This window comes from Narcine bancroftii, chromosome 5 (genome assembly GCF_036971445.1).
Source record: "Narcine bancroftii isolate sNarBan1 chromosome 5, sNarBan1.hap1, whole genome shotgun sequence".
NCBI lineage: Eukaryota > Metazoa > Chordata > Chondrichthyes > Torpediniformes > Narcinidae > Narcine > Narcine bancroftii.
Window position 1 is genome coordinate 36,020,810 of NC_091473.1, and position 72,089 is coordinate 36,092,898.

At 40.3% G+C, this 72,089-nt stretch overlaps 1 long non-coding RNA gene across 1 annotated transcript; it reads right to left on the reverse strand.

The window, feature by feature from the left end:
- Nucleotides 1-44,646: 44,646 nt before the first annotated feature.
- LOC138763264 (uncharacterized) lies at nucleotides 44,647-58,189 on the reverse strand. Its single transcript, XR_011357459.1, has 3 exons — nucleotides 58,124-58,189; nucleotides 51,485-51,577; nucleotides 44,647-44,761 (listed from the first exon to the last, which is right to left on the reverse strand). It is a non-coding gene; the product is annotated as an uncharacterized lncRNA (long non-coding RNA).
- Nucleotides 58,190-72,089: the final 13,900 nt, after the last annotated feature.

The window sequence follows — 72,089 nt, forward strand, 5'->3', positions numbered from 1 at the left end:
GCTTTAAAAAAAAGCAGAAGAGCGGTAATGCAATGAACCATTATCTGTAAATCACACCGTGTAACTAACAAGTAAACCTGTTTCTGAGATTTCCTTGACTTTAATGCGAAAGGACGTGAAAATAGATGGAGCTTGGTTCATCTGATCTCCTAAATTTTCCAAATAATATCTTTGCTTTACCAGGGTATTTAACACAGTTTTGAAATGCAAGAGTTGCATCTTACAATTTGTACAATAATATATGTAAAATTGTGAGATATTTCTATCACTAAAGCACTTTAATTTTTTTTACCCAGAGAATGGAAATCTGAAATTTTATTGGCATGGCTCTTAATGTCACACACCCTGAGAGGTATAATAATGATGATTTATAAGGTCATGTTTCTAAACACTACAATACTTTCCAAAATGCCAACATTGCATCAGGCTTGTACCTTTCCTGTCAGACAGGCACTTTCCTCTCTCAATTTTGCCTGGAAGCAGTTATTGTAATTCATACTGTAAAATGAACTAATAATGTATATGAAATATGCTGAGAGATGACGGCAGATATGACTGCAGAATATATTACATTTTTAGCCTAGTTGACATGCATCAAAGTTACATGATAAAGGGTATTTTAAAATACCCACAAGATATTTTAAGGTTGGCGATGAGATGGGAAAACATTTTAACAACAATTTTTGTCCAAGAATTTTCTTATTGAATTCCCTTCAAGATTTGTGTGATCCAAATCCAAATATATATTAATGATTGTTTCCATACTTGACAATTATTCATGATTGTACTGTTATAAGAACAGGGACCAATAATTACAGATTTTATAAATTGAGCACATTTCAATCACTTGCCCCTAAAACAACCAACTAAATGTTTCAACCCCAAGATACCTATTTCACAATATTGATTTTTATTAATGTTTTCGTTGTTGGTTTGTTGGTAAATGTGTTACAACATCATAATTAACCTGTTGTGGCAGTGAGAGCAGTAGAAGAAACACAGCCACCACGTTGAGGGTCGTTAACGACTGTTTTTATTCAAATTCAGCGCTCCTCTTTAAGGGCAGCATGAACTCATTCACCTGGTACATTGTGACATCATAATCGCCCCCCCCCCCCCCCAGAACCAGCTATGCGTCCTGTCGCTTTGCCAGCCGGCCCCGGCGCTTGGGCGCAGCCGCCTGCACCGGCTGTGATAAGTCCAGATGGGTCACCTTCAGGCAGTCCATCGTAAAATGTTCCTCTCTCCCCCCAACATCCAGGGTGAAGGTTCCGCCGGACCGGTGCAAGACTTTGTATGGCCCATCATACGGTCACTGTAGCGATGCACCTTGTGGTCAGCTCCGCACGAAAATGAACTGGGCTGAGTCGAGCTCTTTGGGGAGATGAAACGGCCAGGTGCCGTGGCATGCCAGGGGTGGGGGAGCTAGGAAGGCCAGTCACCTGTCTAGGTCTGCCAGAAGGTTTTTTCCGGTGGCCATGATGTCAGGGTCTGGGCCAAAAAACTCACCCGGCAGGGAAAGCGGTGCACCATAGACCATCTCCGCTGCTGTAGCCTGCAAGTCCTCCTTGGGTGCCGTCCTAATCCCGAGGAGGACCCATGGTAATTTGTCCACCCAGTTTGGTCCGGAGAGCCTGGCCATCAGCGGTGCCTTCAGATGCCTGTGGAACCTCTCCACCAACCCGTTGGATTGCGGGTGGTATGGTGTAGTGTGGTGGAGTTTGACCCCCAGGAGCTTCACCATCTGAGTCCACAGGGCAGACGTGAGCTGCACCCCCCTGTTGCTAATGATGTGCGCCAGGACTCCGAAACGGGCGATCCATTGGCTGACCAGAGTCCTGGCACACATCTCCATGGAGGCCTCCTTGTGGCCCGATCCACCACCGTGAGGAGGTAATGAGCCTCCTTGGACACCGGCAGGGGCATGACAACATCAACGTGGATGTGTTGGAATCTGCGAACTGCCGGGTCGAAGTTCTGGATGGGGTCTCGTGTGTGTCACTGGTCCTCAGAGGTCTGGCACCCAGTACATTTCATGGCCGGTTCCGCCACCTCCTTCTTCAGCCCGTGCCATACAAACTTCTCCACAACCATCCGCATGGTTGTCTTTACTGCTGGGTGAGCGAGGTCGTGAATCAGACTGAAGACCTTCGCCCTCCAGTGCAGCGGGACCACCGGGCGCAGCGTGCCTGTTGAGACGTCGCAGAAAAATGTGTCCAGGCTGCTGGGCACCCGGATATCCTTGAGTTTGAGGCCCGAGATGGCAGTCCGCAAGGCCTACATCTCCATATCGTTCCTCTGTGCCTGAGCCAGTTGCTCGTAATCCAGGCCAGGCGCGAGAGTGTTGATGGCTGGATGGGAGAGCACATCCGCCACCACATTGTCCTTGCCGGCCCTGTGTCGGATGTCAGTCGTGAACTCAGACACTTACGAGAGGTGGCGCTGCTGTCTGGTGGATCACGGATCCTTGGCCATCACCAGTGCCTGAGTGAGGGGCTTATGATCTGTGAAGGCTGTGAACGACCGGCCCTCAAGGAAGTAATGGAAATGGGGGATGGCCAAATACAGCATCAGGAGCTCCCATTCGAAAGTGCTGTATTTGAGCTCCAGTGGGCGCATCTGCTTGTTGAAAAAGGCCAGCGGGCACCATTGTCCATCGAGCCAGTGTTCCAGAACCCCCCTTCCCCCCACTGCCGTAGGTGAGGCGTCCATGGAGAGTGTCGTGTGCACCTCCAGCCATGGGTGCAGCATGGCGCTGTCTGGAGCCTCTTTTGTCGTGACGAAAGACCTGTCCACCTCCCCTGACCACAATAAAGTCTTTTCTTTGGTGGTGAACAATGGGCGCATGGTGCGTGCGGCTCCACAGATGAAACGATGGTAAAAGTTCACCATCTCTGCAAACTCTTGGAGGCCTTTCAGGGTGGAGTGTTTGGGGAATCGTTGAACAGCCGCTACCTTCTCCGGCACCGGCGTGGTCCCAGCTGCCAAAATGGTGTGCCCCAGGATCTGGAGGGACTCATTGCCGAACTGGCATTTAGCCGTATTAACCATGAGGCTGAAGTCCGTCAGCAAAGAGTATGCGGAGGTGGGCTTTGTGTTCGTCGCGGTTGTGACTGGCAATGAGAATATCGTCACAAAGTCCCGGTCTTTTCCAACCGTGTCCATGAGGCGCTGGAACGTTTGGACCATGTTCTTTAGACAGAAGGGCATATGCAGGAACTCGAAGAGGCCAAAAGGGGTGATAATGGCCATCTTACCCACGTCGTCTGGATGCACCGAGATCCGATGGTATCCCCGTATGAGGTCCATTTTGGAGAAGACCCATGTGCCATGGAGATTGGAGAGAAGTCCTGTATGTGGGGCACCAGGTACCTGTCAACCGATGGTACTCCCCGCATGGTCTCCAGCCCCCAGAAGATTTCAGGACCATATAGAGTGGCGATGCCCAGGTGCTGTCCGAGCACCTGATGATTCCCAGTTCCTGGAGCCTGGAGAATTCCTCCTTTGCCTGTGCTGGAGCTTCTCGGGCGGCAGCTGTATGGATCTACCGTACGGCAGGGGCCCTGTGTGCCGATGTGATGGAAGACCCCATGCTGGGGCAGGGCGGCATTGAACCGTGGCTCTAAGATGGCAGGGAATACATGGAGGATCTCACTGAACTCATCCCTGGTGGCGGCTATGGTAGCGATTTTGGGCCTGTGGGCTTCTGCTGTGTCCAGTCGGGTGGAGTGGAATGTTCGGGTGTTGACCAGCCTTTTGCCCTTCATGTCAACCAGTAGGCCATGAGATCTGAGGAAGCCCCTAACAGCTCAGTGCCCACGGAGGCTAGGACAAACCTCCAGTGGAACTTCTCCTTCCCCAATCTGGATCTGTGCCCTGCGGGTGCCATAGATCCTGATGGTGGAGCCGTTGGCCATTCGCAGGGTTTGAGATCAGGTGTGAGTCTCTAATGATGTGGGGGGAAGGATGCTGAGCTCAGCCCGTGTCCTCCAGGAATCGTGGCTAGTGGATCTGTCCGTCACATGAAGGAGGCTGTTTGTGTGGCCAGCTGTTGCAGCCATCAATGGCGGCTGGGCTGGTCATTTCCCTGAAACCCACAGAGTTGGCGGTAGAAACACCAGATAAACTGGCCCTCTTCTGGCTTGGTCTTGGGAGTGGCTTGTAGTCGGCTGGCTCCTGGCTGTGCCATCTGGTTGAGAGCTCCCTCGTTCTCCCTCTTTGTGCACCAGAGGGCATCCACATGGGCTGCTGCTCTCTTTTCTCGGGTTCGAGAAGTCTTCATCTATGAGGAGCAGCTGGATGTCCTCCGGCATCTGTTCCAGGAATATCTTGTGGAAGAGAAAACAAGGCTTGTGGTCTTCCGCCAGGGCCAACATTTCATCCATCAGTGCCGACGGACTACAGTCCCCAAGCCCATCTAGGTGAAGGAGCCTGGAAGCCCTTTGCTGGAGAGTTAGCCCGAATGTTCCAAGCAGCAGGTCTTTGAGGGTGGCGTACTTGCCCATAGCCGGGGGATGGTGGATGATGTCATCCACCCTCACTGCCATATCTTGGTCCAGAGCGCTCATGACCTGATAAAACATCGTGGCATCTGAGGAGATGTTGCAGAGTTGAAATTGTGCTTCCGCCTGCCCGAACCACGTTCTTGGTCGGTGGGTCCAAAAGGGGGAAAGCTTGAATCTATGGTGTTTTGAGTCCAGAAAAATGTCTGGGCTCATCGGGGTCACCACTGTGGCAGTGTGAGCAGTGGAAGAAACACAGCCACCATGTTGAGGGTCGTTAACGACTGTTTTTATTCAAATTCAGCGCTCCCCTTTTAAGGCAGCATGAGCTCAGTCACCTGGTGCATTGTGACATCATATTCGCTTCCCAGGGTTCGCTCTGGAAAGCATGCTGGAATCAGAGAGAAACCTCTGACGACGCCATTTCCCCATGGCTGCCCTGCCACGTGGCGATACATTTGGGGCCGATTCACCATGAGGATGTGCATCACCACAATGTATGCAAATAAAATGTTTGACTCCTTTTTTGTGTAACATTGAAAAGGGGTCTGTGATCTAAACTGCAGATAGCAATGTTGAGTAATTTATAAGGTATAAAAATGAAATTCGGGATTGGTTTGTGACAGAATATAGATATGTTTTTGGAAGATAAATTGGGGCAGGCTTTGTTAGTATAGGTCACATACAAACACTTTAAAACAGATCTTATTTGAAATACTGGAGCTCTGATAATGCTAGACATGTCAGGGCCTCTGAACCTTTGAAAAAGCTTTGGAGAGTGCCCAAGAGACTTCACTAATGGATTCTTGTTTACAAAAAGGCAACAGATGAAAGAGCTTATTGGTGCCAAAGACAGTCTGCAGTGGAACTTACTGTTCTAAGAGGGTCATGTAGTTTTGCAAACAGAGAGAGTAAAATAGGTGTTTCTGTCTGTGAGAGAGAGAGAGAGGAAGAGAGAGAGAGAGAGAGAGAGAGAGAGAGAAAGAGAGATCATTTCTACAGTGTTACAGTCAGCAACAGTAGCTGGACTGGAACAGGACAAGCTGGCAACCTTGTGGAAAACCCCATTTGGAAGAAGGGTTGTGAATTCTTAGTTCAGCCTGGTCAAAGCCCTTGTGGTTCATGCAAGAGGAGAGGACTGGCTGTCTAATGTTTCACTTGGAATAAGAGAAGCAAGAAGGAACTCTGTGGTGACCTGAAAGAAAGAGGTTACCTTCTGGAGAACCCTAAGGGGCACGTTTCTTCGGCAAGACACAGAAGTTGCAGATGAAAGTAAGTGTACAACAAATCTCTCTCTGAAAACCGACAAGAACCTTCCTGAGCAGTAACCATTTACCTTCCAAGCACCAAAGCCTGGTGAACTTTATAAATGTTAAATTCTGTGCACAGTGTAAGAATTGCCTGGAACCAGTGAACTTGGAGGAATGAGAAGTGGGATGGGACTGTGAATCAAAGAACTTTTCTGAACTTACACACACATTACATACACATGCGCTTAGAATTAGAAGGGGATTGTTAGATTAGTTAAGTCAAGAGTGATAAGTTAAAGTGTGATTCTTTTTTCATGTTGAAAGATAATTAAAAGCAACTTTGGTTTAAGTAACCATTTGTCTTGGTGAATATCTATTGGTGCAGGGTTTTGGGGTCATCTGGGCTCGTAACAGGTTGTTCAATGGAAATTCTGAAGTGACAAAGTGCAATACTTTGATAAACTGAAAGAAGCTTTTCTCACTGGAGAGATTTTCATATCAAAATCTTAACTATGTTCACATTTAAAAAATGATCACTTCACAAGATCACAAGATATCAAGGTGCTGCAGTAGGTCCATTGGTCCATTGAGTCTGCTCTGCCATTCTAATCACGAGCTGATCCAACCTCCCACTCAGCCCCTCTCCCTGGTTTTTCCCCCGTAACCTTTGATGCCCTATCTAATCAAATACCTGTCAATTTAAGTACACCCAACAACCTTGCTTCCACAAAAGCCTGTGCCAACAAGTTTCACAGACTCATGATCCTCTGACAAAAGAATTTTTTCTGCATCTGTTTTAAATTGACACCCTTTTATTCTGAAGTTGTGCCCTCTTATCTTTGATTCCCCTACCATGGGAGACATTCTTGTCACTTTGACTCTGTATAGGCCTTTCAGCATTCAAAATGCCTCCATGTACTCCAATGACTATAGTCCAAGAGCCGACAAATGTTTCTCATATGGTAACCCTTTCAATCCAGGTATCATTCCAGCAAATCTTCTCTGAACCCTCTCCAATGCCAACACGTCTTTTCTCAAATAAGATGACCAAAACTGTACATAGTACTCCATTCGAGGTCTCACCAATGCCTTATGGTGTCTTGACATTACATCCCTGCTCTTATATTCTATTTCTCCAGGATGAAGTGCATTTGCCTTCTTCACCACTGACTCAATGCCTGTACATTGTGTTATAAATATAAATGTTTGAGGACTGATTGACTGTGCTAAAGACTTAAAGCCCTTGGTCAACTGGAAAGGTTATTACTCCTGCAGCAGGTGTGTGACCAGTACCATTATATCCTTGTGGTTATCACTATGCATTCTGAGCCAGTCAGCTATACTTGGCATATTTTACCAAATGTCCCTGATGACTGGAGTGCACTATCAAATTCTGAAGTTCCAGTTCAAAGTGGAAAGTTCAAATTTATTGTCAGAGTACATACATGACATCACATACAACCCTGAGATTCTGTTTTCCAGCGGGCCAGGCAGAATTTCTACTTATCGGTTACTGTAGACTGTACTCAAGAAGAAAAAAATTTAAGCAAAGAAAGAAATGTTAACAAACTGTGCAATACAGAAAAATAAATAATCAGTAATAAATAATGTGCAAAGTAAGAGCCCTTAAATGAATCTCTGATTGAGTCTGTTGTTTAGGACTCCAATGGTGGAGGAGTACCAACCATTCCTGAACCTGGTAGACTGAGTCTTCTGGCACTTATACTTCCTTCCTCATAGCAACACTGAGAACAATGCATATCCTGGGTGACGTGGGCCCTTGATGATCACTACTGCTCTCCAACAGCAGCGTTCTATACAGATTTTCTCAATGGTGGGGAGAGTTTTGCCTGTGATGTGCTGGGCTTCCATTACCTTCTGCTCAGAAGATTTTGTTCCTCCTATACCAGTCTGTGATGCAGCTGGTCAGCACACTTTCCACTAAATATCTGTAGAAGTTTGGCAAGGTTTCCGAAGGGTGTGGTGCATCGAGCGTTATATACATATGTTTGTGCATTTGTCAGAGATTGGCTTTGCTGGTGTTTTACATCCAACTACATGCCAAGTCTCCTCAGAATCCATAGAAAGTAGAGACATCAGTGTGCCTTCTTCACAGTTGCCTTGATCTACTGGCTCCAGGAAAGATCTTCGGAAATATGGACTCTGAGGAACAAGAAGGTTCTGACCCTCTCCATCTCCACCCCATCAATGCAGACAGGTGCACAGTCCTTTGGTCTCCCATTCCTAAAATCAACAAAAAGCTCCCTGGTCTTGATGACATCGAGAACAAGGCTAGTGGGTATTTTGGCTTATTGGAGAGGGAGGTTGGAGATGAAATGTTGAGGTGGCAGACATCCTGCATCATTGTAAGAAAGAATCTACTCCCCGTGCTTCAAACCCCTGAAGCTAAAAAGAGTTAAACTACTTGCCACTTACACAAAAATATTTTGAGTGTTTAATCAGTTTTACTAATAATGGCTTCAGGTTAACTGGATTCTTTCTATCATGAATTATAATGTTATTAATATAATTTGTAAAACCTGGTGTATTTTCACTCAGAAGTTTAATATTTTAAAGTTTTATGACCTTATTATAAACCCTCACCTAATTTCAAATTAGATCCATGAAATTCCAAGGTTCTTGGAGACTTAGTAGTGAATGTAGAATGTCTTTGCTTCTCAATAAAATTGTACCATGCTACCTAAGCATTAATATATAGACAATAATGAAAGTAAAACTAAATGTAAAAGGATCAAGATACTGTTAACATTAATGTCGTTGTTAGTAATGCAGATTGTAACTTTTTACAAATAGGGTAATGTTATTATTTTGCTTTTTATAAATCTGGATCAGTGCTCTCTTGTTATTGGCAAGGATAAAAAGATAAAGTACAGTATGTGCAAAATTAAAGCAGAAAGCCCTGAGTATCCACTCAGCTGAAAATTTGAAAGAGAAAGATGAGGGTTCTTCATGTATACCTGAAGATAGCACATTTACTCTAATTTGCATTTCAGCAATTGTTTGATGAACCGCTCCCTCTTCCCAGCAAACTATATTCCTCATGATGATGTCCCCTGATATAAATTTTCATTGTGTGGCTCAAAACAATAGATGCTGAACTTGTGGACACTCAAAATCCTGATTGCAATCTATGTCTTGATCCTTGACTTTCTGCCACACCCGTCCTCAAATTATGACACGTATATAGTCCCTGATTACTTCTCACTTGCGCTGCAGGGAAAGATAATTACAGGCCTCTTGTCTGACACATGTACGACAGAAAAAGCAATGAGAAGTGACTTTTGTGAGTAATGGAAGTGCCATTCTGGTCCACGTTATGTGATAGATTTGTCTGGAGAGGATGGTACATCAGCTTTATGCATCAGGGCACCAAACTGTTCTTCACATTTGTCCACACAAGTAAATCCTTGCCGGTCATTAACCATTTCTGGGCTATTATTCAAGTTTTCAAGATTCTATGTTTTATTTTGTTGATGGAGTAAAGTGTATTTATAATTTTGCTTTAAAGTTCACAGAAAATCAAAATATTATGCACATCAGTATTGTTTAACATACTTCTTTTGGAGGTGAACACTTCTATCTTAGAAATGCTGCTTTTCTGTTTTCCAATAGTTGTGCTTTTATAATTTGAACCACCTCCACTACCCTCAGGTACAGGGTATTTACAGATTCACTACCCTCTGAAAGAAGATATGTCCACGCACATCAGCATTAAATGACATGCCCCTTATTTTGTAACTATGTCCCCTACTTGTGGCTCTTTCACCAGTGAAAACTTCTGAACATCTAACCTGTCAAGCTCTCTGAGGATCTTACACTCTTCATGCTTCACATTTCCAAAGAATACATCTCCAAGGAGTGCAGAGCATCTCATTCCACTTGTCTGCTCCTCCATAAAACACCACGGCCTCATATGATATGCAACCTATGAATCTAATTTTAGAAGTCAACACAGAAAAAAAAGAACTGCAGTGGCATCAAGTCATCTTCAAGCCAAAGGAACTGGCTAGGAACTAAATGGAAGGACTGATAATAGGGTTGAAGAAGGATAGATAAGCAGAAATAAGGGCTCCTTCAGCACAATGGTAAGACGGTTGTGAATGACTGTCAAAGAAAACTTGTGAAAGAGTTTTGGCGATCTTTCAAGGATAATGTTATGGAGTTATAGAGTCTTTCTGCACAAGCAGGCCCACCTGCCCAGCTTGTAATGCCAAGCAATATACCCTCCTGCTTTCGTCCCATTTGCCTCTTGACAAAATTTACCATGCACACATCTATGCTGGCTCACTTTAATTTTCCTCTGGCCATCCCTGCTGTTCTGGACTGGAGCTGGAGATTTATCCTCCTTGGTATGATTGTGATAGTATGGGATCCTATCACCTCTGTATATATTTGTATATAGTGCTAATGATTGGCTGAGAGCCGTAGCCACACCTACTGGCCAGGTCATAAAGTGCTGCACCTAACCTAATCAGTCTGGACTGGTCAACCTCAATGTACCACGCTCCAGTCTTTTGGTAATAAAAGCCTTAGTTTGAGTCTACAAGTCTTTGAGTCATTCGGCGCGCTACAATTATCTAAGACAGCCAACACCTCTTCACTACTGATGCAGACATTATTTTCTTTCTCTTTTATTTTTATTCCTTTTATCATAGTTTCCTTCCTTATCAACTCTGCTAGTGGTTCAATAACCAAAGTGAACAGTAAATGGGATAATGGGCATCCCTGTCTTGTGGACCTGCTTAATTTAAAGTGATCTGATACATATCCATTTATTACTACCTTTGCTAGCAGTCCATTATATGATGCACTAATCGAGTTAATAAATTTTTCCAGTAGTTTAAATTTCTGTAACACTTTAAACAAATAGTTCCACTCTACCCTGTCGAAGGCTTTCTCTACATCTAATGTAATAGCTACTGTTGGTGTTTTATTTATTTATGCTACATGAATTAAATTAATACGTTTGCAAACATTATCAGCTGCCCGTCTTTTTTTAACAAATCCAGTTTGGTCATGCCTTACTAGTTTTGGTACACAGTCATTCAGTGTGTTTGCTAAGACACACAACGAGAGAAAAAATATTAGAGCGGGCAAAGGATAAAGTAAAAGAAAAAAAACAACCACTGGAATATAAAGGACAAAAAATATTTTTCTATCCAGACATCAGCTTCAAGCTCTTAAAGAAACAAAAAGAATTTAACTTGATAAAGCAGTCATTATTGGAAGAAAGGCTATAATTTTAATCTATGACATCCAACAGTATTAAAAGTATTCATTCCAGGGGAAAGAAATAGACTGTTCTCAGACCCAAAAGATGCCCAACACTTTGCAGAACAATTGCCGAACAGTCAATGAAACGAGAAGTTTTAAAAAAGACTATCAAAACAATGAATAGAAATAAATTGTAAAAATAATAATGTAAATATAAAGTGTAAGTTTGAAAAAGATAAGGAGGAAAAAAAGTTAAGAAAAAGGCTTTGTTGATGTATATGTTGATGATGATCATTTGTGGATGTTATTGATATAACTCATAGTGCAAGAAATAAAAAAATTATAAAAAAACTACTGATGCAGACATGATCTAGACTACCTTTAGTTAAGTTCCTCCCTTCCTGTTTATCCTGCTCCAAAGTAAAGATATTCTCAAAAATATTCCCCATATCTAGTTCTACACATAGAAACAAATCCTGCTGTGTTCCTGCAATTCTTAAATTCCTCAAGGGATTCCAACTAACCTGTCTACCTGTGTCTCCTTTTTCTTTCTAATCTGCCTCTATATCTTGTTAACCATGGCTAATTTACCTTTTCTTTCCTGCCCTTTACCCTACTAGAAGCATATTCATCATGGACCTTGTTTATCACACTCTTAATCGCCTTTCGTTTGCCAGTCGTGCTCTTACTCTCTAAGATTTGCGCCCAGTCAACTATGGCAAACTCTATTCTAATCATGTCAAAATTAGCCTTGCCCTAATTTAGAATTCTAACTTGAAGACCAGTCTTAACCCTTCAATTAACTATTTTAAAGCTAATAGAATTGTGGTCACTATTGACAAATTGTTCCCCTGCTAGTACCTCAGTTACCTGATCAACTTCCTTCCTTGTTTGAGGTCCAATGTTCTCCCTTCCTTGGTTTGCGGGTCCACAAATTACTAGTCACCTAGTACTAAATAGAAATTGGAATATAAAGTCAGAAGATGTCAAGTTAAACAAAATTGCTGGAGAAATTCATCAAGTCATGGAGCGTTCTTTATGTAGCAAAGATAAAGATACATAACTAATGTTTCTGGCCTGAGCCCTTCCTCAAGGTATGAGCTAAATGCAGATAGGTGCCTGAATAAATGGCAGGGTGAAGACAGGGCCAGAGGCAAGAGGTCATAGGTACATAGGGATGGGAGGGCATAGGAGAAAATAAAAGTGATGGGGAGGGGGTAGCTCCCTCTATGGAGATGTAACTTGGAGATGTTTTTTTTATCATTATCAATGTTAATATTCAGGAAAATTGTCCTCTAATTACATTAGAAAGTGAAATTTCATTCAGGATCACAATATGAAGTATTTAAATGCATTACCTTGAAAGTGACCATCATTGAAATACATTTTATTTTTCAACAGTTAAATAAAACTGGAAGTTTTTAATCTCCATATCTACACATTATTAAGATGAATACTGACAAAATGAAGTCACAAAAATGTAAATTTGAAAAAGATTCTTGGTTTTATTAACAACTATTTATGAAATTCTAAGAATAGATATACTCTCACTGGAGGTGTTGGAAAAACTTATTACCTTTACAAGGTGATAATTACAAGGAGACATGCTTTATTCTGCATATCAATAATTACCAGAGGAAAGCAAGCCTAAAAACTATCATCCACAGAACATGTTTCTAATTAATTTGTTATAATGTCTAATATGTTGTGACATTTCTGGTGCACTCTCATTGTTCTCAATCATAACAAACCATATTGATCCTGAGTGTAGAACATGACATGTAGATGACATAGATTAATAGTGTATTTGTATTTATATATTTGAAATTTAAACTATCAAATGCTGAAATAAATAGTTTTGCTTTAAACTTCAACAAAATATTTAATGTCCATAAATAGTTCATTAGTTTGGCACAATAATTGTGATTTGCGTAGGAATAAAATATCATTGGGAACATATCTATTTGGCAATAAAAGAGCAATCAGCCACATAATAGATTAAAAGACAGGGAGGTTGAAATGTGAACAGCAGTTAGAAAACTCCCTGCACAGCACAAGATAACATGAATGAATTTTTTTGAAACAGGGTGACTGAAATTAAAGGGTGCTGTCCCAGGAGAGTCGGAAGTGGAGACACAGCATCGCTCCGCAGTGTCCTACTGCCTGATTGTGATACCAACAGCTCCATACAGTCTTTAAATACCTGTTAGAGGAGCCAGTGGTGCTTTTTTTTTTAATATCCTGCATCCATGGAGGTTTGTGCCCAATATGGTTGCACCTGTGTTGGGCAGCAGACCAAGAGGGGTTCCAGACTCCAAGGGAGCATAGGGCCATTGAAACTTAGGAACACCCTCCCCTTCCCAATGAGAAGGAGAAGCCTGAGAGATGATCCTTAAGGAAGGTGACCACCGCAGTGGAGCAGCAAGTGGCTCAGCAGCTGAAGGGCACATATAGTGGGCTGTTGATGACGTACAATCGAAGGATTTGCACCAAGCTCCGGGCTGCTGGAGACTTGCTCATGGGTGCTGAGGGAAAGAAAGGTTCTTGTAGGGCCTCGGATGCTGAAAGCCTGATTGTTTTGGAGATTTGGATCTGGAGATCAGCTTCCCAATGGATTGAACATGAGTCTGTGAGGTTCCAGATGCCGTGAGTGTGCTGGAGGTGAATCCACGGGCTCTCAGTGCTTTGAGGGGACTCTCTTTTGCTTCTCTTTCCCTTATTTTGAGGGCATTGGGGAATATTAATGGCGACTCTTTGTTTGTCTTTAAAGCAGGCAAAAGTTGATGTACAATAAAAACCCGTTATCCAAAATGAAAGCAAGGGCAAAAAAAGAAGAAAATAAACAAACTAACAAACAAATAAATAGATAGATAATTAAATAAATAAATTGATTTTAAAACATTTTTAAAAATTCAAAATTGTAAAGATAAATGTTCTCTGAAGTAACACATAAATCTTTGGTGAACATTGGAGCAAATATTCAGTCAACTGAGAGCTTCAGTCATGCGTAGCTCATGGTAGCTGTTTGATTAAAGTTGTGTTTGAATAAAACGGTGTCGCCCGGGATGAAGAGCTGGTTCATGCTGCTCGCTGTTTGCGTCCTGCTCAGTAAGAGTCTTTATTAGTATACGATGAAGTATATTAGTAAGGCTTTATCTGTTAACTTGGGGGAGAGTAGGTTAATTATCTAGAATGTTATTGTTCAGCTTTTGGGTGGCTCTGTGTTGATTCAGCAATAGTTAAATGTTTTCAAAGAATGTGACTGAAAATAAAGTAAAATTATTTATAAATTCATGCAACAGTTTGTTCATTTTAAGTACAGTATAGTATTTTTTGTCTTTTATACTGTTTATTCTTACTGTAGGTGCATTAGTCAGGCATTGTAAGAGTGAGTCTCAAGCAAACGGAAAACCCACTTATTGGGCATCTACCAATCCCCATAGGTGCCAGATACCAGGGGTTTAACTGTAAATAGCGTGAATTACTTTTTTTTGCATTATTACATGACAATAAAATGAATCTTGATCCTTTGTGATAAAACTTGAGGGTCAACACTTGGGACACCATCCATATCATCAGCCAGAAATTAAAGCCATCCTGCGAGAGCAACAATGAACCTGATTTGCTGAGAAAAGCAGTGAACAGAAAGTTTGTTCCCCTGCATACAGGCAAGTGAACCGTGAGAATGATTTGAAAAAATGCAGATTATTTGTATTTATAATTTGGAGAATACTAACTCCTAACTATAAAGAGGAAAGTTTTACGTACAACAACTGGCTGGTACTGGTTTTTGCCTCCTAATGACTGGGGCTGGAAGCGTTTGTTTAGTCACTTGTAATGTACCTTGAGTCAACAACTTGATGATCCATTATCTTGTGTGACTTCTTATTTCTCTTGCTCCATCCCAAAATACAATTGCACCCCATTCCCTAAAAAGATTAATAGTAAACATAGGTGAATTGCAGTCTCCTGCAAGTGATTTTTATGCCTGAATGAACTCGATAAACACAAAATTAGATTTAATCAATCCTCATTAATCAATCTGTAACTGTTACCGCGGTTTAAACGTCTCTCAATAATACAACTCATTCCTGATGTACCGTTTTCCAATAGCATTCTAAGAATTATCAGGAAATTTTCACTCCGCAGTTGCTCTTTATAAAAAGTGTAATGAGCAAACAGTTGTTTATTCAATGATATTTCTAAACCAGATTGTTCTGATTGAATATCACATTGATTTTATGTACATAAATGGGATATCATTTTCAGTATTAGACATTAAACATTGTTGAACCACTTCTTGGTCAAAAAATTAATTGATTTCAGGATGCTATCCCTTGAAAGGTTGCAGGCTACCAAAGGCTACCATCTAACTCATTTCATGGAAGTGAGATTCAAGGCCCTATTTTTCATTGGGAATCAATATGGATCTTTGATTACAATTCTCATTGCATTATCATTCAATGCAATTTTAATTTCTATCAATGAATGAAAAGCTTATGATTGTGGTTCATGCTAAATATTGGAGGATAGATGCTTTCCCAGGAATATTTATATATTTCTCGATACACAGACAGGACTCATTGTAAGGATGGCCATTTTTATTGTACGCAGAAAACCCAAAGTCTGAATATGAAGGTGTTTTAATTTTCTTTTATTTTGCTAGTTTCAGGGCCAAACAAGTTTGTAGAACCAACAATATCTCTACCACATGTAACTTGGTAAGAAATCTGAAAGTAATGGCAACTGCATACACTTCCTGCCCTTTTCAGCTGCAGAAACGCAAAAGAACTTCAGATGTTGGAAATCTGAAATAAAACCAGATCAGAGTAAAAAAGATTGTTTTCAGGTCAATGAACTCTAAGCTTTAAGTAGTTGCTGGCTGGCCTGCTCAATATTTCCATCATGTCATGTTTCTACTTTCAGTTGTTGGCTTTGGAAGCGCTGTCAAAAATCCCTTGCTATGTTGCAGCAGTGTGATCTGTAAATGATGCTCACTGCAGCCAAGATTTGCCATGATGGAAGGGGTAGATGTTTAAAGTGATGGTGACTGATCAGGCTACCTGTCTTGGATGATATTGAATTTCTTCAGTGTTGTTGCTGATGGATTCATCTAGGCTTGTGCAGAACATAACCAGATAACCGTATAACAGTTTATGGCATGGAAACAGGCCATCTCGGCCCTTCAAGTCCACGCCGGTTCACTCAAACAACTCCGTGAGATCCCCCCGCCTATTCTCGGCCCATAATCCTCCAACCCCCTTTTATCTATGTATCTATCCAGCCTCCTCTTAAATGAAAGAATTGACTCTGCCTCAACTATTTCCTCCAGAAGATTATTCCATTCAGCCAACACTTTCTGAGGCAAGAAGCATCCTTTATGTATTTAATTTGAGCCTTGTTGATGCTGAAAATGCCTTGGAGAGTCATAAACTAAGAATGGCATCTCTTAATCCTAATATTCTAATCATTTTGCATACATTTGTGCTCTGCACATTTTTCTAAATAGAATAATCTTGGATATTCTCTGCATCCTGATGTTTGTCCCCACAAACTACATCATTATTATAAATGAAATTATGAGTAACTCAGAAAACTGTGGGGCCATTTTAATAACATGAAAGCATAAACTATGAATTGGTAGCAGGACGATGCCCTGAGTATCTGCTCTAATATTCATTTTCCTGCACCATTCCCATATTCCCTGATTGCTTTAAAATCTAGATATCCATTCACCTTTCTTTTGAATGAGCTTGGTGACTGGCATGTACGTTTCCAAAGATTCTAAGTCAGGCAAGTCATCCTCATCTCAGTCTTTATTCTGAGATTAACATTATATTCTTTCAACATCCAGCTTGTGAAACATCCCCGGAGTCCCATTAAGAATTAACCAAAAGCAACCTTAATACCAGGGTTTTGTTTTATGAGTGGCACTGGATTTCAGGAATAAAAGGAGGAAATTAATGGTTTTTCAAACAAACTAACAAAAAACTAAGATAAATACCACATTGTCCAAAAATGAAGGAGAATGACAATTCAGTCATTCCAAAGAAAAGGGCAGCACATTAACAAAGCATGACACACCCAGTCATCCTCTACTCTTACGGTCCTGTGAATAGATCTCCAATTTATTTCACTGCAGCAACCGTACCACACTGTGATGCAGCTAGTCAGGATGCTCTTGATAGAGCTCCTGGCGAAAGATGGCATAATGGTGGCTGGTAGCCTTGCCCACTTCAATCTTCTCAGGAAGTGCAGTCACTGTTGTGCCTTCCTGACAAGCAGCTCAGATTGAATCTATTGACCTAACATCCATCTTTATGATACATTGCCTGAGTAGAATTTTTCTTTAAATCCCAAGAAGAAAACAAGGCAGAGAACAAGGGAGGGAGTGAGTCTCTGTGGGAGAATCCATGTAACTTAATGAGGTGTCACAGTGAGGATGTAGTTTCAACACACTCTTCCTGAACTCAGGGGAATGTTTGCTTCTCTTATAACCTCTGTCCCATAAATGAAAATGTGAGGTGATGGAAAGAATTTTGAGATAAATTAATAAAATAAGCTGAGAGCAGAAATTCGCAATGTAACAATCATATAAAATCTAAAGGTCATAAAATAAAAGACAACTTAATTAAACTTTTGAATGAATCTTAGCATTCCAATTTTTGGGACTGAAGTGGAATTGTAGTATATTTAAAGCCCAGATATTACAGCAGCAAATATTTCCAAAGGGGCATAGCCTCAAGATTCAGGGTAGTATATTTAGGATGGAGGTGAGGGGAACTGCTTTTCTCAAAGGGTGATGAATTTATGAAATTCACTGCCTATTAAAGCAGTGGAGGCTACCTTAGTAAATATATTTAAGACAATGCTGGATGGATTTTTACATTGTAGGGGAATTAAATGATACTGGGAATTCAGGGATGTGGGGAAAAGGCATGTAGGTGAAATCAGATCATTGGATTAGCCATGATCTCATTGAATGGCAGAGCAGGCTTGCTGGGCTGGATGACCATGCTCCTGCTCCTATTTTTTATGTTCTTTTACAGCATTATTTCTGCAGTTTTCAATTGGTTCAGCTGAGCAGATATGATAATGAGCTGTTTAATTTAATTTTAGCTGGGAACAGATAATGCAAGCTTGACAATTAGTGGACTAAAGCTTGGATGCACATGGACCGTGGAATATAGTGTGCAAACAAGTTACGGCCAATCTGAGATTCATTCTTTCCTTGTATGTCAAACATGGACCTAGAATTCTCAACTGAATCAGGGAAAATTTCTGTCAGTGACACAAGGAAAGTGTAAATGGAACCTCATAAAAATGATGGAAGTAAGTGTCGTTCCAGACTCCTTTGCTTAATGACAAATAATGTCAGGTAAGGGAAGGTGGATAAAGTGGCACATTCACCAAAATTCTGTTCTGTGTTTTGCTCCACTTTCGCCAAATTTCTCTCTTAAGGGTACAAGAGAACATCACTCCAACGCCCATCCCTGCTCCTCCATGAACGTTCTCACATGATCCATCCCCACTGATGGGGATTCAAATTCATTTTGATGCTATGTCAGGCTTTTGGCTGATGGATATGATATAACATTCAGGATACAGACTGATGAGAGGAGATGCAGCGAAAGCTTCAAACCAAGAAATTTTGATCTGGGCCAGACCTCCATATCCTATCAAATCTTCAGTTCCCTCCTTTGTCCCTGTGATTTCCCAGCCAAATCATAGGAAAGTTGGGAAACATGCACAATGTTGAAGTTTAAAATACCTTTTAAATAAATCTTAACAAGCTGTCAGCATATCAAAGTCATCTCTCCAAAGTGGGTTACTTGCACTTCTTAGGATTTATGGAACTTGTTTTCATCTGCACAAGATTAGACTTCAGAATGGTTGCTGCTATTCAAAAACGACATTACCCGAGTTGGATTTATTGCTCATCTCTATAAGCCCAATTTAATTCAATAAAAAGCAGACGGGCTCAACTGTCTTCTTTCCAAAGGTCAGATCTTCAATCACTGTTATTACATTGAGAAAACCTGTAGACTCATTAGCCATTGCAGCTTGCCTGCAATTCTTCTAACTGATTCAAAACTGGTATTGCTAGAAGCGTGACAAGTACTTTTTTTTGTTTATCCTCCTATTATGGGCTCAGAATGTTCTGATCCAAACAACATTTAGACAGGTACATTGATAGGAAAGGTTTAGAGGAATATGGACTACTGTTGACAAATGAGAGACTCAAGGTCCCCAGTGCCATCCTGAATACTAGTCTCTATTTCAAGTCATCATGGGCCAGGTTTTAAGGAATCAATAAGATGTTACAATTTACAAAGAGGCTTTAGGAGTGTCTTTAAATACATTCCTGAATCTCCTAATTTCTTTCCATGACAATAAAGTTTCAGGAATCTGGTATTGCACATGCAAATTATGAGGTCTGTCTATCTCTGCTGGCCTCAACATGAGAGAGATCACTAACATTATTTTTCTATCTCGCAAATGAACTTCAAAGATGTGTCAAGTATCTGAGAAGCCTGCTGTAGGTAGCATTCAGGAAGATGAGAAATACTTTTTTCTGATTGAACATGCACTTTGTACCAGATTTAGGATTTTGATCATTGAATGTGTTTTTCCTCAGGTAGCTAAAGGCTGTGCTGGTGTACTGGAGATGATAATAAATTTTGGCAGTGATGTCTGCTCCCAAAGTTTAAGTCGTCCTTATGCTCCATTGTCGCATTATTAACCTTAACTGTCTCAGGTCAGTTGCAGACATGCCTCTTTCTGGATGAAATTTGTACTGGAAATACTGGTAAACATTACAATTGACTGATCATTGCTAAAGTCATATTGCAGTAGCTTAAAGTCAAAACTAGTCATAGAGCCATAGCTACTCGTCTTATTCAGTCATGTCACATACTTACATTTGCATAAATCTGAATCTTAGTCCAATACAACTGTCACTTCCATAAATTAGCAGTCTTAGAAGTACCATTCTGAAACCTTGTGAATTTATAACTCTCACAAGGGCCTTGTTTTATAATTACTGTAGAGATAAATGCACTGCAATACTTTTGGACATGCCTTTTCATCTTGTCATTGATACTGCAGTCATTTGTAACTCAAAGGACAATGGAACTGTCAAGACCACATAAATTGTTAATCCAGGTTCAAAATGTGAATAATTGAGCTACTTGAAATAATCTGGCACAAAGCTTTAAAGCATTTCAAATGTTTGAAAGAAAAAAACATTAAGCAGGTAATTATAAGCTAAGATAGAGATGATTTTATTGCCTTGGCTTGCCATTAATAGAATCAAGCAGTAATTGGACCTTTACTGTACCATTATAACTAGCAAGACAATATGTTCCATTTCTAAAGGACTCCTATCTCAGGCAACTTCACTTGAACCTGACAGATGAACTTGCCAGAGCCAATAAACATCTTGTGTTGGCACTCAGTTGAGATCTTAAGATAGGTTTATAAAGTGTGCATTCAGGAAATGTGGAAGCTTACAAAATAAATTTACCCTTGCTGTTTTCCTTTAGGATCATCACACTGTAAAGATTCTGATCATTTTAACCAAAAAATTGAAGTTGATTCTAAATTATGGCACTGGGTTCAAATTCACAGATTTTAAAAAGAATCTATTGCCTGAAATAAACTTCATTGAAATAATTTCAAGTCTTTCTTTTGAAAAATAGTGTCATTACAAAATGTAGAGTTAGAGCAACTTGAGAATTCACATAGTCAATCTTGCCATGGCCATTCTCCAGTCCATTCCATCTAATGCATCGAAGACATGAATTATGTAGTTGGTTTTGAGTGGGTTATTTTTTTGCTAAGTAGTTATTCAATAATATTTGGAAAATCAATGTAATGCAAAGCACAATGCATCAATAAATATGCAAACAAGATCCAACACAATGAAAGCCAAGAGCCAACAATAACAAAATGAAGGATCTCTCCTGTTTTCATCTTTTAACTTGTATCACTATCAGTAAAGTTATTTGAATATCTGATATATAAATCTGACTTCTGCAATACAAAACAGTATTTTGTTAATATATTTCAGTTGTAATATCACACTGAATATTTCAATATCCATGCAAATTGTACCCTACAAAATAAAATTTAGCACTACTCCTTCAATCTATCATGTTACAAAAAGAAAAATATAATAATGCATGAGTTCAAAATACTGTTTAGAATCCAGAGGGAAACTGATCTTTTGCAGTCAGGATTCACTGTATACAATTACCTGCTTATCCAAGATGGAAGAGTAAATAGAACAATGGATAGATTTAATGGTTTTATTTTATTAAATATATATCGATGGGAATGAATGATGATCTTTTAATTCCACTTAATTGATCATGCCCATTAATTTCAACCAATTGACAACTATTCAAAAGCTTTTGAGGCTACCAAATAACTGAGTATGAGAAGTAAATGGATACAACTCAACAAAGATGACTTAACTATTCATGACATCAAAAAACTTATCACTTGATCTGTCATGTGACTTACTTATTTCTCTCAATCTCTGTCTTGTACTGTTTTCTATTGCCCTGTCTAAAGAACACAGCTCATGGGAAAATGTGGTGTGAATAAATTGGTCTTTCCAGTGTTGCCCATATCCCAGATATGTGGCAAAATCATATCTGACCAGTAGAAGCTGATTCCTGTACAAATGCTGTTATTAATGGGGCATTAGATGCATGTTTCCAGAGAAATATGCACTTGAACCTTGAATCCACACTAGAATGGATTAGACACATATCTATATCCAACAAAAACACACAATAGAACTAAATATTTTGTGGCAAATTGAAAATGTCAACATGCATATTCAATTATTCAATAAATTTAATTCCCACCCACTCATCAAGAAGTTTTCAGGAACATCAGTGAAGAGAGACATAGGATGCATTAGGTCAGCATTAACTAAAATGTTAATTCTTCTTCTCTCTTTAGGATATTCCAGTTCATTTTCCTGTTCTGCTTATTGGACTGTGATGTTCTTTGTAAAATATACCGAAGTGTTGAGTATGCACTTACACAATTTGGACTCAGAGATGTGATGCTTTCTCATTTTTTAATTTCATCAGACTAACATGGCTTCTGTCATACTGAGATATAATTATGGAGGGGTACAGGAGGGCAGGCTTATACCCAACATTCTTCCTGCTCATGCAATTAATGTTGAATGGGCCTTCACTAATTACCATCGGGCCCATGACTACTACTGAGAATTAGGGAACATATACTGAGTGATTCTAATACAGAAAGACACTTAAAGTAATTATGGGACATTGTCCTTAAAGCGCTCGGGTGGTCTTCTTTCTCTCTTGGACCCCGCCTCAGTGTGGCACACTGTACTGGTATTTGCTCCAGGCTGTTCTGGGTTGGACCCATAGATAATCAGATTGACAGCGACTGCTGGCCCTCGCTGGCCTCCGGGGTTCTACGTGCTGGGGTGCTTGTCGCAGTTACTGGGCTACCCATCTCCACCCCCCCTTTCACTCGGCCCAAGAGGTTGAATTGCCATGGCAGGCCATGGCTAGTCTTTTTCTACCTCCTCTAGGTCAGATAATGCTCGCAATTGGTCAATGTGTTGTTTCCACAATCTGTCCCCCACTAGAACACAGTATGAGCAGGGGCTCAACTTTTGTAGAATCACTCCTACCACCCATGGGTCTTTGTATTGTCTGTAATCTTGTGCCAGTACTCTCTCGTCCACCTCCAGTGCTCTAAATAAAGTTTGTGGCGATGTTAATTTTTCTAAACGGAGGCCCAGATACGGGTGAACTGTGGACAGTCTTGTCCACAGGATGTGGCCAAACATTAATTCCACTGGGGTTTGTTTTGTGGTAAAATATGGTGTATTTCTATACCCCAATAGGAAATCTGCAATTCTGTGAGTCCAGGAGGCATTTAGGAGTTTTTTGGTTTTCATCATCTTTTTGAATGTTTGCACAAATCATTCTACCTCCCCATTAAAACTTGGGTGATAGGGTACCAACAAAATATGTGCTATATTGTTGTCACACAAAAATCTCTTAAAAGGTTCTGATGTAAACTGGGGTCTATTGTCTGTGACCAATTCGTGAGGTAGTTTGTATGTGGCAAACATGGCCCGTAGGCATTCAATTGTAGAATTGGCTTTGGTGTTTTCATATGCGAAACCTCTGGCCATTTGGAATGTGCATCCTCCGCTTTAAGGAAAGTCTCTCCCATGAATGGCCCTGCAAAGTCTATGTGAATCCGATGCCAGGGTCTGGAAGGCCATTTCCATAGGTTGCCATCAGCCTGCGGCATTTTTGGCTGTATTGACTGACATATTTTGCATTTTTTCATTGTTGTTTCAATGTCTCTGTCTATTGATGGCCACCAAATATGCGTCCAGGCCAGTGCTTTCATTTGTACCGTTCCTGGATGTTTGTGGTGAAGCTCTGATAATATGGTGTTTTGCCATTTGGCCAGGATAATTGTATGGGTAATCCATAGTAAACATCTTTCTTCAACTGATTGTTCATGGCAACATGTGAGGTAAGTTTTCAGGTCTTCTGGTATGACCTCAGATTCTGGCCATCCATTAAGGGTGAAGTATAAGACTTTGCTTAACGTTGCCTCCTTTCGGGTTTCTTTGCCAATCATCTGGGCCATAATGGGCAGTTGTTGTAGTTGTTTTTGGTTGATAACTGCTGCTTCTGCTGTCCACTTCATATTTTTTTCTTTTTGTTTTGTTTCAGGTAGTGGTAAGCGTGATAAGGCTGTTGAGTCTTCCCGCTTTATTTTTTACCTCATAGTTGTATGCGGCTAGTAGCATGGCCCATCTTTGAAGTCTGGCTGCAGCTAATATTTGTACTCCTTTGTGGGGGCCCAGAATTAAACTTAGCTTTGATGTCAGTGATGAGGGTGAAAGTTCTTTCCTAGAGATATTGGTGGAATATTTTTAAACTAAGAATTATTGCTAATCCTTCTTTTTCCAGTTGTACGTAATTGCGTTTGCTTGTAGTTAATGTCCGCGCAGCATATGCCACTAGTTGATCACCCTTCTCTGTGATTTGGGACAATACTGCTCCCAGTCCTACTGGTGAAGCATCAACAGCTAGAGTCATTTCCTTGTTTGGGTTGCAGTGGATCAGAACCCCATTTGTTGACGTTAATATTTCTTATAGTTGATCGACCGTGTTTTCAGTCTCCGTATTCCTGTACCATTTTTGATCTTTCGTGAGTAAGTGGTTTAAGGGGCTGCATAGTGTATACATATTAGGGATATGTTTCTGATAATGATTTATAAGCCATAGAAAGGACTGTAATTCCAACTTGTTGGTTGGTTATCGGGCTTTGCGAATGGCTTCTGTGACTGCAAGATTCATTCGTACTCCCTCCTTGTCGATTGTAAATCCCAAGTATGTTACTGGGGGCAGCATAAAGACACACTTATCCTGCCATAATTGTACATTGGCCTATTGTAGTCTGCCTAGGACCTTCTCAATTGACCTTCTTAAGTGTTCTCTGTCGTTTCAGCCTGTGATGATGATGTCATCAAGGTAACATCCCACTGGTATTCCGTGTAGTAATTTGTCCATTGTAGCTTGAAAAATTGCAAGTGCCGCTGAAATTCTGTATGGCATGCATGTATAGGTGAAGAGTCCCAGGTGGGTATTGATTGTCGCATATTGTCTTGATTCTTCATCCAATTCTAATTGTTGGTAGCCTGTGACAAAATCTAGTTTTGTAAACTTTTGTCCACCATTTAGTGCTTGGAATGGTTCTTGGGTTATCTGATACTTTCAGTGTTTGGTTGATGGTGACTTTGTAATCACCGCAAATGCAAATCTCACCATTTGCTTTCTGTACAGGTACGATGACCAATCACTCTATTCTATTGGTTCTAATATGCCTTCATCTTTTAACCTATTTAACTCAGCTTCAATTTTTCATTTCAATGAAAACAGGACTGTTCTGGCTTTGATGAACTTTAGTTCCACATTCTCTTTTAATTGCAGCTTGGGTTGAACCCCTTTGATCTTTCCGAACCCTTGTTGGAAAACCATTGCATGGTCATTGAGGATCTGGTTGAGTTCTGGCTGGGTGTTGTCTTTGTGGTTTACAATCAGTATAGAAGTGATTTTCATCCAGTCTAGGGGAATGTGTTGTGGCCAGTTTCTTAAGAAAAGTGCTGGTCCCTGGGTATCTATGATGTAGAGAGATAGTGTTTTTGGTTGTTGTTGCCCTTGTTGTATGTTTTCCAAACACTTTGACTTTGTCTCCAGTAACAGATCTCAATATTACTTTAGTTGTTTTCTCCGGAAGGTGTGGTAGCAAATGTTGCTTTAAATGTAATGGCATTAGAGACACTTCAGCCCCTGTGTCGAGCTCCATTTTCAAAGATTTGTTGTTTATTTTCAGCTGAATAAAGATTGCTGTGCTTTTTATGTTTACCTCTTGGATGTGTAAAAGATTTCAGCTGTTCTGTCATGCTCAGAGCTGTTGCTCTCTTTGTTGCTTGGGTTGCGCTCTCTCTCTGCCAATGCTGGGTGTTTATCATGATTTGGACTGCACCTGCGTTTTACTGTTTCTTTAATTGGTGGACATCTAGCTTTGATATATCCTTCTTTGTTGGAACAGTGGCATTTGAAATTTTTGAAGAAACAGTTTTCTGGGTGATGGTTGTACTTTCCACAATGGGAAGACCTCCCGACCAGAAGGTGTTGTTGGCCCACATCCAAATTTTTGTCTGCCATTTGTGAGCTGCAGGCAGTTCTATAAGCAATTTTGAGAGTTACTTCGTCGTCCATTGCCAGTAATTTCTACTTTGCCTAGCAATCTGCCAACCCCACCACCAATGTGTCCTGTAGTGGTTGGGTTAGAAACTGCTCAAAATGACAGTGTTTGAACAGTTTACACAACACTGCCAAGCATTCACTTACTGCCTACCCTGGCATTTATTTCCTTTCATAGAATCGTTCCCTCTCTCCCATAATTGGGAGTCTGGGGCTTAAGTAGTTCCCCAGTGCTGTGCATAAACCGGTTTATGTCTTCGCCCCTGGGTCCTCTGGGGTCAGCAAAGTTTTAAGGAGATCGAATGTTTTGCTGCCCATTATACTGAGGAAGAGGGCACGTTTTCGGTTTACCAGGGCTTCATTAATATTATGGGCTACACAGTAGTGTTCTACATAATTACCCCAACTTCCATCTGCTTCATTGAACTCTTCAAACTTTCCCTCCACCATGTTGGTGTGCTTTCGCTTTGATCTTTTGGTGGGAACTTGTGGAACTTTTGTTTCACATGCATGAAGCACATGTAGGGTTTGTTTTGTACTTTGTCACCACTGTTGTGTATGCACTTACACCATTAGAACTCTGAGACTTTGTGCTTTCTTATTCTTTAATACCATCAGACTAACATGGCTACTGACATACAGAGATATATGTATGGAAGGGTGACATCATGACGTGGGCATCATCATGCTGTACAGCAGGGAGGGCTTATACCCAACAAGAAGCTGTAATCTAATAAGATTATTATTTTTGGCACACAATTTAGCCAATCAAAATTTAAACATGCAAAATGAAACTTTTGTCAATTTGCCATTTACACGGTGTTGTTTTAATTTTTTCCGAAGTGTATAATTTTAGCAATAGCCATTTCTGAATAAGATTCCATCATCTTGTAAGGACAAATACCAAGGACATTTTGCAATCAACTAACTTGCTGAGCCTTTCTTTATCCAGTTTCCTAATTTAAATTCAGTGCTGGGCATTTAACTGTGACACAAACACTAACATGCTCAACATCTTCTAATTTAGCTAGCTGCAGAGAATTTGGGGATTAAAGGATTCACATGCAGATTCAATTATATAATTTTTAATTAGTTTATGCCTAGTTTGTTTTCTCCAACACTGCCCTTTCAATGTTCTCCAAGCCTTTACCAATTTGAAACCAGTTGCAAGGAGGCCCCCGAGAATGCCTGAGGACTACTTGCTCACTTTTTTCTTTCATCAGGGTTGTTATGTCACAGACCAGCAGCAATAGAAATTCACCATGACGGTGTTATTTTAAAAATGTATATATACTTATTAATAATTACTAATAATATAACATCTAACTTAAATTTCCAACTATGCACAAATATGTGTGTGTGTGTGTGTGTGTGTGTGTGTGTGTGTGTGTGTGTGTGTGTGTGTGTGTGTGTGTGTGTGTGTGTGTGTGTGTGTGTGTGTGTGTGTGTGTGTTCAAATTGTTTAGTCACAATTCTGGGAAGTCAATCTTAAAGTTCAGTCTTATGTTGAAACTCAGACTTTTAAACTGATGCTCAGAAGTAATTATGAAGGAGGTGAGACACTAAGCGCCCAGACTGCCAAAAATTTATGCATTCTTGTTGAGTTGCTTCAAGAGGAATGTTCTTTCATACGAATGGTTGTCCCAACTCCTCGCGTCCTTGCGTTGGGGAAATGAAACATGTGACTTCCATGATGTTTTCAAAACCCAGGCATGGGTCAGACGAAATGACCATCCTAACGGTCACAATCCAAATGCAGGATCCTGCTTCTGTTACCCAGATATGGATCAATCAAAATGACCATTACAATGGTCATGGTTGTTCAATAATTTTCCTGACAAGGAGAATCAGCAAAATGTTCCATTTCACACAAAGCCACTCCACCTTTGTGTTTAACTGGCTGATCAATAATGAACTCTGTTTCTTTAAGTATCCCAAACACATGATCACTTGTCTCTGTAAGTGTCCGATCTGGGTTTTTTTGTGAATAAACAACCATTGTTCTTTTGTCTTCTTTTGGATCATTAACTTTGTTTATTGGTATCACTTAATGGTGCCTCCGAGTCTGTGAGCTGTGAATAGTTTGCAACCAGTTTTAACCATTAGAGTAACTCAGATGCATTTGGTGATGTCACTGGATGCTTGTAATGAAGACCATCACATTTAAATGTCAATGCCTTTGGGTTAGGCAAGTTAAGTCTGAGTTTATGGTCTTGATTATTAATCTGTGTGGAAAAGTGTATAATCGATGTCCATAAGATCAGGGCTAGTTATGATTTTGTTGTGTAAGAAGTTTGATGCAGCATTTGAGTAAATTTATGACATTATTACATATGAATAAAGGATGGTTTACTAACGTGAAAATCATATGCCAATCCTCAGAGAGTTTCCCACCAGAATATACGAGCATCTGGGGATGGGTTGGGTAAAAATAGAGAAAAAATTAAAAGGGATGGTGGAAGAAAAATTGAGTATCTCATTTGGCATTATTTGGTATAAAAGAGCCTAAATGGTATCAATCAATTTACTTTTGTCACAAGATGGGCTCAGCTGTGATGATAGTAGGGCATAACTCAAAGCTGCTGGAGAAACTCAGCAGGTCATACAGTGTTTCTAGGAAGCAAAGGTATATAACCAATGTTTAGGATGCAAGCTCTTAGTCAATGTATGAACAATAAGCCGGCAGGCGCCTGACCTATTTATTCAGTTGTCGGCTTGGTTTTTGTTCAGACCTTGATGAAAGACATTGGTTATAGATCTTGTGTGACCTACTGAGTTTTCTCCAACTCTTTTGTGTATTGCACTAGAATCACAACGTCTGCAGACGTTCACTTCCATTCTTCTGTGATGAATGCTTTGTGGACCTAATGACTCATAATTTCAATTTATACTAAACTTTATGACTTTTGCATGTCTTTGGAGGTTCCAGTTTGAGAATGCCAATAATCCAGGAGGAATGATTTGTATGGCCAAGTTATTTATTAATAAAAGTGAAAGCAATTAAATAGAGAGTAGAGAAACAGAAGCTGCAATGGTACCTTCAGGCCTGAATAGTTCAAAATTATATGCTTAACTGTAGCAATAATATTTTTAATGGACTGCAGATTATTGTAATGTTTTTGAATAATTTTATTGGATAAAAACCACAATTTTTATCAAACAAAAAAGGAAACACAGCTATATGAAGAAAGATATGTCACTTACAAGTGGAGTTTGTTAGAATGTGAAGAAATCTAATTCACCCTACAAAAATTTCTGACAGGATTCAGCAGGCTTGATGTAAAGCAGACATTTCCCTGATTGACAAGTTTTGAACCAGAAGGAACATGAGAGAAGACACTCAACTCTTAGATGAATAAAAATGATGAGACTACATCACTGAATATATTAATAAATAAGAGACATTTCTCATTTCAAAAAGCATCAAGGGATTTGGGGAGAGATTAGGAATATGGTATTAAGATATAAAATTCGTCATGATCGTGCAGCAGTTATAAAGGACTTCTCTGTATAATAGAAAAATGGAATAACAATGCTAAGTTTATACTCACAAGAACAGCTTTTGCAACACTCGTAAAGTTGTAATAAAGCTAATGCATGAGAAGGAACAATAAATCAGTGAAGCACAGAGGCAACCAAGGCAGTATAGTGTGTATCCCCACTGGCGTTGATATTTTTTCATCATGAGAACTGGTAGAATAGGTCTTACACTTCTTACATCACCTGCCATTGGTGAGGATAGAGTTTACTGAATAGACTTTTAGGCAAGGACAATAGGGGAAAGGGTTGTAGGGTTGAGACCATAGGTGATTTCATTGGGGAGAGAGATTGTGGGGAAGAGAGAATCAAGTGAGGGGTGTAGGGAAAGCAAAAAGGGGTCTTTGGTAGAGGTTTTGTCAAGGGAGGAAATTGGGCAGGTGAGTTAGAAAGAAGCTTGAGGGTTTGAGTGGTTCACTTGGAATCAGTGAAAGAAGAGGATTAGAGGTGGGCTTGCCTGGGAGATGGTAGTGAGATGGATGGTGGATATGACCACTGAGCAATCACAATGTAAAGAATCTGCCTGAAAGATGACGGGCTGCTTGAATACCCTGACAATAGTTCAAATCAGCTCAGGACCTTTAAGCAGCATTTAGCAGGTCTCAATCCTCCACCATGGATTCCCATTGCATAATTTCATACAAGTACCAGCGTCTTTAAAGCAAATTCCTGGACAAGCAGCCCAGATGGGTAATAAATTGGCTTTTAATAAAATTCGACTTCATACCACACAAAAACATTGCACTGAATGATTCATTTTCCAATCCATATTGCATCATCATAATTTTTTCATTAACTGAGAGAAAAATGAATCGCCTCAGCAAAGGTTATATTGCCAGAGCAGAGAGCAAAAAATAATTGCTGAAATCAAACTGAGAGGTTCTTGTACACTGTCATTTCACTGAAAGCTTATGTCTTTCAGAAGAAATCTCTGTAAAGTATCCATGATCCATACTGCCCTTCACTTCACTGATCATAAGGACAAGGGATTTACCTGACAAATTGATCTATGGAAGATTCTAAATTTAGATACATAATCTCTGTTTATGAACTAGAAGTGATTACAGAAGTATACTTCATCTCACATCAGGAATTAATATTGCATGAAGGTCAGTCAATAGATAAAATCCTATTTTCCAGGGATTATTACAGCCCTATCTTTAATATAAATTGATACGACCAACCATTGGAAAGGACATTTTTCTCTGGTTGACTTTATTTTATGAAACCATCTACCTGTGTTCTTTTGATATTTATTGTTTTTGTTTTAATGGATTTTGTGACTCAAAATGGCAAGCATTAATTTCTTGTCTGGTATATTAATCTTCTTTCTTTGGCTTGGCTTCGCGGACGAAGATTTATGGGGGGGTAAAAAGTCCACGTCAGCTGCAGGCTCGTTTGTGGCTGACCAGTCCGATGCGGGACAGGCAGACACGATTGCAGCGGTTGCAAGGGAAAATTGGTTGGTTGGGGTTGGGTGTTGGGTTTTTCCTCCTTTGCCTTTTGTCAGTGAGGTAGGCTCTGCGGTCTTCTTCAAAGGAGGCTGCTGCCCGCCAAACTGTGAGGCGCCAAGATGCACGGTTTGAGGCGTTATCAGCCCACTGGCGGTGGTCAATGTGGCAGGCACCAAGAGATTTCTTTAGGCAGTCCTTGTACCTTTTCTTTGGTGCACCTCTGTCACGGTGGCCAGTGGAGAGCTCGCCATATAATACGATCTTGGGAAGGCGATGGTCCTCCATTCTGGAGACGTGACCCATCCAGCGCAGCTGGATCTTCAGCAGCGTGGACTCGATGCTGTCGACCTCTGCCATCTCGAGTACCTCGACGTTAGGGGTGTGAGCGCTCCAATGGATGTTGAGGATGGAGCGGAGACAACGCTGGTGGAAGCGTTCTAGGAGCCGTAGGTGGTGCCGGTAGAGGACCCATGATTCGGAGCCGAACATGAGTGTGGGTATGACAACGGCTCTGTATACGCTTATCTTTGTGAGGTTTTTCAGTTGGTTGTTTTTCCAGACTCTTTTGTGTAGTCTTCCAAAGGCGCTATTTGCCTTGGCGAGTCTGTTGTCTATCTCATTGTCGATCCTTGCATCTGATGAAATGACTCAAAATGGCAAGCATTAATTTCTTGTCTGGTATATTAATGAGATACTGGAAAATAACTTGTTTTTTTTAAAGAATTAATTCCATGAGTGAGGTTCTTACTGTAAAATGGTAAATTGTGAATGGGAAAAGTAATTTTGTCATTTACATCAATTTTAATATTAAATGTGCAAAGGTCCAAGTTTAACAATTTTCATGATAAGGCAAAAACATCATTTAAATGTTATCTGTTTACCTTCCTATCTGTCATTTTCTTTATTCTTTCCCATTCTTCTGATGTAACTCGTCCAACTTTTATCTTTTTAAATTGACTTGCATCTTTCTTCTATACATGTGCTGATATAAAGAACCTTTAGTCTTGTGTCATTTCAATATTCTTGAAAGTTGTGAATGATAAAACTTGAATGAGGTAACTTCTGGAGTTAAAGCGCACTAAGAAGCTAGCGTGAATGAAAGGGTCAAATCAAACTGGCTGTGGCTGTTGGTTCCAAAGGGAACTACCATCCTCAGGATGAGTAGACCCTGATAATTCACTGTCTTGGCTGTGCTGATTGACAGGTACTAGCACATTAAGGATGTATGTAATATCATTACATACAGTATGATATCAGTCGCAACGTGGAGAAGATGAAGGAGGACCAGGAACGACCACCCTCCACTACACATCAATAGCTTGGAAGTGAAGAGAGTAGAATGCACTGTTCCTTAGAATTCACTTAACTTGTGACCTATCCTGGACATCTCACATGCCAGAAAGGTGCAATAATGACTACACTTTCTGGGAAGACTAACGTTATCAAGGCTACCAGCCACCATCATGTCAACCTTCTATAGGAGCTCTATCGAGAATGTCCTGGCCTGCTGCATTGCAGTGTGGTACGGTGGCTGTAGGGAATTGGATCAAGGGGTCAATCACCAGGACCATAAGAGTGGCATAGAGGATCACTGGAGTCTCCCTCTCTCTCCACCATCACCCCCCCCCCATTGATCTCTGAAGAGAACGAGCAAAATTGTTGAGGACCCCTACCTCCCCACAGAATCTTTCAGCTGCTCCCATCAGAAAAGTGACAGGAGTATCAGAGCCAGCACCACCAGGCTGAGGAACAGCTTGTTCCCATGGGCAGTGAGAATGCTGAACGACCAAAAGAACTGCTCACACTAACCATCTGAGACTCTCAAACACTGATCTCCAAATTTCATGACTTGTTCATGACAAGAAATCCTGAATCTGATTCTGATAATTATTTATTTGTATCTATGAATACTTGTCCTGCAAATGTATTGTTTGTTTCTAAGTATGTTATGTCTAGTTGTGTGTTTAAATGTTTTGCACCATGGACCGGAGAACACTGCTATGTTGGGTTGTTCTTATGCAATCGGATGATAATAAATTTGAACTTGAAGATCTCATGCAGGTTCAGAGTCCTCATATTTCAGCATGGGGATTGGGTAGAAATTGTAATGTTTACTTATTTTGTACATATGATTTCATTTTAATAGAGTCACTGAGACGTACAGCACAGAAATGGGCCCTTTAGCCCACAATATTCATTCTGACCTTTTTGCCAACCTAAGCTAATCCCATTTATTCACATTAGAACAGTACCCTTCACTGCCTTGCTCATTTAAGTGATTGTCTTAAACATAGGATATTGCATCTGATTCCATCACCTCTTCTGGCAACATGTTCGAAATATCAACCACTCTGTGTAAAAATCCCCCTTAGATCCCCTTTAGAACTCCAACCTTTTATCTGAAACAAATGCCCTCCCCCCTTTTTTTTGATACCTCTTCAAGAGGAATTGTTTTTGACTATCTACCTTATCTGTGTCTTTCATAATCATATCTACTTGTATGAGGTCACCTTTGGCCTTGTTCACTCTGGGGAAGAACAAATCTGATCTTTCCAATCTCTCCCCATAATTGATATCCTCCAATCCAGGTAAAATCCTAGTGGATCTCTTCTGCATTCTCTGCAGCTCAATCACATTCTTCCTATAGTGTGGTGACTAAAACTGCACACTATTTTCCAAGTAGGTAACCAATATTTTGTAAATCTGCAACATAATGTCCCAACTCTATTAATACTTCCAGTTTGTACTCCATTTTATAAGATTTCAAATTAAAATTTTCACATTAGACTTCCAATAGAATTTTGTTTTTAATTAATTCAGACACTTTAATAGTTTTTAAATGCTTCTAAGTTTTTATATGTAAAATAGCCAAACCTGTTTGATGAGAGGTGAAGGTTTGGATCCTGCTTCCATTCCTGTTTAAATTGTTGGGTTCATCTAAGGGTGTGGTTTCAATATATTCCTGAAGCTTTCTGGCTACCAAAATCTTTTGAAGGTCTAGTTTGTTCAACCCTTAACAAACAGCCCAGGAAACATCAGGTAAGTGGATGGGGACAGTGGGTGCTGAGTCTGAGGAATGGGTCAAATCCAACTTGATTCAGTTCATACGTGACAGCAATGCCCCTGTAATATCCTTCAGACAAATATCAAGTGACATCATTTGTGATTTGCTTGAAAAGACCATTTGTTTGTATGGTCCATTTTAATAGATTCAAAATCTTATTCAAAAAAGATACAACCCAATGTGAGACCTGATGCCATTTCTGCATGTTAAAGTGCAATACCAGTGTATTCCCAACCATTGCAATCAAACCAAAAACTTGTGTAATAAAATCATTATATCCTTCCAACAAAGAACAAAGACAATCTTGTGTCTTGTTATTAACTAAAGTAAACTAATTAAAGTAAGTATTGATTTATTCTGTCCAAAAATCAGAGCAAGAACTCTGAACCATTTTTAATTGTGTGATGCACACACATAATTGACTCAAAAAGAGGAATAAAGACAAGGCGTAATTAACATTATGATGCTGGAAACTGGGCTTACTTTGGAACACATGACACTGTGGCCAAAATATAAAAGCAGATACAGATACAGAAAAATTCAACATGGTTTGTGCTTGAAGATACATTACAAAATGGGGAATTGGCAGCAAAGTAGGTGAAGTACGGATCTGCCAAGATTTTATTGCAAATCAAGCAGTACGAGCAGGATCTAGCAATATTATGGCCAAAATGTTTACATTCCTTCCTTGCATGCCATCTGTCCCTTTATTTATTTATTTCACCGTGTTCATTATTTTATATTCAGATCTAAATCTTCCAAGTACAGCAGTTGAAGAAGTATAATGCAACCCTATTGTTTATCTCACTGATTTCCACTCATCTGGGATGAAGTATCTCCTCATTGAGCAATATCACTCATGGGAGCCAATATTACATTCCACCAATCCGTGGTGCAGCCTGGGCCTCAGCACAGCGAAGTGCGGAATATCTCATAAACAAATCTTATAGTTTTTAAATAAAAGGATCGGATTGTATTCCTATGTGAAGAAACAGCACGTTTTTGACAACATTTTCCCTTATTCCTTTGCAAGGACCGAGAAGTTTTAGAAGAGTCACAAATGAGTACTCCACCAGACAATTCAGCCACAGGGGTCACTCTGGAGTCAAGGTCTGTCTTAGGCACAGGCACTTTCCAAGTGAAGCTGCAATGTACAAGAGACCATCTTGTGAGGATATATTCCTCCCATGCAACAATAAGGAAAGGCAAATTGCTGACAAAATGAGAAGATTAGAAGAGCATTTTCTGTACTTACTCTGGTCCTCTTCACAAAGTGGACAGCTACTTGCCAAATTAGTACTAAATAATTTAAGTAAAATTAGAATTCCAAATCTGAGCAATGCTACTTCAAAATGACTTTCAAAACTACATACAAAACAATGTATATTTCAAGTAATTCTTATAAATAACTTTGAATCTATGCAAGTTTCCACCTCATTCTATTGTGTTTTCAACCAGAATGGAGGACCATTGCCTTCCCAAGATCGTGTTATATGGCGAGCTCTCCACTGGCCACCGTGACAGAGGTGCACCAAAGAAAAGGTACAAGGACTGCCTAAAGAAATCTCTTGGTGCCTGCCACATTGACCACCGCCAGTGGGCTGATATCGCCTCAAACCTTGCATCTTGGCGCCTCATAGTATGGCGAGCAGCAACCTCCTTTGAAGAAGACCGCAGAGCCCACCTCACTGACAAAAGGCAAAGGAGGAAAAACCCAACACCCAACCCCAACCAACCAATTTTCCCTTGCAACCGCTGCAATCGTGTCTGCCTGTCCCGCATCGGACTTGTCAGCCACAAACGAGCCTGCAGCTGACGTGGACTTTTTACCCCCTCCATAAATCTTCGTCCGCGAAGCCAAGCCAAAGAAGAAGATTAAATTTGTAACAATGAAGATTCATTGAATATTAGCTTGACATTTATTCTTCTTCCCATTGTTTTTAGATAAATTGGCTTTGAAGAATGCTGGTGCTATTGTATAAATCCACATGTTCCATTGCCCTCCAATGAGTGTTCTCTCTGAGGTTGCGATTAACCTAAGAAGAAACTTATGCCACCAATGCAATTGCTTCTTTTCTGAACATGCTAGTTGAGTGTCTATAATATCAAGTAAAGCGAAGTGATAAAAATACTCAGTACTTGTAACATCCTTGGAAAAACCTTATTGTTAATTCCAGGAATAAAGGAAACAAATAAATTTAAATTGTCTGGGGAAATTTTTATGAGCTACATGATTTGACTTTGAGTTGTCCTGTACAAAAATTCAAAATTCCAACACTGCACTGCTTTAGCAGTGCCCCAGGGATGCCCAAATCTCTGGACAACTTGGTCTAACTTCCCAAAGGAGAACTGCACAAGAAATTACATAATTTGAGCAATTCATACATGGAACCAGCATCAGAAAAGGAGATACAGCATATGCAAAGGAACACACAGGAGGCTGAAGATGCTGGAATCTGAAGCTGAACATAATTTGCTGAAAGAACTCAATGGGTCAATCTTCATCACTGGGAGAAAAATAATTGTCAATGTGTTGGGCTGAAAACTCTTTATTGTACTGGAAATCCTGAAGTTAATTTCCTGATTGATGTGAACTGAGCCAGAAATCTGCTCTTATCTGGGCTTAGAAGTTATGGGGAGAGGGCCAGGCAGAGGGGCTAAGTGGGAAGATGGATCAGCTCATGATTAAACAGTGGGGAACACTTGAATGGCCTATTTTTGATCCTAGGTCTGATGGTCATGGGCTAAGTGAATGTTTGCACCTTTTCCTCTGTGTCAGTTTGTCAATTGGGTAGCATTGAATAAACAATGCTGCTTAATCTTCATCCTGTGTAAATTTATCTAATAATAGATAATCATGAGACAAATGGATGTTTGGTGGGTGGGTAGGATGGAGATTACCTATCAGAGGTGAAGGTTGTGGTTGTGTTCCTTTAGCAGATTAGGTGGGGGAAGATGGACTTTTTTTGTCAAAATGGAAGTCAACTTGAGTTGTAGAATCCATGAAGAATGCCTGCCCACACACAATAACAAGTTTTGAGATTGTCAGTTGATTGTGATCAACCACTAGATTATTTATTCAGGATCACAGTTCTTTTATGATATGTTGAATGTTTACAGTATCTGTGTTTGTGTCATTCTAAAGATTGCCTTATTTCCAGATTCAAGAAGCAATCCAATCTTTCACTTCTTGTCGAATGCAACATGAATATACATAAATTGGGCTCAAAAATTAACTTTACAAAATTATCACATCTGTCAACTTTTGGCCTCCCATTATCATTCTAACTAATGCCAAAACAACACTATTCTGTCTCCAGAATCTAAAATAGCCATAATTCCATTAAATCAAATTAAAAATGTCATGTTGAATTACACCCTAGAAATTGCTTTTTCAAGGTGATAGAGACTAACTGAAGTTCACTTTTGCTTTTTAGAGCACATATAAACTCTTGATTAACACTTGACTTTACCATCTCCAGTGTGCAGGCAAAACTCTGAAACATTCTTGTCAGCCAATGAATCAGAAAATACACTGATCCTTTTAGTTTTAAATTTGAAAACGTTACTTAAAGACCTGATCTTGAAAGCAAGCACCTGCACAAAGAAATAAATCACATTAGAATGAGTTACTGTAAATTGATTAAAGGAATGGTAGGGTACAGAACCATGCCACTTTAAAGAGCTATCTAATTAATCTTACATTCCCTGCCCTTGTCCTGTTGTCCTGCAAATACTACATTAATGTAGCGTGCACTTGAAGAAAATCAGATATGGAAATAATTTTAAGGAGATGAGAAAGGAGCAAAAGATCATTGGGGTCTCCCTTTCCTCTCTTAATGGCATGTACTCAGAGTGTTGTAAAAAGAAACTTGATGTCTCCTCAAACTTTCTTCTCTTCACTTTGCACAGATATCCTGTGGTGTTAACCACTCTCACCCTATGGGGGAAAAAAAAGCTTCAGCCATCAACCTTATGCATGTCTTTCAGAACCTTCTAGACCTCTATTAAGTTACCTCTCATCCTCTTTTCTCCAAAGAAAAAAATCCCAGCTCTGCTAACCTTGCCTCATAAGACTTATTTTTTTTATTTTGGTAAATCTCCTCGGCATAGCTTCCAACTCCTTCCTATAATCAGGTTGTTGGTGTGTGTGTGTGTGTGTGTGTGTGTGTGTGTGTGTGTGTGTGTGTGTGTGTGTGTGTGTGTGTGTGTGTGTGTGTGTGTGTGTGTGTGTGTGTGTGTGTGTGTAGTACCCAAACCATTGCAGTTTAGTCACAATTCCATTGTGTTAGGTCATATACATATGATCAGATTATAATCAACTTGAAGCCTGAACTTGAAAATGTTCCGTTGAAACAATGGCCATTCTTCTCAAGAAGATGGTGGCCAAGGTCAAACAACTTCAGTATCTTTGCAGCAGAAAATGTTTCCACCCTGAATCTAAAACTGACTTCAACTCTTCAGGACATCTCCTATCTCTGCATAAATTGCACAGTTAGCTGAATGTTGAAATGCATTCAGTTGAGGACCGTGTAGCAGAATAGTGCTATTATATTTTTCACTTTCATTACCAGTTCCCTTTAACCATGATTCAGAAGATTTCATTGCATATCAGGTTTATGCCATAATGTCATAATAAGTCAAATGTATTCATGCCTCGCAAAGAGTGTCTCACAGTATTTACTTTAACAGGTCCACCCAGCTGCAATGCAGTGGATAAACATAGAAGATAGGAGCAGGAGTAGGTCATTCGACCCTTCGAGCCTGCTCCGCCATTCAACGAGATCATGGCTGATCTTAAAGTTCAGTACCCCGTCCCCGCCTTCTCTCCGTAACCTTTAATACCCTTATACTGAAGAAACATATCTAATTCCCTCTTAAATATATTTAATGAACCTGCCTCTACTGCCCTCTGTGGCAATGAATTCCACAGATTCACCACCTTCTGGGTAAAGAAATTCCTCCTCATCTGCACTGACAATTTGGGACCACGTTCAGAAATTGACCAGATTTAATTTTCAGCATCACAGAAGAGAATCAATGAGTATGTAAAGTACAGGCTGTGAGAAGAGAAAGAAAGAGAGAGACTCATATGCGGATGTATTCTGACAATACACATCCTTAAAATCCATCATAGAGAAAAGTGAAAGTCTAATCTGAACTAGTTCGGAGATCCTTTGTAGATAATGGTCTGAAACTGCATTAACAAATGTATATAAAGGAAGAGGAGTCGCTAACTGAGAAAATAAAAAATTACAATTGGAAACCCTGCTGTGCACCTTGTGTATTTCTGGCATTTCACACCTAAGTGGATTTAGTTAATTTCAATAAGAGAGAAGTAGGACATTTTGGTTTGTATTTTCCTGATATGTGACTCCATTGTAAATATGTCATTCCCTTGAAACTATTTACCTGCCAGATGTGAAACTCCATTGTAGCTGTAACTCCCTTTGAAGACATTAAAATTGTGACTCAGCAAACTGCAGAAAATGAATATCAGGAATAACATAAGAGAATTTTAGAAATACATGACAGACCAGGCCACACTTGTGGAGAGAAAAGCATTGTTAACTTTCAGGTTGATCACCTTTCATCAAACTTTTCATCAATGTGACATTTTAATACTGTTTGTCTCTTTGAAGATGTTACCTATCTTGTTGAGTATTTCTCACATTTTCCATTTATTTCCCACCCTCACTATTTCAACTTGACCTCCAATGTTTTGCCCTGACCTTCATTGACTTGATGTTACCATAAATATCTTGACCCAGTCATCAATGTTCCATCTCTCTGTGCCACCCACCCCCAATTCCCAAAATACAACATCATTGTTTCTTTTTTTTCCTCACTCCTGGTGCTCTTTCAACTTCTGTTCTGTAATTCTTCATGTTTTTGTGTTCCTTGATGAATACCGTAGTGGAACTGATGGTTGGCAGGCTTCATTCAGCATCCCACCATTGAGGCCATCTACAGAGAGTGCCATCGTTGGAGAGCAGTAACCATCATCAAGGATCCACACCACCGAGCACTGCTACCATCAGGCAAGAGGTATCGGTGCCACAAGACTTGCACCACCGGGTTCAGGAACAGCTGCTACCCTTCCACCATCAGGCTCCTCAACAACAAAGTCAATCAGGGTTTCTTACTTTTCCACTTTATTGATTACTTTTTTCTCTCTGTATTGCAGTCAGTTTGTTAACATTTCTTTATTTATTTACTTGCATACGTATCTTGAGTATAGTTTTTTTGCACAATCCATCAGTGGGATATCTTCCTCACCCATAGAAAAAAGAATCTCGGGATTGTATGTGATGCTATGTATGTATTCCAACAATAAATCTGAATTTTAAACTTTGATGGATTGTTGAATTGCTTCCAATTCACGGGCCATATTTGGTGTGGATGTCATCCTTGCAGATTACAACTTCCCTTTTGAGGTTCAAAAGAACTAGCATTTATTTAAAGATATAGACAATACTTGGAGAAATAGGGGACTTTGAATATGATAAATGGGTAGTTATCATGCAAATACAACAGGCAAATGGAATATTGGTTTTTTATTGCAAAGAATTTAGACTATCCAAGCAAGTAAATCTGCTTGCAAATGTGCATTCCACATCCAGGATATTTGTAAGCAGTTTGTACCCTTTCCCACAGAAAGAATATACTTATCTGAAATGTGTAGAGCACGTCGAAAGAATAAAAGGCTTGTTGATCCAAACCAAGGCTTTTATTAACTAGAAGACTGCAGCATATCACATCTAGGTCGACCAGTCCAGAATGACCTGGTCTGGCAACCCTTTAAGACCTGCCAGTAGGCGTGGCTATGCTCTCAGCCAATCACAGTCATTCTACACTACAATCTGTACATATACATATTGGTGATAGAATCTGTACTATCACAAAATGGACCAGTGGAGGCTCAAATTATTTATTCCTGGAAAGAGGTAGCCATATTCCTGGAAAAATTGAGTCAGGTAGATCCATATTCTCAGCAGAATGAGAAGTGATTTCATTCATGTCTATAAAAAACTCGGAAGGATTTCCCAAGTTAAATGCCAACAGTGTATTTCCCCTTGGCTGCAAAGGTCATGGTCTTGGACCAAGTATAAGGCATTAGCCCATAAGATATGAAATAAAACAAAAATTCTCTGATCAAGAGGTTAACGTTCTTTGGAATTCTCTACTCTTGAGGGATTAGAAACGTTTCCAATTTGTGGAGTTGGAATTCAGTTTGGTAGACCACTATATGTACATATTTATCTGTTTGAGTACACCCATTGGCCGACTGTACCTGTAGTCCCTCCCACAGACTCCTGAATAAAGGTGTCTGTTCCACAGCCCCCTCCCCAGAGCAGGACAGTTGACCAGCATGGATGTCCTTTTGTTCTAAAGCAAATAAAGGCCTATCAGTTTGCTCAACTACAGTCTTTTGGAGTCATTGATGATTTGCTATTGTTTTTATAATGGAACAGATCCTGAAGCCCGAGATGCTGGAAGTCGACCCTCAGTCACCTGGGGGTCAACTTCAAACTCTGGCTCGAGACAGTGCTGCAGCCACCTTCAGCCATCACGCAGTCAGAGACTGACAAATTACAGATAGAGCACTCTCGAGCCGGCCCCCTGATGTACTTGATGATCAGGGACACCGCGTTGTATCAGGAGGTATCATGGATATTCTAAAGGGGCAGTACCTGTGAAAGATTAACAAAGTCTATGCCAGGTACCTCTTGGTGACGTGAAAGCAGTGACCCGGGGAATCAAACATCGAGTACATTTGGGCCCTGCGAATCTTTGGAAGGGCCTGTGAATAAAAGGCCATGACACCTGAGGACTACATGGAGGACCTGATCAGGGATGCCTATCTTGCAGGGATCAGGTCAAATTATATCCACCGAAGAGTATTGGAGCAAGGGGAGCTCAGCCTGTGAAGAGCAGTCGAGCTGGCAGATACGCTGGAGGTGGCCCTTCAGAATATGGAGGCCTACTCAACTGACAATGTGGCTGCCTCATTGGTTGTCTCGGGCATCGCTATCTTGGGATGAGTTGCCACACCCTCGCCCCACTAACTATCCAACCAAGGTGCCAGAACTCCGTGAACACCTTCTACCACTATTGCCAGGTTCTGTCAGTGATCCAGCCATGGCTGCTATACTCCGGGAGCACCCGAAGTGCTTCTTCTATGGTCTTGGCAAGCACCTGAGGCAACGCTGCCCTGCAAAAGACACGGTCTGCTCCAGCTGCCGGAAGAAGGGACACTATGCTAAAATGTGTAGATCCAAAACTCTTCCTAGCAGCAGCATGCACACATGAGGTTGTGGGGGCTGCCATCTTGGATGCTGCCAATGTAGGGAACTAGCAGCACCATGTGTGAATCGTTGGGGTTGCCATCTTGGGCACCATCTTTGGGAACCAGCAGCATCATGTGCGGGCCATGGGGGCTGCCACTTTGAACACCGCCATCTTCCAAATCAGCAAGTGATCTCTCCGCCGCAATGACACTGGCCTCCATCACACTCACCTAGGAGAGCCACATCAGCTCACCAGGAAATCAGGAACAGGGACTGTGCTGCCAGTGTAGCTGACGTCCCCAGGGCTGGTCCTATTCCAGAAGCATGTGAGGAGCCATAAGTCAGACTCTCTGGTTGAAAGGGTCCACCTCCTCCATGCCAACCCCAAATACACCTAAGTGGAGTATCCAGATGGGCATGGGACACGGTCTCCATCAGGGATATGGCGCCCTCAGGGGCTCTGGAGATCTCCACTGATCACTCCACACCCCCCTCACCTCTAGCCACCCATGATGCACCAGGGCCATGGCACATTACCTCACCCCTACAGAGGACACACCAGACTCGTCACCACATACCCACCAGCTCAACGCTGACAACTGCATACAATACTGTCCAGGACCCCACCACTGAGGTGCAATCGCAGCCGGTATTACGACAGGCACAGCGAAAAACCAGACCACCTGAAAGACTTAATTTGTAACTGTATCATCACCACTTCAGCCCGCCGAACTCTTTTAAAATAACTAAGGGTGAATGTGGTAAACCACTGTATGTATATATTTATCTGTTTGGGCACAGCCATTGCCCAACTGTACCTGTGGGTCCTCCCACAGGCTCCTGAATAAAGGTGACTGTTCCGCAGCACAGTCACCCCCACCCCACCTCCCACCCCCGTGCAGGACAGCCAGGCAGCCTGGACTTGCCTTTGTCATTGATGGTGCCTCATTCAGACTGAATCTTACTGAATGAGAGAACAGGACTGTGAGGTCATATTATTTCTTTAGTTCAGGTTGTCCTGTTTCAATGCTTTGAATATATGGAGAAAAGAAACAAAAAAACTATATTTGTCCATACTCCAAACAACTTTCTCTTTCCAAAATTCCTTTTAACATTGATCAGACGAACTATTAATTTCTTGCAACTTAGTTCAGAGTTTCATCCCTCATAATAAAATCTCGCCAACACTTGAGAGACCAAGCGCAGATCAGGTGACCATCTTTCAAAAGGACAAGCATATTACAGAAACAGGCTGTGTAAGGTTGGGAGAGGAAGGTTTGAGATTTCCAGAGGAGGTGCAGTCAGCCCACAGGAAGGCAGTATCTTGATATTCAGTGGTCAGATTGTGTTGCAGTGTTGTGCCAAAGTACATGAATTCTGAAAGGTAGAGATTGATATGCCTAAGAATAAAAGTACCATTCTTTTCAGATTTAATGAGTGCAGCAAATGTGCAGGGAAATTGATCAAGTGAAGTAGAAAAACTGAGCTGGCTGATCTTGTGGAGTCAGCACAAAACATTTAAAGGAGCAACATGACCAGAAACAGGAGTCCCGGAGAAAGGGGAGAGAAAAGGGCCTTTCATCCTGAAGGAAGCGCATGATTAAAGCAGTGGGCATGAATTGAAGGTGACAGAAATTGAAGGCAAAAGTGTTGCGAGGACAATCTTCATTGATGTGGGATCATATCAGAATAGAAATAAGGCCTATTTTCAAGAACAATTGTTTGGCATCAGCGAGAGATATGGTGGGAGAGAATATCAGAAAAGAAAGATGCAGGAAGGAATTAGTATCCTAGAATTGTGGAAGCTTATTTTCTTTGATAGCTGTAAGAAAATAGACATTAGACAGTAAATTGTTAACACAGTGTTCTGTTTCAACACCATTACAAACAGCCTGTGCAGACAATATTAAGTGAAATTACCATCAGATCTTGCAGAATACATGTTTTTTGTTTAAACATCAACAATAATCAATCATCTCTTCATGTCTCAGAAGAGGATGAGATAGAGCACACTGAGAAACTTCACAAATTCCCAGGTTTCCACAGAAACAGCTACCTTGATAATTTGGTAAGCCTGCACAAAGGAATAGAGACATTTTCAGGACTAATTCAAATCAAATAATTGAATGGCTTGAGACTCGACTGAATCATTGGGAGTTTTTTTTTTGGCCTAATTTTCCTGAGATGAAGCACCTAATTTCAGAGGCCAGATTATACCCGGCATCTCCTTTTATCTCAAACTGGGCACTAGACATTTGCCATTATAATGTTCATTTGTTTTATATTGCTCTTTTATCATGATTCTTGGGTTATTACACACAGGAAAAGGAGCAGTACTTTTACAGAATTAGTGGCAGGTTTTAGAAAATGAAGTCAGGTGCTTGTTTTTGACCTATTTTTCCAGCCTTTTTATAGCTAAATGAGAAAATCATTTTCATCTTGTCCATTTATTTGTCATTTGACAAAGTATCATGTTTTGGACTAATATCTTGCATCTTACCATATTAACTCTTACATCAATTATTATGAAGATTTATCTATTTTACTCTTGAATATTGCTGAGGATTCCAACTTGTGTGTTTTCTGAATTCCATGCCTGGTTTTATTTCCTGGTTCATAATAATGACTGGATTCGGCTGCAGAAGTAATGGTAAAATAATGGTAATTCCAAAATTGTCAGGAGTAAATAAAACAGATTATTCATGTATCCAGGGATGTACAGTTAAATAAGTTACTTTATTTTTGCTGATCTAGTTAACATACGTTTTGTTCCAATGGAATTGATCCAAGAGATTCCACATTGAAAGACACAGATAATGAGTACGGTACTTATAGCACAGAAACTAACTAAGTACACAAGTCTGAGTAAAAGCTTGTCCATTCAATGGTGTTCTTTTAACAGAGGTACAATATATCTTCATTACTGATGGCAAATTTTTGCTTTTAAAATTATCTTTGACAGAGTGAACTGTCTTTCAGATTTCAGTTCAATCCATAGATGTGTAAAAATTAAGAAAAAAACGAATACATTGACAAATCTTTTCTGCTTTTATTGTCTTCATCTACTTTACTTTGAGATGAGAGCTCCATTATGTTACATATTCTGAGTTAAGATCACAGAGAATTCAGAAAGAAGTTCTTTGCCAAAAGAATGGTGAGAATATGGAACTTGCTCCATGAGGGCGAAAAGAAAAGAAGGTTGCACTGATAGGTTAGCTGTGGAAAGCTAGGAGGAGACTGAATTGGAGCAGCACACATGCTGATGTGGACTAGTTTAATTGAACTGCCTGCTTGTGTGCTATATATCCGACGTAATCCCCTGAGAATGTTCCACATAATAGTTCATTAAGACTTTAAAAATCTGATTTGCTTGGAAATTCCCCCATTGGACAACATCCACAGTGGAGGCAGTATACTCAGTTTGAATTCCAATAACTGTCACTACTAGTACAAAAGATTACAGAAAATGTATGAGCAAATGAATGCCCAATGACTGGCGACTGTAAAGTACACACTATTGATTAAATTATCCATATATAGTAAAATCCCTGTTATCCAGAATTAAAGCAACCAGCAACAAAATAGCGGAAAATAAATAGGTAAAAAACACAAAAGTTTAAAATTGGCGCCACCTAGTGGTTAGTTCTCCAATCATGCCACACACAATCTCAAGCAACTACCAATTCCCATATGTTAAAGTAAATTCTGTGTCAAGGACACAATAAGACAACAGAACTCATAGGAACAGTTCAACACTTTTCTTTTACTTTATAAAGTAATTGGGTTCTTTCTTACAAGCAAAGCCGTTGTAAGTAACAATGGGGCTTCACTACAACAAAGTCTACCTGGTGCTCCGAGGCTGACTTCCTCGGTACATTATCTGGCAACTACTTTTTTTTAATATATAAAACTGTCATTTACACAATTCATCAAGTGCGGGATTAAAGTAATATGTGAAGTCAGCTACGTTGTCCCACAGTCCTTATCTGAGGATGTTTTTCAAGAAAGGTAAATTATGTCAGGACAGACATTCCATCCCACTGTCTTTATCAATGGTTGTTTATCAGAATGACCCCTGTGAACTATATCCAGTTCAAACGTCTTATCTCCCTACAGTTCCTGACCTGAAAGTTTTCTCTGAAGCAGTTTCTCCTCCTCTACCTCCATCAACTTGGCGCTCACCCGCATATCCTCCAACACCTGTGCATTTACTCTGGATCCCTCCACCCCATGTGCAACAAGGACAGGACTCCTCTTGGCTTCACCTACCACCCCACCAGCCTGCACATCCAACACATCCTCTTCCACGATTTCCACCATGACTCCATCACTGGAGTCCCCTCTCCTCCCCTCTCCGCCTTCTGTGGGGTCCGCTCCATCCGTCACTCCCTTGTTCTCTCTTCCCTCCCCACTAATCATCCCCTTGGGATCTTTGTGACTGCAGGAGATGCTCCACTTGCATCACACCAGGACCATCATCACCATTCAGAGCCCCAAATAACCCTTGTGAATCTGCAGGGGTCATCTACTGTATCTGATGCTTCCTTTGTGGTCCCTCTACATCGGATACTCTGGAGACAGACTGGGAGATCACTTTGTTGAGCACCTTGACTCTGTCAGCTGCAATAGTGTGGATCTCTTAGTGGCCACCCATTTCAATTCTCCATCCCATTCCTTTGCGGACAGATCTGTCGATGGTCTCATGCACTGCCAGACTGAGATTACCCACAAATTGGAGGTACAACACCTCATCTTCTGAGTGGGAACCTTCAGTCACAATCTCAGAGGATCTTTGCTGGACCCAACACACCAATATCATTGTGAAGAAAGCAAGTCAGTGCCTCTACTTCTCAGGAGTTTGTAGAGGCTTGGTATGATACAAGAAACCCTGGCAAATTTCTACAAGGTGTGAGGAAAAATGTGCTGACCAGCTGCATCACTGTCTGATATGGAAACGCCAATACTCCTGTGGTGATATATTTCCTCCATTGTATATAGTTATCATTATCGGTTGTATATATGGAGCTGGCCCACCCAAGGATAACTCATACTCTATGATTCCTCCCCCATGGTCCTCGGCCATAAAGGTCGAGCCACCTTTCCCTTGCCACCATTCCTATCCTAGGATCCAAGCCAGCAAGGTACTTCAGTGTATTAAAGCCTATTGTTTCCTCAGTTTGTCTCTGTAGTTACTGGTAGTGCCCTACACCTCTGAGCATAAAGCCCTCTAAAAGGTAGAGGACACAGTCCAGGACATCGCAGGCAAAATCCTCCCCATTATGGAGTACTTCTATAGGGAACACTGCTGTCGGAGGACAGCAGCAATCGTCAAAGACTCACACCGCCCAGTACACACTCTGTTCTTGCTGTTGCCATCAAGAAAGAAGCATAGGTGCCACAAGACTCATACTACAAGGTTCAGGAACAGCTGCTACCCCTCCACCATCAGACTGCTCAACAACAAACTCAATCAGGGACTAATGTAACAATCCTTACTTGTGCATTTTATTGATTTTATTTTGTTTTCCCTGTATTGCACAATCAGTTTGTTTACATTCATTATCTGTCACATTTCTTTTATTTGTTTACATGTTTACGCTGTGTACAGTTTATTTTTTTGCACTACCAATTAGTGGTAATTCTGTCATTCCCACAGTAAAATGGAATCTCAAGTTTGTATCTGATGTCATGTATGCACTCTGACAATAAATCTGAAATCTAAATCTGAAATCCAATCAGATGGCATTAATATTGACTTTGGCTTTCGTTAAATTTCCCCCACTTCACTTCTTCCCCATCACTTTCCCCCAGCTCTCCCTTTCCTTTTCATCTCCATTCGCACAAACATGATCATTTTTTATCTTGTTGCATTGGGAAGGGTGGTAGCTGTCATGTGACAGCACCACTCCCTACCTAGACTGAGGATACACCAGCAGTCAATCAAGGTTTAGTTCCACCCCACCCATTAGTTCATCCCTTGCTGTTGGCTCCATGAAAATTACCAAGACTGCACTCCAGGCACAGAGCAATCGGTCCCTGCTAACGAGCTGGGCGGAAAGGTGCCATGTGTTGTTTGCCTTCTCTTTCTATTATCATTCTAGGCCAAGAAATGTGGAAGGGTGCTGGAGAAACTGTTGGTAAGATGTGCACTGTTAAGGGGGTTGTGAGTGTTTAATTAATGTCCCTGAGTCAAGGGCTGGTGGGGTATTGTAGTGCTTTTTTTTTTATCATTTTATGTACCAGTTCATTGTATGTGTGAATTTTGCTTCTATGCTATTTTCCCCTTGTTCATTATTAATTGTCTGCTATTTCTTTCCTATGGCAGCTGCAGTTGGTGTTTGTGTGGGTGTGGGTGTTAGTGTGGCATCAGTTACCATTTCTCACACTTGCCTTCTATAAATAAAATCCTTCCCTACCCAAACTGTGTTCATAGTCCTTCCATTTGAGACCTCACAAACCTGTTTCCTCACTCACAACACTTGTCCCTTATCTTTATCAAACTAACCCTTTTGCTGGTCTGGATTCCTCTCCCAGCCAACTTTGTCTGAATTCAAAAACTTTGAGATTCCCTGATTTTGGCTTATTTTGCATATTCCCTGAAGGACTCAACTCCAAAATGTTGGCAATATTTTTGTTATTTTTACATGGAAATAAAAGAAGAATTCTGTTTATAAAAAAAAAAAAAAATCCATACTTTCCTCCAGCAGTGGTTGATTACACAGCATTTTTACACTGCCTTACTGTATTGTGGATTTGTCAGAAAGTGAGCGTCGTATTCATTAGCCCTGTTTCTTATAGCTTGCCTCTGGTCAATTTACACTGCAGCCACTGTAAAAATGTGTAGAGCTCTTGGTGGAAAAGTTACAGCATGAAATTTAGGAATATAAATTCTGTCGGGACATTTTTACACTGCAGTGGAGCAGAAAATTTGGTCTGCTTCTCAGCAACTGTGTAAAAGTGCCTTTGTCTCCGATGGACGATGAGAAAGGTCAGCTGAGTTCCTCCAGTTTGTACAACAACCTGCATACTTTTCTGTTTCACCCTGTTAAACATTTGTCAACCATTATTTTAATTGTGAGATTCAAAGATTCCATTCATAATGTGTAATCAGTTCCTGCTACCTCACTACAGATAACATGTACTTAACCATACCAATGTGAAGATAAATATTCAAATGTCTTTTCTCACTGGATCCATGTTATTTACAAGAATCAGGGAAATCCCAGCTGTAAGAATACTTGAGGGGGAACTGGGCCAAATACTCTTGTTTCCACTTTGCCTCATAGGTGCTGGATACCAGGGGTTTCTCTGCGTTGCTTTTAATCCAAGAGATTCTTTGATGTCAGATTTTGCAAGATCAAATTTGTCACCATTTGGACTGGACAGTGGCTACTTCTACCAATGCAATCACAGGCTGATTCATGGACAGGTTTACCCATTAATGGTAGTAAGGGACTACTTTTGATCTGCCACAATGAAATAGTTATTACCAATTTCATATCCACGCCAGGCTTGTGTGCAATGAACAATCCTATGGATAGTTTTACACTATAACTTTGCTGATAAGCAACATATTTTCTGCAAACCTCTGTGTAGTGACAAGTAATACAAAATATCTATTGCAATTTTCAGCAGTAGTAAAGTGCATTCGATAAGGACTAAGATAGAATATTTAGGAGTTAATTGGATAAAAGAAGGTAAAATAAACTCCATCTGTGGATAGAGAAGCAAAGTTAACATTTTGAGTCTATGAATTGTCGTTGGAACTGGGAAAGGCACAAATAATTGAATGAACAAAACCAGAAGAAATAGGAAGAAAATGCTAACATGAAAGGATTTCATGACAGCTTAGACAGTGAATGGAACGATAGCAAGGGGGAAGGATACCTGGACAGGTAGGAGGAGTGTGGGGGAATAGAGAACACTGGCAGAGATGGTGGAGTGAGTCATTGGAGTAACTAGATTAATTTATTGATGGTAGAACCAAAGCAGGTGTATTTATACAGCAGAATGAGGGAATATGCATGTTATCAAACCCTTCTGCCTAATTATTGATTGCAACAACAGGAGTATGGAAGGACATCAGGAACTATGATTTTACAGCTCCAAAAGAAGTTTCTGCCAAGGTTCCCTTGTAGCCCATGCAGGCATCGCAACCTATCAGGAAAATAAGGCTGGTAATATTAAATAATGGCATGCCTCGAGTAGCTTTCATCATCCTGCAGTTCTTTTGACTCCTGTTGAGCTTTAGGCCCTTGGGTTCTTGCTCTCCTTCCTATTCTTGCTCTTGCGCCATCTGCTGCCTGGTGCTTGGCAGTCAGCTTGCAATAAACCTGCTTGTAATAAACTTCATGGGTGGACATTTCTTTGTACATGCTGTGACATTTTTGTTTCAGAAATTATGCTGGAGAAATGGACATTGCCTGATAAAGTGCAGTTTTAGTAATGAGAGGAGGAAACTCCTATATCCTAAATAGACAAAACCCTTGGATGAGCTTTTCTATAAATTCATCTTCCAACATCTTTAGAAATTATATGAAAGAATAAACTGATAAAATCTTAGTGCAAACAGCATCTAAATTCTCTGTTGGAAATACCCAGACTTGCATCTCTCCACACTGCTTCTGTTCTAACTTTCCTCTGACCTGACAGAGTTTTGGCTTAAAATGGTGACCATTTGTTTTCTTCTACTAATGCAGTTCGACCCACAGAGTTCCCCCAGCAGATTGTATTTGGCAGTATCTGCAGTCCGTCTGGTGTGCCTAGATACTTTGCTTCCTTTGTTGACTTTTGGTTGTATCTCAGAAGTATTGGACACTAATCTAGACAGACATGTAAAATTTCACACCAGCAAAACTTGAAATAAAGTTGGTGGTGGCAAAACTTAAGTTTCTGCTGTAATGTGTTAAAATTCAAATGCTTGGATGTTCTTTGCACAGCAGGTATTCAGGTGATAATGTACTGGTAATTATTGATACAGATGGAATTGTTGATGCTTGTAAAACTGACAGATTGATGCACCCACTGGAAATATTTAATTATTTTCAAAGTATTGCTATATTGGAATACTGGGATACCAGATGTTAGTTGTGCAGCAGGGTTTAAATCATTTTGTATGCAAGGAGAACATGAAAAGGACTCCTTTATGCTGCTTTGAAGATTTTTATTTAATTTTCATATTCTGCTGCAGGCTGATAGCACTCCACTGGTCTGATACAGTCAGAAATTGGAATTTTAGGAGAGGGTAGCTTTTGTTTCTCTTGAAAGTTCTTGGGCAATATTTTAAATACAATATTCACTAAAACATAACTTTAAAATAATTGGAAATAATACTAAGGGCAACTTAAAATAGTTGTCACCTCATGTCTTTATGTTGTCATGTGCAATACGATGTTACAGATAATCTTCCACTTTATTGCCTTGAGTAAAACAGGAATGTATTGTCCCAATGTCTATTAAAAATGCACAAGAACATGTAAATTGATGGTTTACAATTATTTTTACATACAATACTTACATGTATAATGAAAGGCTTAATTAGTAGAACATAATGGTTTATTATTCATGGCACTTTAATCATATTTTGCTTACTTGAAACAAAAGAATACTTTTTTGCTTTCCCTTGGAGTATGAGAAAATAATTATTTCCTATTTCAGCATGAGGACAATATTTTGTTGAATTAATATTACTGATTACTGGAAGAGCAACTCATTCAATAATAACACATTGATGAAAGTAGTAAAACAGGATATGACTCTGAACCCACACTGAAAGGTTCTGACGTACACAGATCTTGATTCTGCTCTTGCATTGTAACTGCACAGTGTGACAATTCCAAGCATTATCAATACTTCAGGTGTAACTTCCCAATATTAGTGATGATTTTTTTTTTGTCCTTTTACTATCAACCATTCATTGTATTTCTTCTATTCTTGTGGGGGTACACCACCGGCCTACTGCAGGGGGCAACCTCTGTACCTGCAGGAGTGTAAGGGGACAGGACAACAGCTGGCCGGCTGTCAGTCGGCCTGAAGGGATCAAGCCCCACCCGGTCAGGTGTCAATCATCCTCCGAGATGTAAGCCTGCGCCGGCCTCCCGAGGCCTCACTCAGAGTTGCTGCAGCCATAGCCAGCTGGCTCTCTGGAAGTCTTTGTGGATTAAAGCCTGTTGTACAATCTTTATCTTTGTGTGTCTGAGTCTGGCTAACAGTTCACCACAATTCTGTAAAGTCAAAACCTACTTACCACTAGTAAAATTTATTAACCCATTTAACTTTTTTTCTGGAACAGAAGTACACTTGTCTTATCTGTTTGCTGATTTGCAATTAGGTACTGAAATTCAAATATTTTTCTGCAATAGAAAGTGGAGCAATTTGCTTTGCATTAAGGGCTCAGCCCAAAATATTGGTTCTGTATTTTTACCTTTGCTGTATAAAGGACAATGTTTGACCTGATGAGTTTCTCCAGCTTTGTGTGTATTTACTTAAACCACAGTGTCTATGGATTTTTGTGTTTCTTTGCTTTGCAACCTGGTGGAATGTTTTTTAATTTATAATTATTGTCACTGGTACACAAAATTGTTTTATTAGCAGAAGAATGTGTAGAAGCTTGGGAATTGAAGGCCACTTGATAACTTTCTGTTCCTTTCTTTATTATAATGAATAAGCTTTCAACAGAACAGTAATAAATCTATTGTCTTTGGCATTTCTCTACCACTTATTGCTCAAGTCCCTGACCAAGCTGGAACCTATGCTGTTACCCTTTCTCAGCTCAAGGCCTCCTACCATTCAGCAGTTCCAGTGAGCCAAAAAAGCAGAGGCCATCCATTGATAGGCTGGAAGGTTCCAAGCTCTGAAAGACAGAGCAAGGGAGCGGCTGGATCAGCAAACAGGGATGTTGGAAGGTTGGAACCTCTACTGATTATTCCAACTAAAATGCCAGAGATTAGATGATCTGCCACCTGAAAGCTCAACGATAATTACACAGCACTGCATTTTATTAACCATCTTTAAAACAGGATAAGAATAAAACTCAAGGTTTAAAAGAACTCCAAAAAAAACCAATTAATTTGTCTTCATTTGCTAATGTGTATCTTGTCTCCACTTGGTACAAATCAGAATTAGAGATGGTACAATATATAATTTAACTAATTGAATTAAATTAGATTCACTTTATTTGCCTTTCAAATTTTTTATCACAATTGCTTGTTATACAGGGAAACAGATCATTTAAAAATTTTCTTTTTAAAAAAAAACATCTACTGGGGACCTGTATTAATGATTACTTGTATTTTGCTGGGATAATAATTTCCTTCAATCATCAAAAAATGACCTTAGAATCCACATTACTTATTCATTAAATAAAATCTTTAATATTTTTGGACTACATTGGTGTGCAATATTCAGTTGGGGAGATCACACTACTGAATACTTTAATCATATTGCTTTTGTGTGTCATGAGCCAAACATGATCCCAAGCCCACAGAACAATAAATCAGTAATAGAATTTTAAAATGTTATTTTCGTACCATCACAGTTTAGTCATCTATCCTCATTCAGGTGCCATCAGAAGATTACAGTTATATAGGATTTCACTCACTGCATTTGAAAGCTGAGAAAGCACCTAATTATTTGCAAGCCATCTGGCTGTGTATACAAATTTACTGCAATTGCTCTGTAATTTTCATTTAAATTGAAGAGAAAACCTATTTCTAAAGTCGGAAGGCTTCCCTAATACAGGGAAACAATTCAAATGACACTGTTGAGAATGCAAGCTTTGATGAATGTAATATTTTTAGAAATGAAATTATACTGTATAAAGTTTTTGATCAATATAAAATGAATTCCTGTGAAGATTTGTATGTCATTTGTATGCAATTTTAGTTCATTTTATTGATCTGAAAATGAATCTGTGTAACAACGTTCTTCTGCCATCAAGTTTTTTTTATAACTGTACTTTGAATATACTTAACTAGGCTGCCAGAACAATACAGTACTAAGGAAATACCTGTACATCAATTTAAAATATTGATTTCTAACTTTAAATTTAGGTGTTAAATCCAAATGCTCTTCAGTGTCTTAAATGGATGCAAACAAATCTTGGAGTTGTACTTTGTGAAAGAGCAAAGAAGTTGGCTTGATTGATCCTGAAAGGGTCCAATTGTTGATGGCTTCATACTGGTTTTAAATGGCCTGTTAAAAGAGCTGATGGTGTTTTATTTCAAATCCTCCAACTGTGGGTCTGGACCAAAAATGACGGTGCCTGTGTTTGGTAGCAGTCACGAGAGGTTGCAGACTCCAGGGGAGCAGTGGACTGGCGCAGGGCCCCAGTAACATGAAAGGAAAAAGCAGAGACGATGACCCCCAAAAGCCGTGTCAATGGTAGCGGACTAGCAGGAGAATCTGCAACTGAGGAACACACAGGCAGTGAGCTTTGGTGACTTGCGGCTGAGGAACTCACACAGGCTGTGGGTTGCTGGCGACTTGAGATCAAAGGTCTCATGCCAAGCTGTGGCTGATGGAAGCAGCCTCATGTGAACCAGGCATCAACTGAGATTCAAGAGGCTGCTGAAGACGAGAAGGGTTCCCGAAGGACGTCATCATGTGTAAGAATTTGGATCTGGGCTTGGGTTGCTGATAGTTTCAACTGAACTTGAGTCTTGTGCAACTGCAGGAGCACTGGAGGCAAATCCATGGACACTCAATGCCTCCAAAGGGACTCTTTTGTTTCTCTTTCTCTCTTACTGTAAGGGTGTGTCAGGCAAAACTAATGGTGAGTCTTTGTCTGCCTTAGAGGCAGAAAGTAATTTTGTGTAATATTGCATGTTCTTTGCTATTAAAATGACCTTTGAAATAGACAATAGAGAGATGAATCCTCATACAACTGATGATTGTTGCCATTTTATACACTCAAGGTGCTGCTCATAATGAGATCAGTGAACCCCAAGCTGGAGTGCCAGAAAGGGGACAGTTGAATATGTGGTATCTCAAGGTGAAATTATATTCATCCTGGTGTTTGCTCAAAATTAACATTTTATTTTTAGTTTTCTTTGTTGTTATCTCATTGTCTAAATCCAGTCTTTATTTCATTCTGTCTTTATATTTAATTTAACTAAATCACTGTTTCCTTTGGCTCTGCTTCTCTTCAGTTTTATTAACTATTGGAGTGGGCATAACAGAAGTTCCCAGTTGTCCTGATCTGTTCACAACAAAATATCAGTTTGCAATTTGTAGAGCAGAAAGAAAATATCTTGAAGGCTGATGAAAACAAATGATTTCACTGTGAGATCAACCATCCAACAATTCTGGGCAGTGTTTTCCTGAGGTCAGAGGAACAAATTGTATTAAGGATGGTACTATTGTGCATCTATTGGGAGTGGGATATGGGGCACAATTTCCCAAATATGAGAGAAGAGCCAATGGAATGAAAATGGACAAAGTGGAACTATTTTCCATGCGAGTATTGAACCCATTTTTTTTGGGGGGGGGAGCAAATACCATCAGGAACACCATTAACAGTCAAAATATTTAAAAACAAATATGCTGCAGAGATGATTAATGTTTTCCAACACAGTTAGTGAAAAGGGTAAGAGAAAAGATTGAAACCCAAAAGTCTGCACACATTGTGATTGAAGTAAAAACATAAATGCTGGATGAGGGAAAGATACTGTATATAACTGATATTTCAGGCCTGAGCCCTTCTTCAAGGTGAGAGCAAAAAAACAAGCAGGCCCTTGAATAAAATGGCTGGGGGAGAAGGGAAGAAAGGGCAGGGGGAGCACAGGCTGACAAAAGGTGATGATTAGACATAGGAAAAATGAGAATTGATTGCGGAGGGAGTGAATGCAGAGCTGGAGGAAAGGGGAAGAGAGACAGCAAGTGGAAAGGAGAAGTAGGGATAGAAGGGGAGAGATGGGTGGGGGCTAAAAAGCTAGAGAAGTCCATGTTAATGCTATCTAGTTGGAGGGTTCCAGATGGAATATAAGGATTTGTTCCTCCAATTTATGGGTGCTCTCAGTTTGGCAGTGCATGAGACCATGGACAAACGTGTTGGCTTGAGAATGGAGCAGGAAATCTAAATGGGTTGCTACTGGGAAATCCATGCTATTATAGCAGACAGACTTGAGGTGATGAATGAAGCGATCTCCCAGTCTGTATCCAGCCTCTCTGATGTAGAGGAGACCATAATTGGGGCACCGAATGTAGTAAATGATCCCTGCAGATTCACAATTGAAGTGTTGCTTCTCTTGGAAGGACTGTTGAGGCCCTGAATGGTGGTGAGGGAGGAGCTGTGGGCACAAGTAGAGCACCTGCTGTGATCAGAGGGGTAGATGCCAAGGGGGTAATTTGTATTCCTCCAAGGGAGGAATAGACAAGGGAGTGATCCTTGTGGAAGGCAGAGGAGAGAGGAAGATTTGTCTAGTCTTGGAATCATGTTCCAGGTAGCATAAATGTGGAGGGTGATAATTTGGATGTGGAGACTAATGGGATGGTAGGTGCGAACAAGGGGAATCCAGTCCTTGATGCTCAGAGCTGCAGAGGGAGACGAGGCAGAAGTGTGGGTAATAGAAGATATGCAGGTGAGGGCCAAGTAGAAGAAAGTTGCATATTTTGAAGAAGGAGGACATCTCAGATAATCTCGCATGAAAAGCTTTATATTGGGAGCAGATGCGATGGAAACAGAAGAATTGCAAAAAAAATTGGATATTTACAGGGGACAGGGTTTGAAGAGGTGAAGTTGAGGTAGCTGTGGGAGTTAGGAGGTGATATGGAGATAGAGAGATTGAGAAAGGGGAGTATTGCTAGAAACAGACCAAGTGAAGATGCCAGTAAGGAAAAATGCATAACTGGAGTTTCAGGTTTGAGCCCTTTATCAAGGTATGGAAAAATGTTGACAGGCATCCAAGCAAAATAGTAAGTGGGGGGAGGTGTGGTCGCAAAGGCAGGAGGTGATAGGTGAAGGGAGGGAAGGGACAGCAGAGATCGAGGGAAGGTGGGATGGCCAGGGGAAGGGAGGAAGGAGAAAGGAAACAGGAAGGGAAAAGAAAGAAGAGAGCTGGTTTGCAGAAACTGGAAAGGTCGATATTAATGCCATCTGATTGGAGAGTACCCAGATGGAAAATCAGGTGAAATTATTAATGATTAAAACCTTAGTAATTTTCTTTTTAAAGTTAAATTAATTTTATTCCATACTTGGGTGCTACAGATTTCATTTCAACTATAGAGTTTGTAATTCCTGGTATAAGGATTCAATAGTAAATTGATCAGTCTCTCAGGTTATGATCATTACCGGTTGATGAAGCACAGACATTCTTAAATTAGTGTTTAGGAATTGGCACGTACACAGACATATTGATTTAGAACATCATGGACATTAGTCCAAATGTTTGTGTATAGGGGATAATTATGAATTAAACAAATACTATTAATTCAAATTGACATCCCCAAATTAAAGCACATGACCAAAATTTGGTTCATATAATCAAGTAATTTGTTTGAATTTTTTCTTTTGTTTTGGACTTTAAAAAAAATCTTCTTTACACCAAGAAGCCCCATAGCACCTTTTTTTAACTTTCTGAAATAATTATTTTCTATTATCTATTCCTTAAGTTTGGTTCCTTTCTCACATTCAGTTTTAATTTGATTTTATCCTCAACTTTCAAAAAATCAGATTTTCTTTCTCCACCAATGATCATTATCACTTTCATTTCATTCTACTTTTTCATCTGAGTTCCCAGACTCTATTTTCCCTCACAGCCTTTCTCCCATCTTAACTCCACTTGTGAAATCCTGTGGATTTGCATCAGGTCTCATCCATTATCCAAAAAATAGGTCGTATGACAAGTCATTAAACAAGACCAGAGCACCCAACACCTTACATAGATACCAAATGAAATATTAGCTGCCGTGAGCATATTGATTTTGTGCCTCATCCTGTCTCAACATCGATACATCATTCCAGAAAGAATTCTGCTTTGGATAAACCTTGTATAGCTCACCATTGTAACACTAGCCAACACCTATTTTAATGATGTAATTCTTCAGCTTCTGATGTATTTCTGTGACTGACCTTTGGCCAGATCACACGTGTCATAATCATTGCAAATATATTTTGAAAGACTACTGTTATGGGATGTATATTAATATATCTTTTAAAGAGAAATTGTAAGGGTTGAGTGTAAGTCACCACAAACAAACAGATACTTACACATATCATTTAAAATGCAAGATCTTTTCTGAAAGAAACACTTCATGTCCACAATCTTCACAAGTAGGTGTTAATTGGACTGATGCTGTGGAGTAAATAGACTATTGTCTTTAAAGCAACAGATGCCCAGACAGAAACTGAGACTGATTCTGGTACTGGCAATCTGGTTACAAGTTTGCCGTTCTAAGAGGGATCATGTGGTTCTGCAAACAGAGAGAAAAGACAAAACAAAATTTCTCTAAGGGAGAGAACAGAGTTCGGCAGTGGCTTTTGAAGCTTGTTAAAACCCCATTTTGAAGACTGGTGGTGAGTTCTGAATTCAGTCTGTTCAAAACTCTTGTAGTCCTTACAAGAGGAAATGGCTGGCTTTGAGTGTTTCTCATCAAATAAGGGAAACAAGAGGAACTCTGGTGACCTGGAAGAAGAGATTATAATTTGGAAAACCCATGATGGGGCAAGTTTTTTTTTGGTAAGACACAGAAACCTGATGAAATTCATAAATGTTAAATTTGGTGCACAGTATAAGAATTGCCTGATACCAGTGAACTTGGAGGAGTGAGAAGTGAGATTGGACTGTGAATCAAAGAACTTACCTACATTACATACACATGCACTTAGAATTAGAAGGGGGTTATGTTAATAGTAAAAAGTTAAAGTTTGATCCTGTTTTTATTAAAGAAAATTAAAAGCAACTTTGGTTTAAGTAACCATTTGTCTTGGTGAATTTCTATTGCTGCTGTGTTTTGGGGTCCTATATCGAACTGTAAGAATTCCTTGAATGAGGGTAGTTTTTACATGGATAAAAGTGAGGTCGTTTTAATTCTTTGAAGGACTTGGAATGGTATATTTCTCATTTTTAAACTTTATAATTATTGAATAATTCATACTGATTTGTTCTGGATATATACAAACAGTGAAGGACATTCAGCTAGCTTAACTATTTAATCATAACCTCAATTTTTCATGCTCATCTATCTGTGATAATTCTAACATCACTTTTTTATTACCTATAATTTGATATTACCTATTTAGAATCAGAATCAGGTTTATTATCATGAACATGGTTTACAAAATTTGTTGTTTTGCAGCAGTTATTGTGAAGGACAAGGTGCAAAATTACTATAAATTATAGGACAAGATTTAAAAAAAAACTTGAGCAGGAAAGAGAAAGTGAGGTCATATACATTGGTTCATTGCCCATTCACTTTGATAGATATCTCAAGGAAACTTCCTATAATTTAGATCATATTCATAATTTCTTTTTTGTGCATCAACCAAGCATTGTTTATTTAATCTATTTTAATCAAGCTTCTGAGATGCTCCTCTATTTTTTACTATTCATATATGAAGTAATCTAATAAGGGATTTAATCCTTAAAATGAATTGTAACTCATCTAAACACCACCATCTTGGTTGCTTTAATGAGCCTCACCAACAGAATTAATCAAAACCTTAAATACAGAGGTCACTGAATTTAAAATTCTTATCTATTCAGAAATACAATTATGAGAACACATTCAATTACACACCTCAGTTGTTTTTTTTTAATTACAGCTTAAAATTAAAGTCTGACCAGATTTGGCTTTCTAGGACATGAAATCATAGCAGATTTTTTTGAACATTTCAGATACAATTTAGTGTACATTCAATATTTTCAGTTGAAACAGTGTACGTAAGACGCTTGTACTGAAAAATTCCCAAATGAAAGAAAATGGATGGTATTTATGCAAAGAAATTCTTCTCACAACTTCAGAATAGCTTCACAGTTTGCAAAGATTAATGAAAATATCAAAGCAAATAATAATTGGGAAAGATGTGCAATATCAGAAGCAAAGTTGATCAAATAAATTGTGATAAATTGCATGCCTTCCATCGTTCCATTTTGCTCCACGGTAAGACTGTTGAAAAAGATCATTCACACCTTCTGAAAAAGGTCCAATCAGATTTCAATTACATTGTTCAGGATCTGGTCATCAATGGCAAGGCCAGCCTTTATTGTCCATCCTGCCCCAACTGCCCTTTGAGAAGATGGTGATGAACCACCATTAATTTATGCTGTCCCACAGGGAAAGGTACACCCACTTCAGAATTTAAAAGAACAGCAGTAAGTCAGACTAACTTGTGCAACTTGGAAGGTCAGCCTGCATCTGGTGATGTGCCCAAGCACATGCTGGTGTTCTGTCATGAGGTTCTCACCCCTTAAAAACACCACTGACACTCCTTTGTAGTTTTAAAGGAATAGTTATGCTAGGCCATAATTCAAAGGCACTGACAGAAAGAGCCATTCTTCAAATGTGATCCTTTGCCACTGAGCCCTTGCACTGATTTCAACAATAAATAGCATTATTACAAAGGCTTTTTCAGCCATCCCCATATCAACTCACATTCATCCTTGTATCTCTAGTCAGAGGTAAGGACAGTTACCTATCCTTAACAAATTCCAGAAATGGCACGAAGACTCCTTTGTGGTGCATTCAATCCTTATATCAGGGATAGTCACTTGCAAATTGGTTGAAATGTCTTCTCATAACTTTATTTTCCATTATATATTTTCTAAAAGTTTGCAGTTTTAGAAACAAAGTTGTTTTTGATCTTTTTCACAAACTTTTCTCGAATTAGTTAATATTAGAAGTTTTGCTGACATTGAAATATTCTCAAATGTGAGAAATTACGAAGTATAATTCCTGGACCTTTTGAAAGTTAGTTATACATTTTTCCACTATTTTGGTTGAATCGTGGGTGCAAGCTTAAAACCTGAAATTACATACATTCAAAGATAGCTTTAAGATTAACTTTGCTGCCGTGTACAATACAAGTTTAAAATTGCAATAAATTATTTTTTCAATTGTTCACTATTAGTGAAGAAATGAACACAATATTTTACACAATTGCATTCATTCAGCGTGTTTTAAGCATCTCGAATATTTGAATTCACAGGAAATTTGTAATAAAGCTTACACTGGGCTCTTCAGAACTAAATAAAGGACAAATAACAATTCAGGTGCTCCCCGACTTACAACTGTAATTTGGACTGAAGGATCGGTCGCATTGCGGAATGGACGTATGTTGGATTTGCAAAAATGTGTTCAAAAGAAAAAAATCTAAAATTTATACAGTTATTGTTATATTTGACAAACTATAACAGGGATACAGGGCATGTAAAAGCCAAAATGTGCAGTCTTTGCTTGTTTGTCAGCATCCCAGGGTCCTAAGGCCATCTTGATTCCTGTGCGCGTGCTCGAGCCTTCGGTTGGCGCATGTGTGGTTCGCATATTGGAGTTTGGTTGGCACATGCACAAGAGTTAAGGGCGTGAATTTATTATCGTTAAGCCACTTAACACTGATGGACATAGATAATTTGCAGTCAAAACAGCTTTATTTTAATTTAGAATTGTGCTTGGCACAGACACCTTGGGCCAAGGGGTGTTCCTGTCCTGTTCTATGATCTATTTGAATATTGCTTGTCAAATAATGGTGGGGGGAGGGATATTTCCTTCTGTTCTCTTGTCATCTCAAATTAAATCTTATTTGAAAAAGCTTCATAGCGGATTTTTGAAATTGCTGCCTGAATATTCTGCTTCATTTATTTTCATTAAACTTATCTGTCATAAGATTTAAATCAAATGTAATCCTTTTGCTTCAAAATTTTCAAAATATATAAATGTGACAAATAAACTTAAACTGAGTATAAGCAGCTGTATTGAAACATCAATTCACTACAAGCAAGCAATGAGAAGGGTCAGTTCTGCGTTTTGCAAACAAGCTTGTTTCAATGATCTTGCAACCAATTGTTGGGTTCTGAACAAAATGTGATTTTGAATTACATTTCCAGTTCATTCGCTGCACTCCTCTTCAAAGGCAGGTTAGCCAAGATTTCCAACTCTCAGTCAACCATTGCATGAGGATTGAGTCTTTGGATTTCTTTTTTTTATCTCGAGGTCAGTGATATCTTCTAGGCCAGTGGTTCTCAACCTTCCTTTCTTTCCACTCACATACTGTGGTGATACGGCCACCAGCCAACTGCAGGGGGTGATCTCTGTACCTGCAGGAAGACCACCTAAGGGGCTGACTCCACCTGTCAATCAACCAACCTGAATATAAACCTGATCCAGCCCATCCTTGGCCATCAGGACAGAAACTGGTGTACAAACTTTTAATGAATTCAAGCCTGTTGTACAGTCTTTGCTGAGTTGTGTTTCTTGCTGCACCACACATACCACTTTAAATAATCCCTATGCCATCGGTGCTCTATGATTAGTAAGAGATTGCTTAAGGTGGTATGTGAGTGGGAAGGGAAGGTTGAGATCACTGCTCTTGACCCAATTGTTACTGAAGTATTTTGAATGAGAAAAATTGTCATTGGCCCATTTCTTTTGGAGTTATGAAACCGTGCACATAATGAGTCAATGAGGTACGATTAAAACAGTGGTTTTCAAACTTTTTCTTTCACCTGCATACTACTTTAAGCAATCCCTTACTAATAATAAAGTACCTATGGATTAGGGATTACTTAAAGTGGTATGTGAGTGAATCATGGGTCCTCTACCGGCATCACCTACAGCTCCTAGAACGCTTCCACCAGCGTTGTGTCCGCTCCATCCTCAACATTCATTGGAGCGACTTCATCTCCAACATCGAAGTACTCGAGATGGCAGAGGCCGACAGCATCGAATCCACGCTGCTGAAGATCCAACTGCGCTGGGTAGGTCATGTCTCCAGAATGGAGGACCATCGCCTTCCCAAGATCGTGTTTTATGGCGAGCTCTCCACTGGCCACCAAGACAGAGGTTATATTGGTCATAATGTGCAGCAAAAGGTCATCTTAGTTGTCAATCTGAAGTAATCAGAATGTACCAATCAAGATGATAGAAATCACCATGGCTGCAACTGCATCAACCCTGCAGAGGATGGTGAAGTTAGCAGAAGGATAATTGGGGGTTTTCTAAACCATGAACGACATCTACAACACTCAATGCAGGCAAAAGCCAATAAACACTGTGAAGGACTCCACACACTTCTCACGCAATCTGTTCTCCCTTCTGCACTCGGGTCCTAATGTCCAGATTGGGCATCAGTTTTTTTTTTTCCCCAAGCCATCAGGCTCCTGAATTCCCAGAACATATGTGGATAATGCACTGTGGATTTTTACTGTATGTGTCTTAATATTTTTAATCTTTTATTTTGTTTCACTTCTATTTCTAATTTGTATTTATGTAAATATGTTCTGTGGTCCTGGAGAGTGCGAGCATGGTATGAACGACAAATAAAGGTGATTTGACTTGAACTTATTCAGCTGTTCTAATGTGCTCTCCATTTGTGCTGTCTTGGATTCCTTTGCTTGTAAGTGAATTGTTTATCCATAGGCTCAAAGGGGATCACCTGCCATTTGCTTCTCGTGCAGTATTTATTCCACTATCCTAGTCTTAAAAATTGTACTGGTGTCTATTTTGAACTGTTAAAATGGCCTTGTTTCTTTTCATCTGACTCTTTAGATTGACAAAGCAAATTGTAATGGTATTTAAGCAGGGGAAATTTTGGGTATGCTTTCAGATTCTTTAAAGTTTGTTAACCAACTATTTTTTAAAAAAAACCCTTTGGCTTGTATTTAGTGAAGCCCCATGTAATTATAACCAAAACAGCAGAACTTCTGGGATTTCTGGCAATGTACCCAGTGGAAATTGAGAAATGATCCAGAATAGGTAGTAAACAGAAGGTAGGAACACGTTCCTACTTCACAAAGGATTATTTTCAGGATGGTTTGTGTAACTACTGATCTGTACTTGGGCATCACAGAGCATTCTCTCCAAAAAGTAAAGCATGAAAATCTGCAGACACTGTGGTTGAAGTAAAAACACCATGCTGGAGAAATTCAGCTGGTCAAGGCAGTGTACGTCATATGGCAAAGATAAAAATACATTACCAAAGTTTCGGGCTTGAGCCTTTCATCAAGGTATGAAAAAATGTTAGCAGGTGCCCAAACAAAATGGTTGGAGGGGCAAGGGGAGGAGTGCAGTCCCAAAGGCAGGAGGTAATGTGCATAAGGGAGGGAAGGCACACCAGCAAGGAGGAGGAGGGATGGCTCTGCACTCTCCTCCCCTCTCTGCCTTACATAGGGCCCATTCCCTCCATGACTCCTTCATCCACTTATCACTCCCCACCACCAATCAACCTTCTAGCACCTTCTCCTGTGGCCTCAGGAACTGCTACACTTGCACCCACTCCTTCGCCCTCACCACCACCATTCGAGGCCCCAATCAGTCCTTTCAAGTGAAACAACACTTCACTTGTGTTTCTGTGGGAGTTATCGACTGCATCCACTGCTCCCTTTGTGGCCTTCTCAATGTCGGAGAGACTGGGAGCAGGCTGGGAGCTCGCTTCACTGAGCACCTTGCTCCATCAGCATCAGTGGTAGGGATATTCCAGTGGCCAACCATTTCAATTTCATGCCTCATTCCCATGCTCACACATCTCTCCATACAACTTCCAGCACCAGAAGCCTTTCTTGTTTAAAATGGGGGAAGCACGTGAGTGCAACGCTGTTACAAAACCAGAGTCCTGGATTCGAATAGGCACTATCTGTAAGGCATTTGGACGTTCTCCCCAGTCCTGCATGGGCTTTCTCCAGATATTCTGGTTTCCTCCCCTAAAAATGTACAGCGGCTGTAGGTGAATCGGGTGTAATTGGGTGGCATGGGCTTGTCGGCCAGCTGTATATCACCTGTACGCTGATATACAGAAAATTGCAAAATGAATGGATTGGTTTTAGCCAGGTGGGTGAAAAATGATGTAGGAAAGTGGGTAATTATCCTTTTTGTCGAGAATAATGGAATGGCACTATGGCCGACAAATTATTTGAGATGTGTTTCTGTCCATGCCACTCGTGTGGTAATTAGTTACTTCTGGAGTAGAACGCTATTGCGAGGGTGTCTGGATCTAATTGCAAAATGTGAGATGTGAATTGCACATGCACAAATGAAGAGATATGTTTGGAATCATGTCATTGCTGATATAACCTTCCTTCAGAAAATTGCCTAGGAAATTAAGTCATGTTATTTTGAGATGTTCCCTGATGCTTGACATTCTTAAAACAATGTCATTTCAATGGAACAGCACAAAAAAAAATCAGATACTGGATGACTGAAATAAAGGCAGAAAATGCTGGAATAGTTCATAAGGGCAGCAGCATTGGTGGAGAGAGGTAAAAAACAGAGTTAACATCACTGAACAATGGCCCTTCTTTGTAACAGTTCTGGGTCATCAACCTGAAACATGAGCTCTGTTTCTCTCTCCACCAATGCTGTTTGACCTGCTGAGCATTTCTGCATTCTCTTTCGTTTCATGCCTGCTGAGCAGCTCTCATATCGTTGGAACTCCATGTTTACGTTTCAGCATTTACTTGTTTACCTCCTCATCACTAAGCCAACCCACCATGGCACCATCCCCAACCTACCATCCTAGCCTCACACTCAGTCCCCTAACTGCTCCCACATTCAACAATCACCTCGACTCCCCAATTTTAAACCCCTACACCTGGCCGAGAACAATGTAATTTCAATGGAACAGCACAAAAATAAAATCAGATACTAGAAGCCTGAAATATGACCATTGTCTGAATGTTCAAGCCAAGTCCTGATTACTGGCTCTCTTTCTTACCTTACCTGATATTTGCTCTGCGATGGACCATTATTTACAGTTAACTTAATGCACTTAGACTCGGGTACTACTGAATTTTTGCATTGAAATGTTCCAAAAAAAAGTGTCTTCACAGTAGCACCAACGATCTTTGTTTTTATAATATGAGTAACTAATAAATGCCAAGATCTGGAAGAATGTGGATGCATTCAGTATTGCAAGTGGATCCAAGTGGAAAGACAAATTAAAATAAATTGTAAAAAAAAAAATCCTGCAAGTCCTGGAACTGAAATACACTGAAAATGCTGGGAAAATTCACCACATCAAACAGCATTGGTGGATGGAGAAATAGTTAATGTTTCATGCTTGAGACCCTTCATCAGAAATGAGAATGAGAGGAACAAGATATGCCCAGGAGGCCAGAAAGCACAATGAAAGGAAATAGAAGAGATGCATGGCAGTCTCAAAACTAACAGAAAAAATGAGTTACATAAAGTTGGAGATTTATAAATTGAGTCCTGCAGGCTTCAACGTGCCCAAGTGAGGTGTTGTTCTTTGAGATTGATTAATAGGCCTCATGATAACAATGCTGTGGTGGTATACCGCCGGCCTACTGCAGGGGGCAACCTCTGTACCTGCAGGAATGTACTGCTGGCCTACTGCAGGGGGAAACCTCTGTACCTGCAGGAGTGTAAGGGGACAGGACAACACCTGGCCGGCTGCCAATCAGTTGGCCTGAAGGGATCAAGCCCCACCCGGTCGGGTGTCAATCACCCTCCGGGATATAAGCCTGCACTGGCCTCCCGAGGCCTCACTCAGAGTTGCTGCAGCCATAGCCAGCCTGGCTCTGTGGAAGTCTTTGTGGATTAAAGCCTGTTGTACAGTCTTTATGTTGTGTGTGTCTGATTCTGGCTAACAGTGCACCACAAATATAGGAGGCAAAGACAGGAAAAATCAGTGAGAGGGGGCTGATAAATTAAAATGACAGGCAGCAGTAAGGGTAGCATCACTTTTTTGACTGATCATTGGTGATGAAAAATGCAGTCATCCAATCTCTGTTTGGTTTCCCCAATGTGGAGAAGGCCACATTGTGAACACTGAATGCAATAGACTAGATTAGAAGAAATACAAGTGAATTATTGCTTCACCTGGAATGATTGGGTTCTTGGAGGGTGGAAAGGGAAGAGGTGAAAAGAACAAACATTACATTGCGGTGGTTGCATATCAAAATGGAAGAGCACACCAAGGGGTAGCCACAAGAGAAATCACTTCAAACTGTTGAGTATTCTAGTTGGAAAGTCAAATGTTTATTAGTCTTACATACATCAGAATGATAATGTTTTGCAGTTATCACATAGGGCTTTTGAAGCCATCTCTTTTGGATCAGATACTGCTTTGGCCATCTTCTCTGAGGAGGGTAGAGGATATGTAAAACAATGTTCACTAAGCCTATTCATACAATGTACAAAAATGATTATAATAGGGTTATATTCAAAGGTATTTTGAATGCTGAGTTGTGATCTCATTGGAATACATACAGGTCAGAGGGCTTGAAACAAAAGCTGCTCATTTTTCTTCAGTTAGACTAGAATTGTGGTCTCAGAACCTGGCTTAGACACAAACTATGTTGTCCTGGAACAAATGGAATTTCTTTCATTCAGTTTGTCATAAATCTTCAAAACTCTCTACCTCAGAGGACTGTGAATGCCAGGTCAATGAGTAAATTCAAGACAACAAATGATTGATTTTTGGGCTTTAAGGGAATCAAGGGATTTGAAATCTGGAAGGAAAATAAAATTTATATAAACATAGAGCTTTATATTATTGACTGGGAGTGCACGCTCAAGTGGTGTGTAGCTTAATACTTTTCTATGATCTCCTTCAATAGAAGGAAAATAGACAAACATATTCTAGACCACTCTTCAATCATTACAAAACTCCTTCCTTTCCCTTCAACTTTTCCATGGCCTCTTCTCACAGAATCTCAAGGGATGCAGGAAGCAGGAGGAAGATGGCCAGCAAAGGCAACAAATTGCAGATTGCTAGAATCTAGAACAAAAAAATACATTGCTGTAGAAGCCCAGCAGGTCAAACAGTGCCCTTTATATGGCAAAGGTAAAAATACATAACTGACATTTCGGGCTTGAGCCCTTCATTAAGGTGTGGAAAATTGTCGGCAAACATCCGAACAAAAAAGAGTAGGGGTGGGAGAAAATGTTTAAGTCAATGTTTTGAGTCAAGATGCTGCATGAGGACTGAGAGTTAAGAAGAAAGATTATGTGTATATGGCAGTACAGAGGGAGAGTGTCATAGGCAGTGGCTGGTCATGGGATGGGTGGAATCAAATAGGAAGGGGGTCATGGACAAATGGAGCCAGATGGGGGAGGACACTTTGGATGGGCTGGTGGGTCATAGGTAGAGTCAGGGGGTGATAGGCAAAGAAAGCAGCTGGGGAGAGGGTTGGATGGGACAGATGCCAGTGGGTGAAAGGTGCAGGCAGGAGAGAGGAGATGGAAGAATGAACAGATGGAAGCCAGCAGGGGGAGGTGATGGAGGAATGAACAAACAAATGCCTTTTCCTCAGACTTTTGTTCTTGCCACAGTGATCTACATCACAATGTAGAGAAATCTACAGTATGTCCACTTGGGACTTTATGGTTAATATTAATATAAAACCTCAAAGATAGGAATGCCATCAGAGTAACACTTCTCACTTCAGGACAACTATGTTAACTTTATTAATGTGCTCAGATTTATGGAGTAGCCTGATGTCCAAAACCTACCCACATGCAGGTAAAAGAGCAATAATTGACTCTCAGAGACCACGAAGGAGGGATGGCATATTGACCTTCGTAAATCAAAATATTGAATATAGAAGTTGAACATGACATTGGTGAGTCCAAATGTGGAGTAAAATGTGTGCAGTTTTGGTTACCTAACTATAGGAAAGATATCAATAAGATTGAAAGCGTGCAGAGAAGATTTACTAGGATGTTGCCTAAAGTTCAGGAACTGAATTACAGGGAAAGGTTAAACAGGTTAGGACTTTGTTACCTGGAGCATATAAGAATGAGGGGAGATTTGATAGAGGTATTTAAAATTATGAGGGGTATAGACAGAGTAAATATAGGTAGACTTTTCCCATCGACAGTAGGTGAAATACAAACCTGAGGACATGGGTTAAGAGTGAAAGGGGGTAAGTGTTGGGGAAGCATGAAGGGGAACTTCTTCACACAAGAATAGTGGCAGCGTGGAACTGGTGAATGCAGATTCAATTTTAACATTTAAAAAGAATTTGGACAGGTACGTGGATGGGCGGGGTTTCCAGGGCTGTGGACTGGGTGAAAGTCAGTGGGACAGGGCATAAAAATAGTTCAGTACTGTCTTGGGTAAACTTATACCTCTCATTTTGTTCGTTTTAGATTGGTCACAGTGTTCGAACTACCGAAAGAAAATAGACACACACACATCGAGAGCAGTTCAGTTTATACAAGGCTTTATTACTAAATCTAAAGCTGAATTCACACTACAATATGCAAGCCCTTCCAAATTATACTTATCAACGCCTGGACTGGTCCCAACTGCCGAAGCGAGGCCTACTTGTAGTAGGTTGTCGGGGAGCCGGTAGCAGCTTCTCTACCTCCCTTGACCGGGACATAAGCTGGACCCTTGAAGTTCTTCTTGCAGAGAGATGTAGCCACCTCTTCCAGAGTCTCTCTCTTCACCACTGGGACTATGGCTCATATCACCCCAAAAGTTGTTTACCTCAAATCCTATCTCTTTGAACAAATGGTTTATTATCTTCCTCTTGCTGAGAGATGCTGCCACCTCTTGGAGAGTCTCTCACTTCAGCAGTGGGACCATGGAACAAGAGAAGCTGGCTCAATGGGAGCAGAAGGCACAGCTGGGCCAGGAGGACTCAGCAGCTGGGGATGATGTTCCCCTGCCTTCCTCTTATAAAGGGCATAAAGGACCACAGTAGGTTTCCCATCAATATCACTTTTAGGTACGCCTAACTTTAACAAGGTTAGAAAAAGGTCCTTTCTTGTCGGTCCTTTATTAGCAGCAGCCCCTCTCTTTTCATCCTGCTTGTCTGATTTAACCTGGGTTGTAGGTGAGTGGATTTTACTTCTCAACTCTAATTCTCGAAGCCCAGATAAGGCGGGCACTGCCTCAGACACAGGTGCCCAATTACTGGGCTAGTTACGGACAGAACCAATCCCCCGTACAGTGGGTTGGGCGGAACGAACCAATCTGGTATGCATTCCGGCTGTGAATATCTCTTCATCAGGGCTCCCCCCATGTACCCACAGCCTCAAACGCCCTGCATACAAGGCAGAGGCCAGGGCCTGCTGACGAATTACTGCTATACCCTCCTCTAGGGTGCTCCAATTGTTCTGTAAATGTAAATCCCAATCTACTGGTGATGGGTATACTCGTAGCAGGGCATCCCCTAGAGTGGCAAGTAAGTAATCCACCTCTCTTCCTCTACCCTGCAGCTCAGCAGTGACCCGGATATCAGTAGTCAATGTTCCTAATCCCAACAATTCCTCAGGAGTTAAATGTACATTACCCCCTCCTTGCTTCCAAGCACGCAGGAGCCAGGCTGCCAGAGTTTCTCCTGCCTTTTGCCTATATCGATCTCCAATGGCATCCAGCTCTTTTTTAGAGAAGTCACGGATCATTGACGGCTCTTGACCTCTGCTCCCACTTTGGCCCACAGGGTCCTTTCCCCAGTGGACGGGATGAGGCCTAGGCCATCCCTTAGAGGGGGTGGGCCATTGAGCATAAGCAGGGGTTTGGGTATTTTCCCCTGGGTCCTCTTGGGAGATCGGGGAATCTATCCCTTCAATCTCTTCCCTTACATCATCCCCCCTTTCATCTGTTTGGGAAGTCTGCTGCCTTATAGGGCGGGCGTGAACAGCGGTGGAGAGAGTAGTATGTTAAGCACATGCTGAGGAGTATCTGCATTATTACCTGGTCATCTTTCCAGATATTCCCGTCCCAATCATCAATTACATCAGGATCGTCGCCATTCCTTGTCATGGCACGAATATGATGTGGATTGGGTTCTACTCCATGCCTTTCTTTATGTGCACAGAGCTGCTGCCGGAGCTTAATATTATGGCAGATTGTTTGGACATGCTTATCCTCCCATTCTTTGGCTCGGTCCTGACTGGTGCAAACAATCTCACTCATCAGGAACAGCGTTGTCGCAGGATTTGTAGCTCCTCCTCTAGTTGTTCTCTTACGCTGAGATTCTACTTCTCGCTGAACTGATTCTGCTTCACGCTGAACAGAGTAACGTAAGGCTATGACCAGCAGCCAAAAACCGTCCGTCAGCGTCCCCTTTTTAACAGGAAATTTACTTTCTCGAAGGAGAGTGGCAACCCGCTCTCCCAGAGGTGCACTTGATGGATCTAACTTCTCATCCCAACTGAGGGGTGGTCCCAACAAAGACAGGGTATTGACCAACATGCGAAACCCATCGTCTTTGGAAGTCCATCCCGGAATCAAGAACTGTTCAGGGCTCACCTCTTTCTTTCGGCGAAACATCTTGAGACCAATCCTGCTCGCTGCGCCAATTGTCTTGGGTAAACTTGTACCTCTCACTTTGTTCGTTTTAGATTGATCACTGTTGGAACCAAGGGGTTAAGTAATCATAGAAAATATGCCTATGTACTATTCATTATGTATTCATTAATCCAGTACTATGTAACAATTTACTATTTACTTCAATTATACCGTTTAAGGGAAATAAGAATGCAATTAAGTAAAAGCCACAGTATGTAGCAAAGTTGGTTGATTATAGTATGTAGAATTTGCTGCCTCCAAATACAAAAGAGAGAAAATGTATGAACCAATTTAGTAGGAATGCTAAATCATGAGGAGGTGTTGAGTAGAACAGAAGACTATGGCCAGACGAGAACAAAGAGTACCTTGACTGAGAATGTCAGAGACAAAGAAAATGTATAAACCAATTCAGTAGCAAAGCTAAGGCATAAGGAGGCATTGAGTAGAACAGACGACTATGGCCAGATGAGAACAAAGAAATAATTAGAAATATATGGGGTATGAATTGATTTCTGAGACAACAGGATGTTCTGGCCTTGAGGATTAAGATG